Here is a 72,089-nt window from a genome sequence, read left to right on the forward strand (position 1 = left end):
AAGGGAAGGGGGCGAAGGATGGAGGAGCGCAGAGGAGGCCGAGACCGGCGAGGGAGAGGAAGGAGGTGATGGGGGCGAAGGAACCCGGAGCGCAGAGGCGGCCGAGACCGGCGAGGGAGGGGAAGGAAGGGAAGGGGGGGAATGATGGAGGAGCTCAGAGGAGGCCGAGACCTGCGAGGGAGGGGAAGGGGAAAAAGGATCGTGGAGCGATGCAGTCTAAAGGAGGGAAAAAAGAAAAATATAAAAAGGATGAGACAAATAGGATTTCGAGGTGGCTAACCATCTCCTATGCAATAGTATCCACCCTAGGCGGTGTCTCACTCCTGTTAACAGCTTGGAGGTGAAAGAGCGGGGAGTGGTCGTCTATCATAGGATGTCCTGTCGACTGACGGCGATTTGCACGGTCGTCCGCCACTGGGTGTCCCGTCAACTGACGGTTATTCGAACGGTCGTCCATCATAGGATGTCCCGTCAACTGGCGGCTATTTGCACGCTCATACGCCACCAACTGTTCGCACGGTCGTCGTCTCACGGCTATTTGCATGATCGTCTGCCATCAGATATCCCATCGACTGACGGCTATTTGCGTGGTCGTCCCCCACCGGATGTCCCATCGACTGACGGCACATCTGCCACCAGATTTCTCGTTGACTGACGGCTATTGGCACGGACGTCCATCGTAGGATGTCCCGTCGACTGACGGCAATTCGCATGGTCGTCTGCCATCGGATGTCCCATCGACTGACGGTTATTCACATGGTCGTCTGCCATTGGATGTCCCGTCGACTGACGGCTATTCGCACGGTCACCCATCATAAGATATCCCATCGACTGACAGCTATTTGCATGGCCGTCCACCACCGAATGTCCTGTTGACTGACGGCTATTCGGACGTCGTCCATCATAGGATGTCCTGTCGACTGGTGGCTACTCACACGGTCGTATGCCACCAGCTGTTTGCACAGTCGTCGTCTGACAGCTATTCGTAAGGTGGTTCGCCACTGGATGTCCCGTCGACTGACGGCAATTTGCATGGTCGTCCATCATAGGATGTCCTGTCGACTGACGGCTATTTGCACGGTCTTCTACCATCAGATATCCCGTTGACTGACGGCTATTTGCATGGTCGTCCACCACCGGATGTCCCGTCGACTGACGGCACATCCGCCACCAGATTTCTCGTCGACTGACGACTATTGGCACGGACGTCCATCATAGGATGTCCCGTCGACTGACGGCAATTCGCATGGTCGTCTGCCATCGGATGTCCCATCGACTGACGGCTATTCACATGGTCGTCTGCCATTGGATGTCCCGTCGACTGACGGCTATTCGCACGGTCACCCATCATAAGATATCCCATCGACTGACAGCTATTTGCATGGTCGTCCACCACCGAATGTCCTGTTGACTGACGGCTATTCGGACGTCGTCCATCATAGGATGTCCCGTCGACTGGTGGCTACTCACACGGTAGTATGCCACCAGCTGTTTGCACAGTCGTCGTCTGACAGCTATTCGTAAGGTGGTTTGCCACCGGATGTCCCGTCGACTGACGGCAATTTGCATGGTCGTCCATCATAGGATGTCCTGTCGACTGACGGCTATTTGCACGGTCTTCTACCATCAGATATCCCGTTGACTGACGGCTATTTGCATGGTCGTCCACCGCCGGATGTCCCGTCGACTGACGGCACATCCACCACCAGATTTCTCGTCGACTGACGGCTATTGGCACGGACATCCATCGTAGGATGTCCCATCGACTGACAGCTATTATGGTCCTTTCACCGCAAGAAGTCCATTCAGGGTGGGGCCCACCTGATGAATCACCTCTAGCGATGCTGCCAAATCAACCATAGTACATGCCTCTCTCTCTCTTATTTCCTATCTATGTGCTATTTGAAATTATTTTTTATATTCTGTATATAGTAAAGGAAGCTATATAGTACACTGAGTATCACTTTTTAGAATTATAACAACGATTTGAATGAATTCTATGAAACGTGGCAGTGCTTTTTTCCCATGTTGCCACGCCGTAGAGTTGCCAATTTGACCACCAATTATCGGATTGTCACCTACCCCCATCCCACCTGTTTCTCTCTCTCTCTCTCTCTCTCGTCAATATAACAGAAAGTTCTGATGACGAAGAAAATTATGATTAAAGATCAGAGAGAGGATTAGGCCTACAGGGGAAACCTCTTAAAAATAAAACGCGCCTAGACTTTTACCTCATAAGTGGTGTGGAAAAAAAATTGGAAATATATATACAATATATATATATATATATATAGAGAGAGAGAGAGAGAGAGAGAGCGAGAAACAGGTGTGATGGGGGTAGGTAGGGAGACAGAGTGATAATCCGATAATTGGTGGTCAAATTGGCAACGTCGCACTCGGGAATTCCAAATTCTGCCACACCCTGAACGGACTTCTTGCTGCGAAAGGACCATAGCATGGTCGTCTGCCATCGGATGTCCCGTCGACTGACGGCTATTCGCATGGTCATCCATCATAAGATATCCCGTCGACTGACGGCTATTTGCATGGTCGTCCACCACCAAATGTCCAGTTGACTGACGGCTATTTGAACGGTTGTCCATCATATGATGTCCTGTCGACTGGCTTCTATTCGCACTGTCATACATCACCCGCTATTCGCGCGGTTGTCGTCTGACGGCTATTCACAAGGTGGTCCGCCACCGGATGTCCCATCGTCTGGCGGCTATTTGCGTGGTCCTCCTTCATAGGATGCCCTGTCGACTGACGGCTTTTTGCACGGTTGTCTGCCATCAGATATCCCGTCGACTGACGGCTATTTGCATGGTCGTCCACCACCGAATGTCCTGTTGACTGACGGCTATTTGAAAAGTCGTCCATCATAGGATGTCCCGTCGACTGGCGGCTATTCGCACTGTCATACATCACCCGCTATTCGCACGGTCATCATCTGACGGCTATTCAGATGGTAGCCCGCCACCGGCTGTCCCGTCGTCTGATGTCTATTTGCACGGTCGTCCATCATAGGGTGTCCTGTCGACTGACGGCGATTTGGACGGTCGTCTGCCATCAGATATCTTGCTGACTGATGGCTATTTGCATGGTCATCCATCGTAGGATTTCCCCTCAACTGACGGCTATTTGCACAGTCGTCTGCCATCAGATATCCCGTCAACTGACAGCTATTTGCATGGTCGTCCGCCACTGGATGTCCCGTCGACTGACGGCACATCTGCCACCAGATTTCTCGTTGACTGACGGCTATTGGCACGGACGTCCATCGTAGGATGTCCCGTCGACTGATGGCTGTTCGCGTGGTCGTCTGCCATCGGATGTCCCGTCGACTGACGGCTGTTCACACAGTCATCCATCATAAGATATCCAGTCGACTGACGGCTATTTGCATGGTCGTCCACCACCGAATGTCCTGTTGACTGATGGCTATTTGAACGGTTGTCCATCATATGATGTCCCGTCGACTGGCGGCTATTTGCACGTCGCACGGTCGTCATCTGACGGCTATTCGGAAGGTGGTCCACAACCAGATGTCCCATCGACTGACGGCTATTTGCACGGTCGTCCATCATAGGATGTCCTGTCGACTGACGGCTATTTGCACGGTCGTCTGCCATCAGATATCCCATCGACTGACGACTATTTGCATGGTCGTCCGCCACCGTATGTCCCGTTGACTGACGGCACATCCGCCACCAGATTTCTTGTCGACTGACGGCTATTGGTACGAACATCCATTGTAGGATGTCCCATCGACTGACGGGTATTCGCATGGTCATCTGCCATCGGATGTCCCGTCGACTGACGGCTATTCGCACGGTCGTACTTCATAAGATATCCTATCGACTGACGGCTATTTGCATGGTCGTCCACCACCAAATGTCCTGTTGACTGACGGCTATTTGAATGGTCGTCCATCATATGATGTCCCGTCGACTGGCGGCTATTCGCACGGTCATACATTACCAGCTATTCACACAGTCGTTGTCTGATGGCTATTCGCACGATTGTCCGCCACTGGATGTCCCGTCGTCTGACGGCTATTTGCACGGCCGTCCATCATAGGATATCCTGTCGACTGACGGCTTTTTGCATGGTCATCTGCCATCAGATATCCCGTCGACTGACGGCTATTTGCATGGTTGTCCACCACCGAATGTCCTGTTGACTGACGGCTATTTGAACAGTTGTCCATCATAGGATGTCCCGTCGACTGGCAGCTATTCGCACGGTCGTACGTCACCTGCTATTCGTGCATTCGTCATCTGACGGCTATTCCCACGGTAGTCCGCCACCGGATGTCCCGTCGTCTGATGTCTATTTGCACGGTCATCCATCATGGGATGTCCTGTCAACTGACGGCGATTTGCACTGTCATCTGCCATCAGATATCTTGCCGACTGTTGGCTATTCACATGGTCATCCTTCGTAGGATTTCCCCTCGACTGACGGCTATTTGCACAGTCGTCTGCCATCAGATATCCTGTCGACTGACGGCTATTTGCACGGTCGTGCGCCACCGGATGTCCCGTCGACTGACGGCACATCTGCCACCAGATTTCTCGTCGACAAACGGTTATTGGCACAGACGTCCATCGTAGGATGTCCCGTCGACTGACGGCTATTCGCATGGTCCTCTGCCATTGGATGTCCCGTCGTCTGACGGCTATTCGCACGGTCACCCATCATAAGATATCCCGTTGACTGACGGCTATTTGCATGGTCGTCCACCACCGAATGTTCTGTTGACTGACGGCTATTTGAATGGTCGTCCATCATAGGATGTCCCGTCGACTGGCAGCTATTTGCACATCACATGGTCGTCGACTGGCGGCTATTCGCACGTTGCATGGTCGTCGTCTGACGGCTATTCGCAAGGTGGTCCACCACCGGATGTCCCATCGACTGACGGCTATTTGCACGGTCGTCCATCATAGGATGTCCTGTCAACTGACGGCTATTTGCACGGTCGTCTACCATCAGATATCCCATCGACTGACGACTATTTGCATGGTCGTCCCCCACCGGATGTCCCATCAACTAACGGCACATCTGCCACCAGATTTCTCGTCGACTGACGGCTATTGCCACGGACGTCCATCGTAGGATGTCCCGTCGACTGACGGCTATTCGCATGGTCGTCTGCCATCGGATGTCCCGTCAACTGACGGCTATTCGCATGGTCGTCTGCCATCGGATGTCCCGTCGACTGACGGCTATTCGCATGGTCGTCTGCCATCGGATGTCCCGTCGACTGACGGCTATTCGCACGGTCATCCATCATAAGATATCCCGTCGACTAAAGGCTATTTGCATGGTCGTCCACCACCAAATGTCCTGTTGACTGACGGCTATTCGCATGGTCGTCTGCCATCGGATGTCCCGTCGACTGACGGCTATTCGCACGGTCATCCATCATAAGATATCCCGTCGACTAAAGGCTATTTGCATGGTCATCCACCACCGAATGTCTACGACACCGGATGTCTCATCGACTAACGGCACATCTGCCACCAGATTTCTCGTCGACTGACGGCTATTCGCACGGTCATCCATCATAGGATATCCCTTCGATTGACGGCTATTCGCACGGTCATCCACCACCGGATGTCCCATCAACTGACAGCTATTCACATGATCATCCATCACAGCACATCCCGTCAACTGTTGGCTATTCACACTGTAGCAAGCTGATTTTATTTTATTTCATTTTATTTATTTTTGTGTTGGGGAGTCAGTAGTGGTAAAGGGTCCCGTCCAGTAAGAAAAGAATATCCCAAAAATATATAAAATATCGTCAGGAGATAGCAAGAATGTACCAGTAATAAAAAGGTGTACTTGGTTTTAAGATATTATTTTCCTTTGTTTATCCCACCCTGAGAGAGAGAGAGAGAGAGAGAGAGAGAGAGAGAGAGGGAGGATGATAAAGTATCTAAAGAGTTAAGACTTTCAATGATCCTTGACCCTGAGCATCATTGCAAAAATCTCTCTCTCTATCTCTCTCTCCAGTTTCATTCTTTTCTCTTGTTTCCTGTTCCGTCATGTGATAGGTCAGCGCATCATCCCTGTAATTTTCGTCAAAGTCGCACAATTAGTTTTCAAGTAAAGTTGTTAACAGACAGACAGATAGCAGACAGACAGACAAACAAACAGACAAACCGAGTGAAAACAATACTTGTCCCCGATACTCTTTGGGGCAGGCACGGGTAATAATAAAAAATCAATATATTCATGTACCTTGTTACGTAATCAGGTTCGATGATAAATAATATCTGTTCAACGCTACTTAAGTTTTACATGTCTTAGTAAAGGCGGCGTCACATTAGGCTAAAAGTGGCTAACATGCGAGCAACTTTTTTGAGGCGAAATGGCTAGCAAAGTCGAGTTGACGTCACAAGCGTGTGTTTTTGCGAGCTGAAACGCCTGGCAGTGTCATCTGCCTTGGCGCCTCGTAGTCATTTGTAAACAAACCACCATGGAGTACCCATTCCCTTTTCCTCAGTTTCTGCAGCTTCCAGAGCCACTTGTTGTTTGGAAACAAAACAGACAACCTCCCCGGCTGGTCACCCGACGAAAGAGAGCAGTAAGGTGAAATATGGAAACTAAATCACTAAGGAAAAGGTGTTAGGGAGCTTCCTTAGCCGGCGAGAATACGGGTTCTTCTCTGGTTTTGGTTCTTTCCTCATCACATGTCTTAGGAGGGAATTAAGACTGGGGTACTGTAGTCCAGGCCTTGTTATTCCACTAACAGTTATTCCACTAACAGTTACTTCACTAACAGTTATTTCACTAACAGTTATTTCACTAAGTTATTTCACTAACAATTATTTCACTAACAGTTATTTCACTAACAATTATTTCACTAACAGTTATTTCACTAACAGTTATTTCACTAACAGTTATTTCACTAACAGTTATTTCACAAAGTTATTTCACTAACAGTTATTTCACTAAGTTATTTCACTAACAGTTTTTTCACAAAGTTATTTCACTAAGTTATTGCACTAACAGTTATATCACAAACAGTTATTTCACTAACAATTATTTTTAATTGACAAACAGTTATTATGTTAAAGACGTTGGTTTTGTTATGGGTGTGTTTCTTCTTTACATTACAGTATCGTTAGCTAGGTTTGTTGACTGACTCAGATAGACAGACAGACAGACAGACAAATGGGTAGGTAAATAGGGTTTTGTTAGTGAGGGTGTGAATATTAAGTAGCCATTTAGTACAGTGTCTTATATATTGTGTTGTTAATACCGTCACACGATTGTATTCAGCACAGGAGAGGCCACACATACTGAAGCTGTTAATGTTAGATAAAGAGATAGATAGATAGATGGACAAAACCATGCATACAGACAAACAGACACAGAAATGAGAGAGAGATATGAGGGTTGACTCATAAAAATTAAATGGGTCTTAAAAATCGAGTAGTTATAACTGAAAACGAGGCAGAGGAAGAGGGGAGAAAAGAATGGAGGGAGGGAGGGAAAGAGGGAGAGAACAATGGAGGAAGGGAGGGAGGGAGGGAGAGGGTGAGAAGAGAGGAATGGAGAGAAGAATGTAGGGAGGGAGGGAGGGAGTACATTCCTCCACATCACGCCCATTTCCATAATCTGTTGAGGGGAGAGACAAGGGGGAGTGAAGGACAGGCGGGAGAGAGAAGGGGAAGTGAAAAACTTGGACGCCTGGAGAGAGAGAGAGAGAGAGAGAGAGAGAGAGAGAGAGAGAGAGCATAGATCAGAGGACGTGTCATCTCCCTGGTGAGGGTTTGGCAAGGTCTCAGAGGGGAAGGAGGGGGGAGGGGAATGAGTCATACATCTTGGTGTCTTTTCTCTGTTGTGTCCATCTCTTTACCATCCCATTTTCCTTCACTCCTCCATACACAGTTTCATACATCTTTTTTTCATGTTCCCCCCCCATCTGTGTATATATTTACATACATACACACAGAGAGAGAATAACCTCTTCATCCCCTCCTCTCCCTTCTTTCGTTCCCCTCTCCTTGCCCTCTCCCCCTCCCCCTCTTTTCTCTAAGCCTTATATTTCCCTTCGATATTCCTCATCTCTTCCATTACTCCTCTTCCCCTCATTTTCTCTTCTCACCTTCTCTTGTCTCTTCCTCCCTCATCCAAAAAGCTTTTTCATTCATCTTTCCCTTCTCCTCCCTCTCTCATCTCACATCCTTTTCTCTTTCTGCCCCATATTCCCCACCTCCCTCCTTTTTCTTTTCATTCCAATTTTCTCTCCTCTTTCTCTCCCTTTTCTCTACCTCTTCACATCCATCCGCACTTCCTCTTCTTTCTGTTGTCTCTTACCTACCCTTCCTCTTGTGTCTGCCTATCCTCTTCTGTTATTGCCTAATTCCCTTCTCTCCCTTTTCCTCACCATCTTCCCTTTTCTTTTGCCTTCTACAGTATATTTCTCTCCGTTCGTTCCTTCCCTTCTCCTCTCCTCTTCTCTCTTGTCTCTCCTCTTCTTCATTTCCTCTCCTCCTATTTCCTTTTCCTTCGTTCTTCCTTATCACTCAACCTCTTCTATTTTTTTTCTCTCTTTTCTCCTTTCTTCCTTTTCTTCTTTTCACTCCATATTTTCATCCTTCTCCACCATCTCCTATGCTCTTCTAATGTTTCCTTCCTCCCTCCCTCCCTCCCTCCTCCTCTGTTGATTAGCCACACGGGCCACCTTCCCTGCCCACCTGAAGGACCAATTGAATTATGTTAAAGTCACCCCTCCTGATGATCCTGGGGAGAGAGAGAGAGAGAGAGAGAGAGAGAGAGATCCGAAAAAAGAAAGCTTGTATGAAAACATGAAAAAAAAAAAAATGATGCCAGTTACCTGAGAAAGGAGGGATAAAAAAATAAAATAAAAGGGTACTCGAGGGTACAGGTGAAGGATGTGAGAGAGGGAGGTAAAAACTGGAGGGGTTTTCTCTCCCCATCTCTTCTCTCTCCAGTACCCACCATTGCTGTTCCCCCCCCCCTGTCTCTCTCTCTCTCTCTCTCTCTCTCTCTCTCTCTCTCTCTCCCTCTCTCTCTCTATCTACAGTCATTTATCTCTCCTCCCCCTTTCCCTCCTCTCCACACTTTCCCTATCCTCTTTTTCACCTCTCTCTCCCCTTCCTTCCCTCTCTCCCTTTGGCTGTTAATCTCACCGTTGTTCTGTCCAGCGGCGGTCATCAGGTGAGGGGAGAGGGGAAAGGTCATTAGAGAGAGAGAGAGAGAGAGAGTGTGTGTGTGTGTAAATATGTATATGGGTATGTAGTGTATTCATGTGTACTTTATATGTAGTCTTTGTGCACATGTGTATTTTATATGTATGTATTAAACCCTCTCAGTGTCTACACAAATCTAGCATTGTCTTTCAGTGACCGTCAGACAATATCCTTCAACAGAGAGGGAGTCAGAGCAGCCTTAGTGCTATGAGTGTAGGGGTTATTTTGTGTACGTTTCCTGTGTGTGTTTAGTCTTTGTATGTTTATAGTGTGTATGTGTACTTTATATGTGTGGATGTACTGTGTGTGTGTGTGTGTGTGTGTGTGTGTGTGTGTTTATGAGTGTGTGTAGTGTGTAAATCCCAGGACAATGTGTACAAATGTGGTGGTCAGGAGAGACGGCACCATACTTTGCCATCGACAGAGAGAGAGAGAGAGAGAGAGAGAAGGAAGGAGGAAAGGAAGGAAGATATAGAGGAAGGAGAGAGATGAGTGATGGTGGTGGTGTAAAGATTGATGATGGAGACTAATGATACAACACCAAAGACTGGCCATCATTACCACTACCACTATTATAACACCATTACTGGTATTAGTTACCACTATTACCACTACTACCATTAATACCATCACTGTTACTACCACTATTATAACACCATTACTGGTATTAGTTACCACTATTACCACTACTACCATTAATACCATCACTGTTACTACCACTATTATAACACCATTACTGGTATTAGTTACCACTATCACCACTACTACCATTAATACCATCACTGTTACTACCACTATTATAACACCATTACTGGTATTAGTTACCACTATCACCACTACTACCATTAATACCATCACTGTTACTACCACTATTATAACACCATTACTGGTATCAGTTACCACTATTACCACTACTACCATTAATACCATCACTGTTACTACCACTATTATAACACCATTACTGGTATTAGTTACCACTATCACCACTACTACCATTAATACCATCACTGTTACTACCACTATTATAACACCATTACTGGTATTAGTTACCACTATCACCACTACTACCATTAATACCATCACTGTTACTACCACTATTATAACACCATTACTGGTATTAGTTACCACTATCACCACTACTACCATTAATACCATCACTGTTACTACCACTATTGCCGCTACCACTCACCATCACGTCCATTATCATCCATCATTCATACCACCAACTCCACTACCAACACCACCACCACTATCACCATCACTGCCACAACTACCACCACCACCACTACCACAACTGCCACCACCATTGCCACAACCACTACCAAAGTCACCACCAATCACCGCTACCACAATCACAACCACCACAGCCACAACCAGCACCACAGTCACTACTAGTCACCACTACCACAATCACCACCACTAACCACCAAATTTGTCTCTCAGATCAAAACATTATTGGACATAACTGGCCTTTTGTTCCTGCCCCTCTCCTTCTGCCCCTCCTTCTCTCCTTCCTTCGTGTCCTTCTTCCTTCTGTTCTCCTGCCTTCTCCATTCTTCCCGTCCTTCCCTTTTCCCTCCCTTCCCCTGTTCTCATTCCCCCTCCATCATCGCTTGTCTTTTCTCGTTCTTTTACCCTCTCTTCTTCCCCTCTTGCCCCCCCTCCCCTGTCCCATCCCTCTTTTTACCTCTCTCCGTCACATCCCTTCTCTTCCCATTCTCTCCTCCCAGCTTTCCATTCCCCTTTCTCCTTCATCCTCCTCCCCCTTTCTCCTTTTCCTCTTCCCTCTTTCAACTTCACTTTCCTTGGCTTTTCTGTCTCTCATCATCTTATTTCTTTCTTCAACTCCCTTCAGTGCAATACTCTCTCTTTTCATTTCTTCTGTTTCCTTACCCTTGCTTTCCCCGTTCTTCTCTCTCGCTATTCCTCATTTCTTTCTCTCCTCCCTATCCTCTCCTTCCCCATCTTCACCTCCTTCCCCCTCAGACCTTCCTCTCCTCTTTGTGTCACGCAATCTGTCGTATTTTGCAACTTTCTGCATTATATTTTTTATTTTCATCATTACTCTTTCTAGTTTCCTGCTTCTCCTCTCACCTTTCCTTCTTTACTTTTTTTTTTTTAACCTTACAGTTGACTTACCATAATTAGCGATGCTGAAGTAAAAAAGAAAGAAAGAAAAGAGGGGAGACAAAGAAAGAAAGAAAAAAGAGAGAGAGAAAAAAAAAACGAGGCGTAGGGTCCAAGTTAGACTACCGTTTAAGGGTAGATGACCAGGTTACTTCCCCTGGTGGCATTACATGATCAAAAAACACCACTCACCTCTTAGGGATCGAACCTACGCCCGTGGCATGTCCATTGCTCCGTCGGGGACATTCTAACCACTAGACCACCAAAAGATATATTTAGTTCGAAATGTAGGCAAAATGCAGTTACCTGGGTGGTTATATGCCATTACTGCAGGTCAGGTGGCTACAGAAGGTAATTATGGCATAATTATCAAGTCAGTCCTGGGTGGTTATATACTGTACCATTACTGCAGGTCAGGTGGCTGCTGAAGGTAATTATGGCTTAATTATCAAGTTACCTGGGTGGTTATATGCCATTACTGCAGGTCAGGTGGCTGCTGAAGGTAATTATGGCTTAATTATTATATTACATGATGGTATGGTTCGCCTGTGAACCTCGTCTCATTATCACACCTGCTCTCTACATTTCTAAACCCTCTGGTAGTTGGGGGCTCATTTACCTGATAAAACGTGTCTTTCGTCAGGTAACGTTACACCTTACACTCCTTACCCTTTCCATCCCACACTCTTCCCCCATCTCCAGCTTACCTCACTTACTGTATTCCCTCACCCATTTACTCGTACTTCACTTGCTTCCTCACTCGTTTTTGTTCCCTCTCATTCTTTTCTCTTTCCATCTCGTCTCCTTTCCTTTTAGAAAAAAATCGTACCCATTAAGCAAAATTAACATTCCTCCCTACACATCCTCTCCCCCTCCCTCATCCTCCTTCAGTCTGTCTCTCTCTTTCCAGTCTCTCCCATTCCTCCCTCTCCTCTTCCACTTTCTCTCCCTCTTCCACTTTCTCTCCCTCTTCCCCTCTCTACCTCTTCCATGTATCACCGATTCTTTCTATCCTCTTCCTGTCCTGTCCTGTCTTTCCCTAACATCTTCCCTCTCGTTTCCCTTTCTTTCTCCCTCTCCCCATCCACTTTGTCTTTGTCTTGTTCTCTGTCGCCTTTCCCTCCCTCCCTAATCTCTTGCCCCCCCCCCTCTCTCTCTCTCTCTCTTTCTCCCATCTTCCCATCCTCTCTCTACCTCCTTCACGTCCTGCCATTACGTTAAGCCAGAACCGTGAGACCCCTCCATTACCCCCACCATTACTGCATACCCCCCCTTACACACACACACACACACACATACACACACACACATCTGGTAAGGGTTTAAGGTGTGTGTATGTGTGTGTGTGTGTGTGTGTGTGTGTGTGTGTGTGTGTGTGTGTGTGTGTGTGTGTGTGTGTGTGGATTTACATATGCATCAGTACTATGGCAGTAGTAATTTAGAGAGAGAGAGATTGCACCATAGCCATCGTGCTTTACCGTAGTAGTAGTAGTAGTAGTAGCAGTAGTAGTTCATCTAACACTTGAACCCAGTGGACTGCAGGCTGAAATTGTCCTTCTCAGGCAGTCCACCATCGTGCTATTGGGGGGATAATGAGGAAGCTGAAAGATCTTTATATACTCAGGTAGTTGATCCGGTCGGTGATATCGGTGCCACCACGTGAAGGCGTTCCTCTCAAGTAGTGAAACCTCCATGCAGTGCCCGTAGACTTATCTTACTTTGTACCGCATCCATAACACCAACATTTTACCCCAGCTGTATACCACTGATGAGAGAGAGAGAGAGAGAGCAGGTTATGCCTAATTTTCACATAAAAACGTGAGGTAGAGTGCTGAGGTGTGGTGATGGTAATTATTGTGCTAAGGGGAGTGCAGACATTACAGTGAGGTGTGCTGGGTTACGAGTGTACCAGGTGTACGGTAATTAGGGTGGAAGATAATAGGTGTGCTCTTCTTTAATTAATGGTATAGTTACTTCTGTTTACCTTGTCTGCATCTTGACCTGAAAAAATAATTAACAAATAAATAATTAATAGTTAGATAAGTATAGACAGATGGATAAATAAAAGATCCAGGTAATGTATAAAGTCAAGATGCCATCAGGTTAAAGATGAAGACCTTTTAAGAGAAGTCAAGATGGCTGCAGACATATCTTGCCTTCCACTTGTGTTATGATAAACCAAGGAAACCAACCATTCATTTATACCTGATTATTTACATCCAGGTGCCTATTTTACACCACTGATTATTTACATCCAGGTGCCTATTTTACACCTGATTATTTACATCCAGGTGCCTATTTTACACCACTGATTATTTACATCCAGGTGCCTATTTTACACCACTGATTATTTACATCCAGGTTCCTATTTTACGCCACAGATTATTTACATCCAGGTGCCTATTTTACACCTGATTATTTACATCCAGGTGCCTATTTTACACCACTGATTATTTACATCCAGGTGCCTATTTTACACCTGATTATTTACATCCAGATGCCTATTTTACACCACTGATTATTTACATCCAGATGCCTATTTTACACCACTGATTATTTACATCCAGGTGCTTATTTTACACCACTGATTATTTACATCCAGATGCCTATTTTACACCACTGATTATTTATATCCAGGTGCCTATTTTACACCACTGATTATTTACATCCAGGTGCTTATTTTACACCACTGATTATGTACATTCAGGTGCCTATTTTACACCTGATTATGTACGTCCAGGTGCCTATTTTACACCTGATTATTTACATCCAGGTGCCTATTTTACACCTGATTATGTACATCCAGGTGCCTATTTTACACCTGATTATTTACATCCAGGTGCCTATTTTCAGACTGGTGTATATAAGACCCTGCCCATGGGTCCGGGAATCGAACCTGGGATGTGTGGGTTGTAGGGCGACTGTGCTACCGATTGGAGCAGCGGCAGCAGGTGTGAAGGAAGGAGGGGGACAGAGGAAGACTTAGATGGTGAGGAAGGGAGTGACAGAAGGAACCAGTGTGGCGTCTTAAGTCATCATGCAAGGTGAGCAGCATTGTGGTGGAACCCTTTCAGGCCGAGGGCGTAATTTTCTTTGTGTTGTTGCCTACGTCACAGGATTTATTAAGCTTTGCAATGGCAGGTGGGACAGACAGCCTTCATTAATTCCTTACCTACTCCCTTAATAGCAATAGCATCCTGGCACAGTAGCAACAATAATAGCAAATTACCTTATCGGCCTGAAGGGGTGACAGGCATTAGCTAATAGTTAGCATAGTCCACTAATGGAGGGCAGCACTGGGGGCAGATTTTAATGACCTGTATAATTTTCAGCCTTCAATAACCTCTTTAATTATCAGTGTTTATTAACCTCTGTAATTATCAGTGCCTGGGTTATCATAAGTACAATGCTTATTAATACCTGTTATTAGATAATAGTCATGACGGTCCACTAATGGATGACATCACTGGGGTCAGCTTTTAATAACCTCTGTCATTAGCAGCTTTTAATAGCCTCTGTCATTAGCAGTGCCTTGATTATCCCAAGTACAATTTGTATTAATTTATGTTAAATTTTGGTGTAATTCGTGCTGGAACTCAGTATTTTGGGCATTTGTGAGGGTGGAATGAAGGGGATGGAAATAGGCGAAAAACTGGGAGAGAAGGAAAGATGGAGGCAAATGTGAGGGAGGAGGAAAGATGGAGGCAAATGTGAAGGAGGAGGAAAGATGGAGGAGAATGTGAGGGAGGAGGAAAGACTGGGGGAAGATGAGGGAGAGAATTTGAGGGGAGAGGAAAGGTGGAGGCAAATGAGGGATGAAGAAAAATGGAGGAAGGTGGAAGTAAATGTCCGAGAGGATGAACGATGCAGAAAAGGCATATAATGAGTCAGAGGAAGTGTGAGTTGGAGGAATTGCTGGAGGAAAGTTGGGAAGGAGAAAGATGAGTGGAGGAGAGAAGATGGAGGAAAGTTAGAGAAGGAAAGTTAGTCCATCTCTACCTTTTTGGTGATACGAGAGAGAGAGAGAGAGAGAGAGAGAGAGAGAGAGAGAGAGAGAGAGAGAGAATCCTTGAATGAACGATACGAAAAAATATTAGGCAAAATGGAATGGACATATGAGAGAGAAATGGAAGTAAGCAGGTTTTTGTGAACCGGGACATGGAAAAAAGGAGGATGGAGGGAAGATGGAGGAAAGAGAGGAGGTGGAGGAAGAAGTTGGAGGAAAGTTGGATAAATGATGCAGGATTTGGAGGAAGGAGGGAACATGGAGGAAAGACTAAGGTGGAGGAAGAAGTTGGAGAAATGATGGTGGAAGTGGAGGAGGGAAGGGAGTTGGAGATAATTTTGGAATTTAAAAAGTTGGAGGAAAGATATAGAGAAGCTGATGAAAGGATGGAGAAAAGATGGAAACAGGAGGAAGAAGAGGAGGAACCTGGAGAGGGTAGGGGGGAGAAAAAGAGGAAAAACATAGAAAGGGAGAGAAAATAATGAGGGGAAGAGAGAAAGGGAAGGACTGGAAGAATGAGGTTGAAAAGTAAAAGGAAGAGAAGAAGGAGGAAAGAAGACACAATGAGAAGGAAGATGAGGATAGACGGAAGAGGTAGAGAGGATATGAGGAGAAAAAAAATAGGAGTCGGAATTACAAAGAAAGGAAAATAGGAAAAGCAGATGAAAGGAAAAAAGGATCGAGGGAAAAGAGGAAGTAAGACGTGGAGTATATGAAGAGGAGAAAAAGACAGAGGAAAGGGAAAAGAAGATAGAAAGATACAGGATGATAAGGATGATATGACCTGGATGGGAAGGAAAATGTGCTGAAAGGTTGTGGTGATTGGTGTAAGTAGTTTGTGGAGGCGGAACATATCAGAACTGGACGATGGATTAGTTATACATGGTTGATGGGGTAGCAGATCTGACCAGGAAAGTAAAGGTCACGGTAAGGCAGGGCAGGGCACGGTAGGGCAAGACAAGGAAAAGCAAGGCAGGACAGAGAAGGGCAGGGCAGGATAGCAGCAGTAAAGACCCGCTGATGGCAGCAGTGGTTTTATGGCGGCCAAGAAGGAATGACGAAGAAAACAATTTGCTGAAGCAGCCAATTCCACTGACCACCACCACCAAACTTTACCACTCTATTGCCGCCTCTTTTATCATCCCCCCCTCCCCCACACACACGCAAAATATTTTATACATTATTATTATATTTTTTTTACCAGGATAAGCGACTGGAATTATCTATAGAAGTTGTGGGAGAATGTGTTAGTAATACTTTAAGTCTGTTCATCTGTATCACTAAGATGATGTGTGTTTTAGTTAATTCTTGTTACCTGCAGACGATTATATCTAACCTAGCCAGGGTGTTGTTTAAGGAAGTAATGAAGGCTGTATCCAACCCATCCTCTTCAGGTAATCGCCCCTAAGATGAAAATATCGTCTTGTGGCAGCTGAGTAGGATGATCTGCGTACAGTGAGTCTAAAGAAGTGATAGTTGAATCTGTTATTAAAACCTCTTGTCTTTACAGTAAAATGTCTCTTGAACCATTTGTGGCTAAGATCCCATGATTATATTTTATGTCCTAAAATAATGCTTCTGTCTCATGGTGTAATGAATCAGCATGCAGTAGGTGGTGTAGGTAATACAAACTGTACCACTGATATAACCAAGCTCTTGTACAAACGGTACCAGAACAATGAATAGCTTTAGCACTTCAACAGGATGACTTGTTTTGTGTTGTGTTCTTGGTATCTTTAGACGATTTACGTAGCTTAGCAGTGACTTTACGATCTGGAGGGTTAGATAAAGCCTTCATTAACCTCATCAGTACGAGTTGCCTTTCTTGTGCTGAGTAAAGTAGTGTGGAAGTAGCAATACAAAGACGTCATCGTAGACACGTGGTTCAGGAAAGAGTATAAATAAAAACAAGGTAACGTCTTAGCTGGTGTTGGTGTAGTGGTGTATTTGTGCCTGGAAAGTGTTGACAAGAAAGGCTGTATTCCTTAACGCAGTCTACCCCTATTCCTACCCCCCTGCCCATCCCCTCTCCCCCCTCCCCACCCCCTCCCTTCCCCCATACCCATTCACCCTCCCCTCCCCCACCCTCTCGCCTTCCCCATTCCCCCACCCTTCCCCCTCCCCCAAGGCGTAGGGAGAGTAGCAGATAATTATAATGCCGATGCCAGCGTCAAGGAGGCAGAGGGAGAAGGGAGAGAGTGGAGAGGCGAAGAGAGGAAATAGAGATGGAACAGAAAGAAGTGAGGGAGGAGAAAGGAAGAGAGCAAATGGAGATGGAGAGGGAAGAAGAGGAGAGAGAAAAAGAAGAAACAGAGATGGAGAGGAAAGAAGATTGGGAGGAGAGAAGAAGACGAGAGGAAATAGAGACGGAGAGAGAAGAAGAGAGCAAATGGAGATGAAGAGGTAAGAAGAGAGGAAGAAGTGAGGAAGAGTGGAAATAGAGATGGAGAGGGAAGAGGGGGGGGGAGGAGAGAGGAAATAGAGATGGAGGGGAGAGAGAGATGGAAAGAGAAGAAAAACAAGAAGAGAGAAAGATGAAGGAAAGAATGGAAGAAGGGATAAGGAAAGAGGAAGGAGAAGGAGATGGAGGGAGAGAGAGAGAGAGAGAGAGAGAGAGAGAAGCAGCAAAGCAGGGAGATGACAGACGGGAAACAGCGGGAGGTGAGAGGAAAGGAGGAAGAAAGAGACGGAAGAAAAGGAGATGTAAGGAGGGAGAGATGTAGAGTGATAAGGAATTACTGAAGGAAGGAATATAGACAGAAAAGAGACAGTGAATAGAGTTGACGTGGGCAAGTTTGAGAGAGAGAGAGAGAGAGAGAGAGATCCCTTTATTTTCTCCCTTCCCTTCCCACTTCCCTTCCTCCACCACTCCTCCCCTCCCTCCCTACGCCACCTCTCCCTCCCTCCCTCTCGCCACCAGCCCTAGAAAATAACCAAGTCTGCAGAATTTAATCTCTCTCTCTCTCTCTCTCTCTCTCTCTCTCTCTCCTTGCATTATTTCTTCCCTTCATTACTTTCTCATACCTTTATCTTATTTCCCTTTCTTTATCTTATTCCTTCAGTAATATTAGAAGTTTTAGTCCAGAGAGAGAGAGAGAGAGAGAGAGAGTCAACTTGCCTAATTATTGGCAGGATTATCGAAGGAGGGAGGGAGGATCTGGAGGAAAGGAGGATGGAGGGAGGGAATATCGAGATGGGAGGAGGGAGAATCGAGATAAGAGTTATTATCCTCCTATTGAGAGAGAGAGAGAGAGAGAGAGAGAGAGAGAGAATATCCTCGAGCTCCTCAAGATTGATCGGGCTATTATTATTATTATTATTATTATTATTATTATTATTATTATTATTATTATTGTCCTGCTACTGATTGCCTGTTACCAGTTAGGCATCATATATTAGCATTTATGTGTTTTTGTTATTATTATTATTATTATTATTATTATTATTATTATTATTGCCCTGCTAGTATTCCGTGTTAGCAGTTAGGCCTCATATATTAGCACTGAAGTGTTTTATTATTATTATTATTATTATTATTATTGCCCTGCTAGTATTCCGTGTTAGCAGTTAGGCCTCATATATTAGCACTGAAGTGTTTGTGGTTCTTGTTATCAGTGTTGGTGCTGTGGTTCAGATCTATTAACACCTTCACTACCACAGGCCTGCCCTAAGCCAAATTACACTGGCTGGCGGTAGAAAAAATTATGTATCAAAATTCGTCATGGTACTGAAGGGGTTGATGGAAACTCTCTCTCACCGCCAGGTTAAGGTAAGTTGCATTGGATAAATAATAATAATAATAATAGTAGTAGTAGTAGTAATTAAGCAAGCCAGAGGTGAGGTCATTTGTTGGTTAGTGGTAAAAGTGTTTGTGTATTGAGTGTACAGTGTGTGGTGTTAGGAGGCTGCCAGTACAAGACAATATTGACCTGGTGTTGTACACTTTACCACTGAGCCACCACTGACTCACTGTGACAGGGTTATGCTGACGGTATTAACACTGTCAGCCACCACTGACTCACTGTGACAGGGTTATGCTGACGGTATTAACACTGTCAGCCACCACTGACTCACTGTGACAGGGTTATGCTGACGGTATTAACACTGTCAGCCACCACTGACTCACTGTGACAGGGTTATGCTGACGGTATTAACACTGTCAGCCACCACTGACTCACTGTGACAGGGTTATGCTGACGGTATTAACACTGTCAGCCACCAGTGACTCACTGTGACAGGGTTATGCTGACGGTATTAACACTGTCAGCCACCACTGACTCACTGTGACAGGGTTATGCTGACGGTATTAACACTGTCAGCCACCACTGACTCACTGTGGCAGGGTTATGCTGACGGTATTAACACTGTCAGCCACCACTGACTCACTGTGACAGGGTTATGCTGACGGTATTAACACTGTCAGCCACCACTGACTCACTGTGACAGGGTTATGCTGACGGTATTAACACTGTCAGCCACCACTGACTCACTGTGACAGGGTTATGCTGACGGTATTAACACTGTCAGCCACCACTGACTCACTGTGACAGGGTTATGCTGACGGTATTAACACTCTCAGGCTGCACTGACTCACTGTTGGCTCAATAAAACCGTCTAACAAGCTGGAATAAAATAAACTAATAAGGTTATGGTCAGTATTACCCATCATTTATAATTATAACACGGTAAATAAAACACAGGAGGTAAAATACTGCCTGCCATACAAACCCATGCTGATGAGGAAAAGCGTCTGGTGTGCCCTGAGCTTCTGTCTTTAGCCCTCCAGCCTCCTGTCTCATGTTTACTGCTGCTGCCTCTAGCCTTCTCCTCCCTGCCTGCCTCTGTCCTTCTCCTCCCTGCCTGCCTCTATCCTTCTCCTCCCTGCCTGCCTCTATCCTTCTCCTCCCTGCCTGCCTCTATCCTTCTCCTCCCTGCCTGCCTCTATCCTTCTCCTCCCTGCCTGCCTCTATCCTTCTCCTCCCTGCCTGCCTCTAGCCTTCTCCTCCCTGCCTCCCTCTATCCTTCTCCTCCCTGCCTGCCTCTATCCTTCTCCTCCCTGCCTGCCTCTATCCTTCTCCTCCCTGCCTGCCTCTATCCTTCTCCTCCCTGCCTGCCTCTATCCTTCTCCTCCCTGCCTCCCTCTATCCTTCTCCTCCCTGCCTCCCTCTATCCTTCTCCTCCCTGCCTCCCTCTATCCTTCTCCTCCCTGCCTCCCTCTATCCTTCTCCTCCCTGCCTCCCTCTATCCTTCTCCTCCCTGCCTCCTTCTATCCTTCTCCTCCCTGCCTGCCTCTATCCTTCTCCTCCCTGCCTCCCTCTGTCCTTCTCCTCCCTGCCTCCCTCTATCCTTCTCCTCCCTGCCTCCCTCTATCCTTCTCCTCCCTGCCTCCCTCTATCCTTCTCCTCCCTGCCTCCCTCTATCCTTCTCCTCCCTGCCTCCCTCTATCCTTCTCCTCCCTGCCTCCCTCTATCCTTCTCCTCCCTGCCTCCCTCTATCCTTCTCCTCCCTGCCTCCCTCTATCCTTCTCCTCCCTGCCTCCCTCTGTCCTTCTCCTCCCTGCCTCCCTCTATCCTTCTCCTCCCTGCCTCCCTCTGTCCTTCTCCTCCCTGCCTCCCTCTGTCCTTCTCCTCCCTGCCTGCCTCTGTCCTTCTCCTCCCTGCCTCCCTCTGTCCTTCTCCTCCCTGCCTCCCTCTATCCTTCTCCTCCCTGCCTCCCTCTGTCCTTCTCCTCCCTGCCTCCCTCTGTCCTTCTCCTCCCTGCCTGCCTCTATCCTTCTCCTCCCTGCCTGCCTCTGTCCTTCTCCTCCCTGCCTGCCTCTGTCCTTCTCCTCCCTGCCTGCCTCTGTCCTTCTCCTCCCATCCTTCCTCTATCCTTCTCCTCCCTGCCTCCCTCTATCCTTCTCCTCCCTGCCTCCCTCTATACTTGTCCCTTCATTCCTCTGTCTTTCCTCTCTTTCTCCCTCTATCCTTCTCCTCCCTTCCTTCCTCTCTCTTCCTCTTCATTCTTCCATCTCTTACCCTCCCTTCTTTCCTTTCGTCGTTCACTTTCCCTTTTCTTCTTCTCTTTCTTTTCTCTGTCTCATCCTTCTTTCCGTCTTCATTCTCTTTTCTTTCCCTTGCTTTTTCCTTCTCTCTCTCACTCATCCATCCCAGCATCCTTTCCTCCTCCTCCTCCTCCTCCTCCTCCTGCCTCTCTTCTCCACAACCCGTGTTCATATCCGGACACTACATTAAAATCTCCACCTCACTTCTTCCTTTGTTTCCTTCCCTCCTCTCTCTCCCTCACTCTCTTCCTTTCCTTCCTCCTTTCCTCTTCTCTCTCTCTCTCTCTCTCTCTCTCTCTCTCTCTCTCTCTCTCTCTCTCTCTCTCTCTCTCTCTCCCTCCCCCTCTCTCTCTTTCTCTCCCGCTGCGGCTTTGTGGCTGCTCTCTCTGCATTATAATATTGAGGAGGGAGAATAGAGGATTATCACTTTAATATATTGAAAGAGAGAGAGAGAGAGAGAGAGAGAGAGCAGACGCAATAAATTCAATAAAACCAGCGAAAAATCAAATCCCGAACGGAGTGCAAAGAACAAAGGAAAATCCATGATGATAAAATCTATAGAAAAAAATACAATAAAAATACAGATGGTAAAAAAGTTGAAAAAATATGAATGAAGGACGAAAATAAAAAAATGGCGATCAGAGTGAAAGTGAAAAATGAAGAGGAAAATATGGGACTCAAAAACAGTGTGGCGTTGGCGGTTGAGAGAGAGAGAGAGAGAGAGAGAGAGAGAGAGATGCGTTTGAAAGGTTTGCATCACATCCCCCAAAAGTAAATACAGAGGGTCAGTGTGGGTAAAGTGCTGTAGGAGAGAGAGAGAGAGAGAGAGAGAGAGAGAGAGAGAGAGAGAGAGAGAGAGAAGGAATGAGAGGCTTTGAAGACTTGGAAGAAAGGAAAACGGAAGCGTACAGGAAGAGGGGAGAAAGAGTGACTGTGTGTGTGTGTGTGTGTGTGTGTGTGAGAGAGAGAGAGAGAGAGAGAGAGAGAGATGGGGGAGTAGTGCCTCTAATTTCAGTTCTTTTTTTTTTCTCTCTCTCTCTCTCTCTCTCTCTCTCTCTCTCTCTCTCTCTCTCTCTCTCTCTCTCTCTCTCTCTCTCTCTCTCTCCATTCCTGTCCACTCAGCCTCTCTCTCCCTCTCTTTCTTTTCTCCCTCCGTCTTCCTGTTTCCTTCCCACCGCGCTAATTTGTGGGGAGAGCGGCTGTATAAGACGGCAGTGTTGGAGAGAGAGAGAGAGAGAGAGAGAGAGAGAGAGAGAGAGAGAGAGAGAGAGAGGTAGTCATAGGAATAAGGTGAGACAGTATAAACATGAAGGAGATGGGTGAAGGTGTGTGTAGATGTGTAAGGTAGTAAGTTGGTTGGTAGCCATGTTGTGTGTATAGATAGATAGATGGATGGAATGATACAGGTAGATAGATATAGGTGGATGGATAGATAGAGATGTTGGTACAGATATAGACTGATAGATAGATAGATGTGATGGTGACGGATAGTCTGTGTTATTAAAGTGAATGCCATAGGCGAGTAGGTGTGTTGTAATATGAGGAGCTGTGTATTGATGAGAGCAGTGTGTTGTATGTGTACGTGTGTTTGTACTGTGAGTGTGTAGTGCATGATGGGTGAGTGTGTAGTGTATGATGGGTGAGTGTGTAGTGTATGATGGGTGAGTGTGTAGTGCATGATGGGTGAGTGTGTAGTGTATGATGGGGTGAGTGTGTAGTGCATGATGGGTGTGTAGTGTATGATGGGTGAGTGTGTAGTGTATGATGGGTGAGTGTGTAGTGTATGATGGGTGAGTGTGTAGTGTATGATGGGGTGAGTGTGTAGTGCATGATGGGTGAGTGTGTAGTGCATGATGGGTGTGTAGTGTATGATGGGTGAGTGTGTAGTGTATGATGGGTGAGTGTGTAGTGCATGATGGGGTGAGTGTGTAGTGCATGATGGGTGTGTAGTGTATGATGGGTGAGTGTGTAGTGTATGATGGGTGAGTGTGTAGTGCATGATGGGTGAGTGTGTAGTGCATGATGGGTGAGTGTAGTGCATGATGGGATGAGTGTGTAGTGCATGATGGGTGAGTGTGTAGTGCATGATGGGTGAGTGTGTAGTGTATGATGGATGAGTGTGTAGTGCATGATGGATGAGTGTGTAGTGCATGATGGGGTGAGTGTGTAGTGTATGATGGATGAGTGTGTAGTGCATGATGGATGAGTGTGTAGTGCATGATGGATGAGTGTGTAGTGCATGATATGTGAGTGTGTAGTGCATGATGGGTGGGTGTGTAGTGCATGATGGGTGGGTGTGTAGTGCATGATGGGGTGTATTGTGCATGATATGTGAGTGTGTAGTGCATGATGGGTGGGTGTGTAGTGCATGATGGGTGAGTGTGTAGTGCATGATGGATGAGTGTGTAGTTCATGATGGGGTGTGTGTGTAGTGCATGATGGGTGAGTGTGTAGTGCATGATGGGGTGAGTGTGTAGTGGTGTGGAGGGACGGCAGTATAGTGAGGGTAGTGTGCACTGTATATGAGTTGTATTGTAACAGTGAAATACTTGAGGTGATTAGAGAGTGTGTTATGGTGTGAGAGGCGGCATTATAGTGAGGCCAGAGTGAGTTATTTGAAAGATACGTATGATTTATTAGGAGACCAGTGATGAAAGAAGAGACAGGGATAAAACTGGAGAGGAGGAGAAAGGGAGAGGAAGCCAAAGAAGAACTAAGAAGATGAAGAGAAACATTAAATAAGGATAAAGGAAGAAGGCAGCGACCATAAGTGAAACAGAACGAAGGAAGGAAAGACACGGAAATATTTAGAAGGGTGAGGCAGGGAAGGTGCATTGAGAGAGAGAGAGAGAGAGAGAGAGAGAGAGAGAGATGAAAAAAGGGAGAAAAGTGAGAGAGCAGTGGGGGGTCGGGAAGGAAGGGAGGAGATGACTACCCTTAATGATGCTTGATTGTTTTTACTCTCTCTCTCTCTCCTTACGTTTTCCTTTTATCTTCTCCTTTCCACTTATCTTCCTCTCTCCTTCCCATTCTTCCTCTTGTTTTCCCATCTTTCCTCTCTCCCTCCCTTCCAGCCTTCCTCTTAACTCTCCCTTCCCTCATCCCTTCCTTCCTCTTGACTCTCCTCCCCTCCCCCATTTATCTTCATTTACCTCCCTCCCTCCCTCGCTTTCACTAACAGGCAGACAATCAATTAGTTACAAATGATGATTTTGAGAGAGAGAGAGAGAGAGAGAGAGAGAGAGAGAGAGAGAGAGAGAGATGAAGAGCAGCGATGCATCGCGACATTAGGATAAAAGGAGAGAATACAGAGCCAAGAAAGAGGGAGGGAGGGAAGGAAGGAGAGGGGAGGAAGGGAGGGAGTGTGAGGGTAGGGAGGTAAGAGGGAATAATGGACATCTCATCTCAGACAGTAAAGAGGCAGTTCTGGAGTGACTCACCCTCTTTTTCCCCTCTTTACATCTTCCCTCACATCTTCCTCTTATCTCACTCTCCTACCTCTGTCTTCTCTTCATTTTGTTATATTTCTGTCTTTCCCCACATCTCTCTGTCATTTTATCATAATCTCTTATCAGTTCGTCGTCTTATTATCTTCGCCAGTCAGTATTTTCTTGTCATTTCATCATCCCTTTATCTTCCCCTTGTCTTACTCTCGTTACCTCATTTTCTCTTCACTCTCCTTTTCTTTTTTTCATTATCTTACCAGAATACAGTGTAATATTGCACACCACACGTATTTCTCTATCTATTTATCTATCTATTGCCAGCTTCCTTAATTCCGTAAGGGGTGGCTACAAACAGACCTCCTCCACTTCGCCCTGTCCTCAATCATTTTGCTGTCCTTCCTCCAGCTCACACACTCCTCTGTCAGATAATTTTCTACTCCATCCCTCCGTCTTATCCCTGATATAATATAAACAAGTATACTTTTATCCCAGTCAAAAATGACTTCACAAAAATAAGGAAACAAACCATAGGCGTGGAAGACACCACAGGGAACAGACAGGCGCCGTCAGTGCATGCCTGCTACCTACACCTGCCCGGGAAATCCATAGATTGTCATATAGTTTTGTGTTCTTGGTGACTCTGTACAGTTTGTTGCAGCTTTTTATTGGCGATGTACATTACACTGTACTGTACTTCGGTATCCTCCAGTGTTACTGATGCAAAGTGTGTCCATGTTAAAGCAGTACTTGGTAGTTTTGGGTATATAATTTATTTTCTATGTCCTGTGTGTGTGTGTGTGTGTGTGTATCTATCTATCTATCTATCTATCTATCTATCTATCTATATATATATATATATATATATATATATATATAAATATATATATATATATTGTGTGTGTGTGTGTGTGTAGATAGACAGGTAAATAGAAATAGATCAATACAAAGAGATAGATATCTAAATCAAAGGAATGTTAAGGTGTAAAATGCAATATTTATCGCTAAGAGGCAAGTGCTAGTAAGCCTCCTGTGCCACCTGTGTACTACATTCAGTCGTTCTCTCAACATTTATGAGATCCTGTGCCACCTGTGTACTACAGGTGCTGTGCCACCTGTGTACTACAGGTGCTGTGCCACCTGTGTACTACAGGTGCTGTGCCACCTGTGTACTACAGGTGCTGTGCCACCTGTGTACTACAGGTGCTGTGCCACCTGTGTACTACAGGTGCTGTGCCACCTGTGTACTACAGGTGCTGTGCCACCTGTGTACTACAGGTGCTGTGCCACCTGTGTACTACAGGTGCTGTGCCACCTGTGTACTACAGGTGCTGTGCCACCTGTGTACTACAGGTGCTGTGCCACCTGTGTACTACATTCAGTCGCTGTCAACGTTTGTCAAGTAGACACTGTTCTGTCCACTACTAGCCACTCACAGCCCAAAATGTTCACCTCAAGTTTTTTAAGCAGTTATTATTCACATCAACGCCTTTCAGTCCCATGACGTAGTTTTTATATATTATTTGTCATTTTTGCTGTTTCCATACTGTTTATTTAACTTACGACAGTTTTGGAATTCAGGCGTAAGATATAACATTGCTTTAGCTCTTTGCCTGCCTGAGAACTGTGGTAAACAATATATACAGTGTGGTGGTGGCAGCAGCAGTAATGACCATCTCAGCGTGAAGGGGTTATATAGCACAAGATACCGGTATTATAACACTCTCTCTCTCTCTCTCTCTCTCTCTCTCTCTCTCTCTCGAACCCAGCGCTGTCTATTTATTACTTGAGCTAATTCGCCACGCAGCTGTTTTACAGATTTTTCCCAACTGAGAGAGAGAGAGAGAGCTAACCAGGTAAACAATCCGTGCCATCCCCAGGTGTGTTAATTCTATCTATCTATCTATCTATAGCCCGACGCCCTAATCCCGCAAAGGGTGGCCGCAGACAAAACGCCTCCAAGTCACTCTGTCACCCACCATTTGACTACCCTCCCCTCAACTCACCCCCCCCCTCCCTCATATACCTCTCAACTCCATCCCTCCACCTCATCCTCGGTCTACCCCTCCCTCTCCCTCCCTCCACCTCACCTACATACACCCTCTTAGTCAGTCTTTCATTCTCCATTCTCTCCACATGTCCAAACCACCTCAGTGTATTTCTCCTAATCTTTTCAACCACATCCACATCTACCCCACAACGTTCCTTCACTTCTTCATTCGTCAACCTATCCCTCCACGTCACTCCACATGCTCCTCTCAAGTAACTCATTTCCACTGCTCTCACTCTTGACTTGTTCCCCTCTTGCAATGTCCATGCCTCGCTTCCATACGTCAGGGTAGGGATCACAATACCATCATGCAGTGACTTCTTAACTTCCATACTCACCTCCCTATTTCTCATCACTGCTTTCAGTGTACCAACAACCTTTCTTCCCTGCTGTACCCTTTCACGTACTTCCTCCCCCAAAGTTCCATCCTTACTCATCACACTACCCAAGTACTTGAATGCACTCACATTCTCCATATCCTCACCATCCAACCTCACCGCACACTCTGTGACTTCATTCCTCTCAAACACCATAACTTTACTTTGTGTTAATTAATGAAGGTAATTTCTCGGTCATTAAAGGTGGACCTGAATTTTTCCAGAGTTTAGCCATTTTGTGAGCTGGAGGGTTGGTGGCAGTAGATAGAGAGAGATAGAGAGATTAATTTAGTTTTGTTTGATAGCTAGACTGATCGATAGACAAATAGACTGTTAATCGGTTCAGCTCGAGGACGTACTTGTGTTTCTATCAGTGCTGTGTATAGGTTAGGAGAGATTTAGAACTGGAGGAATGACAGAGAGAGAGAGAAGAGAGAGAGAGAGAGAGAATATTTGTGGAGGAGTGGAAGAAAGTAGAAGGGGCAGAAGAAAGGAGGGAGAGAGAAAAGAGGAAGGTTATGAATAAATACACTATCTGGTTCCCACACCCTTCACGAGGAGGAGGGAGGCATGAGGAGGAGGAGAGTATGGAGGTGGCGGAGGAAAAAGATGTGGAGAGGAGCAGGAGGAGGAGAAGGAATGAATAGGGTGGGGGAGGAGAGAGGAATAGAGAGGAGGAGGAGGAGGAGGATAAAGGAGGAAGAGGGAAGATAAAGGAAGAGGGAGGCATAGGAGGAGGATAAGGCTGTTTGGGCCTCTTCACATCGACGACATATTTCTTGTTTACTTCTTGCTGTGTTCAGGCGATTCTCCTGAGGTCAGAAGGCGGTGACGAGGAGCCTACACGTGGTGACGCTGTGCACCCTGGGTGGAGCAGCCGTGGTGTCCACCCGGGAGACAAACCTTCCCGTATATCCCTGCACCTCGCCATGGGAAGGACCCTGGTGGGGCGCTGTGTACCACAAGGGGTCACTGGATCCCTACACGATACTTGTACTGTACTGTTCCTGTAGAAGCTACAGCTGACCTGTGGTGGACACACCAGGGTGGGTTAAACAACAACAACATTGCAGGTCAGGAGGGCTGATAATGTTAGGTATAACCTTTGATTGAACCTCCACCACTAGATATCATGTCTGAGTTTCATAAAATATCCATGTAACAGCAAGAATATACTTCATGTGACGTCTTGACCTGAAGGGGTTAAGAGGATGAGAGAGGGAACCGGTGTGGATAGGGCAGGAGGAGGAGTACAAAGGAGTACAAAGGAAAGCAAACAGCAACAGACCTTATGGTCCTTTCGAGGCTGCATGTTACAGAGTAGACTATGACTACGAGATCTAATTCTACATGCTGAAGGATAAGGATAGTAAAGCAAGAAGGCTCCCCCCGCATCAAAACCCTCCAGTTAAAACTGGCAGGAAAAAGCAAGAAAAACCACCACGTAGCATGGAAAAACTGACGTGGACATTTCATAGGAAAAACTGAAAGGGAAAAGTTACATTCAATAATATTTTATCTATAAGCTACCAGTTTGAATAACCTGAAAGAGAAAGTAGTAAAATGAAGAATCAAATAATAAATAACTAAGGCACAACATTATGTATGGGTACGACGAGTTAACGGGGCGCCTGTAGACTCAGTGTGGAAAATGCACAGTGTGGATGGAGAGGAGGAATAGGAGAAGGAGGAAGCGAGGTATGAAAAAGAATCACCGACAAGTATGGTAATTGTTTTATTTATGTATTTACTCGTATTTTTTTTATTTATCGTATGTATATTGTCCAGATGGTTTTATTTCCCAAGATTCCTAAGTACTTCCTAAGATAAAATCATGTGAAGGTGCCAGGTATTTAAAAAAAATCATGAGATTGTATTAAGAGACATTACTTGTGTGTGTGTGTGTGTGTATGTGTGGCTGGGTGAGTTTGTATATGGGTAAGTATGAGTGCTGGCCTGTGTTATGTGTTTGTGTGTATGTCTTTGTGTGAGGGCGTCACAAACCTCCAATTCGGCACCGCCAAGTAAAAAAGTTAATACCCCTGGACAGAGTCAGTGATGTGTATGTGTGGGGGAGGGGGGTAGCAACCAGGAGAGGTGTAAAGCATGTCTGTATTGCCCACGCCAGCAGACTGAGCCGTCCTCGCAACACAAGATGAGAGCGTGCAATATATTGACAACCCATATATATATCATCATCATCAGCAGCAGCCGTTTGAGTGTCCACTACAGGACCGGCCTATCCCGACCAAAGTGGGAACGATACAGCCAATGTATCTCTACCAAGTGGCTTAGGCTGTCTGGTAGAGATTGTATGTAGGGTGAGAAGTGCTTGTAAATGTAAGTGTAGTGTTGGAGTGGCTTTGGATGTGTGTGCAGTCTGTGAACCAAGTGTAATCGGCCCGCGCAAGCCGACTGGGTGCAAGCATGCTTTATAGTATGCGACACTGATTCGACCACAGCACCCCTTATGTCCGCCAAAGCAGTACATGGTCGGAAGAACGCTCCCAAAGTTTATTACCCTGGCGGGGTATATATATATATATATATATATATATATATATATATATATATATATATATATATATATATATATATATATATATATATATATATATATATATATATATATATATATATATATATATATATATATATATATATATATATATATATATATATATATATATATATATATATATATATATATATATATATATATATATATATATATATATATATATATATATATATATATATATATATATATATATATATATATACACACACACACACACACACACACACACACATTTATATGCATGTATGTATGTACTGTACATCACTGCCAGGCCAAAAAGTATGAGTGTTGTTTTTAATTAAAGGACACAACGGGTTTCAATAGTATTAAAAAATACCGACAAGAAAATATTGTCATGTTATGGGGACATGAAGGGGGAAGGGCAGGGGTGAGGAGAGAGGGAGGGGGAGTGGGAGTGAGGGGGAAAAAGGTATTGAGGGCAATGGAAAGGAACGAGGAAAGAAAAATGGAAAAGAACACGAAGCGTAAAAAGAAAAGTGAGGAGCAGAAAACGATGAGAAAGAAAAAGAGAGAGAGAGATGCATATTATTTCCTAAAACATCAGTAATAAAACAGCTGTATGTTAAACTGAACAGGCAATACTAACCGAATACAAACCATGCTCGCTCGCGTAATCTTTTTCCTCCGTACGTTTCCCTGCCCTCCACCTCCTCCTGCAACTTCTACTTCCCTCCCTTCTTTCTTCTCTTTCCTCTTGCGGTTCACCAAAGTTACTTTTCATTTCACTCATTACCTCTTCGCCTCCCTGTCTCCTTCCCTATCATTCTTCCCTTACCCACTTTCCATCACTTTCCTTACTTCTTCCCCTCCCTCTCCCTGTTCTTAATGTCCTTCTCATTTCGTCCTCTCTCTTCCCCTCCACTTCCTTCTCTTGTTCAGCTGTTTCAGTTTTCTCTCCATTTTTCTCTCCCTCTTCTCCTCCCCTTTCCACTTCACCTACGTGTCCTCCCTCCCTCTCTCTCATCTCTCCCTGCCCCCCTCCCACTTCACTTCCTTCTCCCCCTACCATTTCACCTTCCCCTCCACCACCTGCTTTCTCTCTCTCTCCACTTCCCCCTTCACCTCTCTCCCCTCCCCCTATGGAATCCCGTAATCAGTGCCAGGCCACTCCGATAATACTTTGATGAAAACCTGTTACAGAACTCTGTCTGTCTGTCTGTCTGTCTGTCTGTCTCTCTCTCTCTCTCTCTCTCTCTCTCTCTCTCTCTCTCTCTCTCTTGTTGGAAAAGTGTCCCCCAAGCCAGCTAAATTTGTCTGCAGGTAACTGACCTACCTGACCTGAAATTGCCGTCTCTCCAGCTTCACTACTACATAGATATAAATAGATAGATAGATGGATATGGATGGATAGATGGATAGACAGATACATAGACAGACGAAGAGATAGATATAAATGGATGGATAGGTACATAGACAGGAGAAGAGATAGATATGAAATGGATAGATATAGATAGTTATGAAAGGATGAATACATCGAGATATGGATGGTTAAAGACAAACAGATAGATAGATAGACTGATACAGTTCAATGTTTCACTGTCCATGTTGTGTAATTATTGTTAACTTTATGCTGCCCTTCCTTCAGTGTCCAAATCCTGCCTCACCCAGAGTCATAGAGGGAAATTAGGGCTCCCTAACACCTCTTCCTAACCGATTTATTTTGCTTATTGTACCTTAGTACCCTTTGCTGTGTTATATAAATCCTTCCAGTATCGCCATACTCCGCATAAATAACCTACAGAAAAGACCACCCAGTCATATCCAAAAATAAATTGCTAAGGAAGAGGTGTTAGGTACTCTCTTTTCACCTGAATTTGGTCCAGGTGTTTGTCCTTTTGCAGCTTATTTTACGAGGCTCAGTGGCAGAATAAGATAATATTACGGCTCTACATTCTTCCCATAGCACTTCTTCGTGACTAGCAGCATATTCTAGTATTACTGTCAGAAGACAATACTACTGCTCTACGTCCTTCCCATGGCACTTCTTCGTGACTAGCAGCATATTCTAGGGTTAATGTATCAGAATAAGACAGTACTACGGCTCTACATCCTTCCCATAGCACTTCTTCGTGACTAGCAACATATTGTAGTGTTAATCTGTTGTTATAACCCAGCACTGAAGGTCATTAGATGACAATTTTACGGCTATACTCTATTTAACTTGGCCTAAAACTGCCACATCACCATCGTGAAAGTCGAGTTGTAATAACAGAGTAACACTTCAGTATGATGCTAGTCATGAAGAAGTGTTGTGGAAAGGATGTGTAGCCGTAGTATTTTCTACGCGAAACAAGCTGCAAAAGAATCAAAATCCAGGTCAAGTTAAAGTAAAAAAAGTATAGTGTGACAGCAGCAAAAATTTAAAATTAATCAATTAGTTTTAATTCTTGGTAACAGCAGACGATTTTATTCAGCTCAGGAGAGACTGCTTGCAACTGGAGGGGTTAAATACAGCCTTCATTAACCTGTTCACGGCCATTGCATGTGTTCTGAGAAGAGAAGACTCTTGCCTTAAACTTTTGAATGCTGGCAGCTGATTGGTTGTCCGAGTGCATTCATTTATAACGATGGATTTTAAATAAATTCTATTATAAGGAATACAGTTGACCATTTCTGACAATAAGGTTGTTCAGATTATCTATCTATCTGTCTATCTATCTATTGCCAGACGCCTCAATCCCGTTTGGGGTGCCCACAAACAAATCGCCTCCACGTCGTCCTGTCCCCCGCCATTTCACTGCCCTGTTCCCAACTCACACCCCACTCTTTCATATACCTCTCCGCCCCATCCCTTCATCTCATCCTCGGCCTCCCCCTCCCTCTTCCCCCGTCCACCTCACTCACATACACTCTCTTCGTCAGTCTTTCACCCTCCATCCTCTCCACATGGCCAAACCTCCTCAGTGTGTTCCTCATAACGCTTCCTATCACATCCACATCCACACCACAACGCTCCTTTGTATCCTCATTCGTCAGCCTGTCTCTCCATGTGACTCCACAGGCTCTTAAATAACTCATTTCCACTGCTCTCACTCTTGACTTGTGTCCTTCCAACAACGTCCAAGCTTCACTTCCATACGTTAGAGTTGGTATCACAATACTGTCATGTAGTAACTTTTTCACTTCCATGCTCACTTTCTTGTTTCTTATCACTGCTTTCAAGGAACCAGCAACCTTTCTTCGCTGCTGTACCCTTTCAAGCACTTCACCCTCCAAACCTCCATCCTTACTCATCACACTACCCAAATACTTAAACGTACTCACATTTTCCAATTCCTCACCATCCAACCTCGCTGTACATTCACTGACTTCACCTCTCTCAAAGACCATCACTTTACTCTTCCCTACATTCACCCTTAGATTCCGTTTCTAACACACAATCCCAAACTCATCCACCAAGCCATGCAGCTCCCCTTCGTCTTCACTCAACAACACGGTATCATCTGCAAACAACAGTACAGGGAGTTTCCAAACACTATCCTCTCTCACCAGGGCCACTCCAACATCCACTACCCTACCATGTACCTGTTTTATTACCCCATCCATGTGCAGATTGAACAACCATGGAGACATGACACATCCCTGTTTCAACCCAACCTTCAAAGAGAAAAATTCACTTAGTTCACCATCTACACGCACTGCAGCCTTAGCACCATCATAAATACTCTTCACAGCATTCAACAACTTCCCATCTACTCCATATATTCTTAATACTTTCCACAATCCTTGTCTATCCACCCTGTCATATGCTTTCTCCAAATCCATAAAAGCCGCATACAACTTCTTTCCCTTCTCTAGAAACTTTTCCACTAAAGATCTAAGAATGAATATCTGATCTACACAACATCTTCCCTTCCTAAAGCCTCCCTGTTCTTCTCCAACAAATTCCTCTGTTCTTTCTCTAACTCTGTCAAGAAGTACCCTACCATACACTTTTCCTATTATACTAAGAAGACAAATGCCCCTATGATTACCACACACTTCTTTTTCCCCTTTTCCTTTGTACAAGGGAATAATTATACCTGACTTCCAATCCCCCGGGACTCTACCTTCCTCCCAGGCCAATCTGCATATCTTCCACATCCATTCTACTACTATCTCTCCCCCATGCTTCAGCATTTCACCACACATTCCATCAATTCCTGGAGCTTTCCCCAATTTAACTTTCTTCATTGCTTCCACAACTTCTATCCTACTGATTTCTTCCTGTCTTCTCACCTCCCTCCTTCTCCCAGCCATTCCCCAGCCATTTATACTCGCATTACTTCCATCCTGTATGTTCAACAATTCCTTAAAGTGTTCTCTTCATCTGCTCACTTTTTCACCCTTCTCCACTAGTAATCTACCATTTTTATCTTTTACTCCCCTGCTAACCTCACTTCCACCCTGTCTTACTCTCTTCACCTCTTTCCAGAACATTTTCTTACAGTCCCTCCACTTTACACTCAAATTCCTTCCAAACTCCTCATCCACTCTCTTCTTACTCTCTCTTACTAATCTTTTCACCTCTCTCTTTCTTTCTACATATAACTCTCTCTGTTCCGCCTCTCAACTTCTTCCACGCCCCTATTTCTCATCCATTCATTGTATGCTTTCTCCTTTTGTGCGACAGCCTGTCTCACGTCTTCATTCCACCACGCTGTTCGTTGCACCCCCCTCCGTCTTCTCTTCCACACACCACATCACATGCTGCACATATTTCTTCTGTAAAAATCCTGCACACACCTTCCACGTCTCCCATCTGCTCCAATTCATATTTGCCCAATCGTTCCTCCACTTCTCTCTTATACTCTGCCTTTTTCTCATCCTCTTGTAACCTTTCCACTCTCCTTGCAACTTCTCCTTCCTCTCGTCTTTCCCTTCTTCTATTTCTCCATCTTACTTGGATCCTAATTCTGGCCACCACCAAGTAGTGGTCAGAAAGTCCACCCCCCCAACCTCTATAAACTCTTGCATCCATTACACATCTTCGCATCCTTTCATCCACACACACATAATCAATCATTGCCTTCCTTTCATTCAGTTCACCACCCACCCTTCTCATCACTCGCCATATATACCTGTGGATCATTTTATGCCTGAAGAGGGTATTGGCTATCACCAACCCCCTCCCAGCACAAATGTCCACTAACTCACTGCCATTCTCATCTATCTCAGCAGGCACACCCCACTCACCAACTATTCCATTCACCTTCACATTCCCTACTTTACCATTCATATCACCGATCAAAAACACTCTCTCATTCCTTCCAAACTTTTCCATGCACACTTCCACATTTGTCCAGAACTCTTCTCTCACTCTGCTAGCACGATCTTGCGTTGGCGCATACACACACACAATCGCCCACATTTGTATTCCAACTTTCAACCTTACCCACACAATCCTTGACCCAAGTGATCCATACTGTCTTATGCTCTTCTTCCATCTTTTACTCACAACTATACATACTCCTTCTTTCGCCCTCTCATTCTCACCTACTGCACATATACCCCATCCATACTCCCATTCTCTCACACTTTCTCCTCACCATTTTGTTTCAGTTATTCCACATACATCAACTTTTGCACCCTCAAGCTCCTGGACAATCTCTCTCTCCTTCACCTCATCATTCGCACCTCTTACATTCCATGTTCCCATTACCAAGTCCTTTGTCCGGTCCTGGGTCATCATTTGGTCAGTCCTTGTCCGAGGCTTCTTGTTTGTCTTTTTAGTTAGTTGTTTTCCGGGGAGGGGCACTAACCCTCCGCCAACCTTTTTAGTCGCCTTTTACGACAAGCAGGGATACTGGGGGAGTATATATATATATATATATATATATATATATATATATATATATATATATATATATATATATATATATATATATATATATATATATATATATATATATATATATATATATATATATATATATATATATATATATATATATATATATATATATATATATATATATATATATATATATATATATATATATATATATATATATATATATATATATATATATATATATATATATATATATAGTATATGTGTGTATATATATATACATATTATATATATATATATATATATATATATATATATATATATATATATATATATATATATATATAAAATATATGATAATAATAGTAATAATAATCTGGCCTTTTGTTTCTCAAATGCGCCAGTTCTTCCTTTTGGGAATTCACTAGCGCTCGACACACATACATTATTTTTACAATTACAAGAATTGTGACATTTCTTGTATATAATACAAGCTACATCATATATACATGAAAGTGGCAATAATTAAACCCTATAATAATCCGTCACAGTACCTCTCTCCAGGTCATAGCATTTTGAAAAAAGAAAGGCTTTCAGCTGTCTCTTAAAGGGTTCAACAGTAGAGGGTTGTCTTATGGACAATGGCAATCTGTTATATAATCTAGGGGCTCTATATGCAAAAGAACGATCAGAGAAAGATGACTGGTGAATGGCTCCTGGCTCATCAAGACGCAAGGAATCATCTTCACTGCGTAACATCACACCCGGGCGTGTCGATGGGAGTTTTAACAATTCAGCAAGATACTTCGGTTCACCAAACTTAAGAACCTTGAATGTAATAAGACACAGTTTAAATTCAATTCTAGCCTTTACTGGTAACCAATGCAACTCCATCAGAAACGGGGGTAGTTGAGGTTCTCGGGGGGAGGCCAAAGATAAGCCGTGCCGCCCTGTTCAACACAGACTGAACTTTTGTTAGTATATTATTTGGAAGACCAACCCACAGTGAATTACAATAATCAACACGAGACAAGACCACTGCATGGACCAATGTTAAGAGGCACCGTCTATTCAGGAATCTTCTCACAGAGTACAGATTTCTGATATGCAAGTTACACCCTCTTACAACCTGATTAATGTGTTCTTTGTAATTTAACTTAGAATTAAAATAAACACCCAAATTTCGAACAGAACTGACTGGATGCAGCTGTGACACACCGATGTTCAAAGCCAGGGCATTGTCAGTGTCATCACCCCTTCTGTTTCCTCTGATGATGATGATCTCAGTTTTACCATCAATCAGCTTAAGTTTCCTCTTAGCCATCCAGATCTTAATATCAGACATTAGAGATTCAAACTTTGTCTTAGTATCGTTGATATCTGACATCTTAACATAGAGCTGGGTGTCATCAGCATAAAAATGATAGGACACATCATGAGCATCAAGTAGAGACGATAAACTACTTGTGTAGATAGTAAATAGAATTGGACTCAAAACTGATCCTTGAGGGACTCCAAATAGAAGAGGAGCAGAATCAGAGCTAGCGTAATCAACAACCACTCTCTGAGATCTGTCTGACAGATACGACTTAAGGAGCAAAAGGGCACCATCACGAACGCCATAAAAATACAGATCATCCAACAATAGTTTATGATCTACTGTATCAAAAGCTGCAGACAGATCCAAAAGAACTAGGAGAGAGGACATCCCACTACAAGTGTTTGCCACCAAGTTGCTCTGAATCCTTGTTAGTGCAGTTTCAGTCGAATGGTATTTTCTGTATGCTGATTGAACAGAAACAACTTGTTTGTGTTCCAGTAGTGGAAAGAGTTGGTCGAGTATGGCCCGCTCAATAATCTTGGATAAAAAAGACAGGTTAGAGACAGGACGATAATTTGTCATGCTCTCGACATCAAGGCCAGGTTTCTTAATTAGGGGCCTAAGCAAAGCACGTTTCTCAGACTGCACAAAATTACTTTCTAAGAAGCATCTATTTATTATGTTGCAGATAAAGTCTGCAGCATGCTCATACACATCAGGAAGTTGTGACATGTTACATGGATCGAGTGAGCAAAATGTTTTATTAAGTTCTCTGATGTAACATTTGACATTGTTTACATCCAGTGGATGAAATGTTGAAAGCAAATGATCCCTGGTGCACCGTGGCTGGAAGTCAACTGAGTACGCTTCACTAGGAGAACTGCTGTCTAAATCACTTCTTGTGCGAGATATCTTACTTGTAAAAAATGAAGCAAAATCAGAAGCCAATTGGGCATCAGATAAAGAAGTTGGTTTAACAATTACATTCCTCCGACCAACCAAATTGTTCACAACTGCAGACAGTTTTTTTTTATCACCACCACATGAATCAACTTTATTTTGATAATACCTAGCCTTTTGGACTTTTACAGTGTGAACGACTGCTCTTCTCGCAAAAACATAACGCAAACGAGTTACTTCGGTCCGCTGCAAGCGCCACTCACGTTCTGCCCTTCTATGTTGTCTATGCAAAGAATTAATGGATGGACCATACCACGGAGAATTATCACGTACAGTGATTGTTTTTTTTTTTTTTTTTTTTTAAATAACAGAACGGAGGAAGGAAAAACAAATGGAGAAAAAAAATAATCCATACACCAGATTACTGGTGTCCTCTGTTCATAAAATATCTGTAACAGTTAGACTTGAACAGTTGTAGGTTGAAATTTGGAGGAAAACAACTCTGGGGAAGCAAGTTCCAGAGAGATGCAGTTCGGGGAATGAAAGAATTCTGATAGGCAGAAGTTCTGCAATATGGTTGAGTGACATTCCAGTTATGAGCGCTACCAGATGCCCGTGTAGCACGAGGGAAGGCATGGAGAGGTGGCACCATGGACGCAACTTCGTCTGAGCATTTGCCAAAAAAATATCTGTATAATAATGCAAGGGAGGCAACATTCCTTCTTACTTGCAGGGGAGGTAGTTTATATGTAATGGCAGGGTTGTTAATGATTCTAACAGCTTTATTCTTAATTTTGTCTAGTTGTCTTAATGCAACCTCTCCACAACCATTCCACAAGGGTGAGCAGTATTCAAGCTGAGAGCGCACATGACTCTTATAAATTATAGCTAACTGCTCATCGGCGAAGAAGTTACGGACTCTGTGCAATAATCCAAGTATCTTTGAGGCGGTTTTAGCAAGTGATCTGACAAGTGAGAGGTCCAGCTGAGGGCACTGTTAAGTGAGACACCAAGAATTTCAATACTTTTGGAGATGGGAATATTAGTAGCACTGAAGGTAATGTACAAATCTGGCAATATCTGTCTATTAGTAAACTGTATATGTTTAGTTTTACTAGCATTAAAAGAGACAAGGTTGTTTTGTCCCCATTCACTGATTGTAGATAGATCTTGATTTATGGAGATGGCTGTATTGAGTTGAGAGGTAGAGATATTAGACTTTGTAAATGGATGTCTGAGTGTGAATGAACTATGTAGTGTTGAGTCATCTGCATATGAGTGAATGGGATTGTGAGTGACAGATAAGAGATCATTAATATGAACCAGAAATAGGGTTGGCGCCAGAACTGATCCCTGCGGCACGCCGGCGTTAATTGAGTGGAAATTCGAATATACATCATCTACTTTTACTCTTATTTTCCTGTCACTAAGATAAGAAGAAATCAAAGGAACAAAAGACGTTAGTCCATAGCAAGGGAGTTTGGACAGCAGGGAACGGTGCCATACTTTGTCGAAAGCTTTAGAGATATCAAGAGCTACTGCATGAGTTTCTCCAAAAAGATCAATTGATTGATGGATGGTATGAGTTAAGAGATTGAGTATGTCAATGGTGGATCTTTCGTGGCGAAAACCGTATTGTCTATCATTAATTAAGTTGTTGGATTCAAGATGTTTAACAATATGCTTATTAATTAAAGTTTCAAATACCTTACCAAGAGAAGATGAGATAGCTATTGGTCTGTAATTGGAGGGGTCAGACGAACTTCCTTTCTTCGGAACTGGGTGGATATTGGCTTCTTTCCATGAATTTGGGAATAAAGAAGTACGTTTGCATAGTCTGAATAATTTAGCTAGGACAGAGGCAAGTTCAGGGGAACACTTTTTCAAAACAATTGGCGGAATTCCATCTGGACCTGGAGCTTTGTTTGTAGGTAAATTGTCTAGGATGGATTTAACAAATCTTGTCTGTATTTTAAGTGGGGCAATTTCGGGAGAATCAAGTTCCAGTACTGAGACATTCTGGCTGGTATCATCTATGGTAGAGTTTCTTGCAAAGGTACTAGCAAAGATATCTGCTTTCCCACGTGGGTCATTTGTAATATTGCCATCTGAAGATTTTAGTGGGGGAATGGAAGATGACTTGTTAAAGTTATTATTGAAAGAATTAAGAGTTGACCAGAATATTCTATTGTCATTAGGGTTGTTAAGTAGTTTTGATGCTTGCTTTTGAAGAAAGTTTGATTTAGATAGATTTAATACAGCTTTTGCATGATTTCTAGCAATTTTAAATTGGGAGAGTGATTCAGGTGTTTTTGATTTTAAGTAAGAGTTATATGCTAATGACTTTTGGGCTGTTGCTCTGGCACAATTGCCATCAAACCATTTTGGAGAGTTTGATCTTTTAGTGAATTGTTGACTTGGTATGAATAAATCCATACCAGCTAGTATTAAGTCACAAATGTGGGACTGGGTAGAATTGGGATCACTAGAGAAGAAAGACTGCCATGGAACATCAGCAAGATAATTTCTAAATCCATCCCAGTCTGCCCTGTCAAAGTGCCATCGGGTCACCCTGACAGGTTCGGAATGGGGAGGTGTAGGAGGGTTAACTAATGAGGCTTTGATGAGATTGTGGTCAGAGGATCCAAGTGGTGACAGTACCTCTATCCTGTATTGATCTGGATTATTTGTCAAGAATAAATCCAAGAGATGGGCATTATGGTCAGGATTATCAGGTATTCTGGTTGGTTGCTTTACCAACTGGGTGAGATTAAACGATTCCGCAAACAGCTCGCATTCTAGACCAGCATCGTCAGTCCGGGCAGAATGCAATAACCATTCAACATTTTTACTACCTCAGGACAATAATGGTCAAAAATTGACCTGAGCTCGTTGTTGTAAATATCAGCCAATTCATTAGAAGAAAGACTTGAAGAATCGATTGAGTTTAAATGTTGATCAATTTCAAAACACATCAACTGGCGGTCAACATTGTTGTAATTTCTGAACCTGATGACCTTTTTATATGAAGGGGATTTTGGGACATCAAAACTAAGAGTGATCAGAGCATGATCAGAGATGAGGGGGTCAAATGAGTCAACCTCCACATCTGATACGCGCCTGCAACCAACAGGGGACACGATCAAGTCAAGGACATGTCCTGAGACATGAGTTGGGTTACTCACATGATTGAAAAAATTGTTCTGGGTGATCAACTCAAGGTATTCTGAAGAAAATGGTTTTGACTCTGGACTGTCAACCCAATAATTGAAATCACCACAAACAAGAAGTCCTCCAGGTTTAAGAGAAAACCCTTCAAGAAACTGCCCAAACTCCTCCATAAAACCTCGAAATCTGCCCAGATGACCTGGTCGATAGACAATTGCAATTCAAATGGTATTCTGATGGAAATTTATTAATACTTCCATAAATTCAAATGATGATGGGGTCAGGTCTGAGTCAATGAGAGAAACGTTTGCAAGTGCTGCCGAGTAGATGAGTGCTACACCTCCTCCTGGATAGTCAGCAGCAGGCCTGGGAATACTAATTATAGAATGTGTCTTAGGCAAAGCATTACGAATAATATCGATATCAGACTTATACAACCAGGTTTCAGTCAGGCACAATATGTCAAGCTCGTGCTGATTTAGGGTTTCATTAATATAGTCTATCTTATTACGGAGGGAACGAATATTTAAAAGACCCATCCTTAACTGGTTCAAGAGGGACGTAGTCAGTTTTTTGAATGGTCAGAATTGGTGTTTTCAATCAGTCTATTCCTATGAGAAATCATAATTGGACATGCTCTACTTAAAGCAATATGGGCAACCACCTGTGACTTTGAATTAGCATCTTGATGTCTTAAAGAGGAGCAGTTGATGCATTTGGGAGAATTTCTGTTACTACAGTCCTTAGATTTATGGGCTCCAGCACAAAAGACACATTTAGGTTCATCACTTTTCCTAGAACATCTCCCAAATGTATGACCAAAGCCTTGACAGTGATGACACTGTGTAACCCAGAATCTATCGAAAGCGCGGCATCTTGTAAGATCCACATAGATGTAATTGCCCTGTTCTACAATGGAGGATCTCACCTCTGGCGACATCTTCACGACAGCAGTTTTGGTGTCATTCCTTGTCCTTGTGAAGAGAAGGTTGAGGGTACAACCTCGATCAACGAGCATCTTAATTTTATTGTTTTTTCTCAGAATATTTGAGATGATGTCAGAGTCATCCAAGGAAGAGGAAAGGCCTGTCACGGTCATTTTAGGCAACATTTTCTTTGGCTCTGATATGCAAAAAGTGCCCTCAGAGCCAAAATGATCACTCAGCACCCCAGTTGCTTCACCCTTGGCCTCAGCTGACGGAAACTTCATTACCAGCCCACCAGCCTTGGTCTTAAGGCAGCTGTCAACCGGTACCGAGTTAAGTACGCCTCTGATGTTTTCTGGTCCCATCTGATTTGTCAGGGCACTAGCGCCACTCTCTGGTTTCACAATCAGTACATGCTGACTATGAATGGCTTTTTTCTGGCCATGAGCACTGATCTCAATCACGCCCCCAGGCAGATCCTTCCCTCCCCCAACGAGAGACCCGCGAACAGCATCCGCAAATGACTTGGCCTGATCTTGTGTGACCGCCATGGGTGATGAGACCTTGGTCTCTAGTGCCTCCAGTCTATTTGATATGTCTCTGATTGCTTGAAAGATCGGCCCAATAACATTATCTTCATACTCCTTCTTGGTACTACTTCCTCCACCAGCCAAGACCTCGTCTGCTGGTGCAACACACTGGCTACGCAGCCACCGTAAGCCCAGATGGTGGCTCCTCTTCATGAATGGATAGTCGCCTGCATCCAAATTTTCACAAGCTATATGAATCCACTCGCTTCAGTAGGCGCACTTCAGTGCTTGTGCACTTTTTGCTACAGACCTACTGCAGCGAAGGCACTGGTGTTGTTTACTCATGATAAGGGAGAACAAAAAAGAAAACAAAATGACAACAACAGCAAAACGTATATACAATACTACCCGGGAAAAACCCGGGTAGCGCCGCCCCCGTTTGTGTCACCCTAATTTAGGAGAAAAAAAGAAAACAAGGAAAAAAAGCACAAAAAACAGAAATGGAAAAAAAACAAAAAAACAGGGTGTCTGCGAGGTCACCACGAGCAGGTGGGGTACGACTTGACTACCCTTCTAGGAAAGGTAACCCAAACCGAGGTGCCGCAGAAGTGCTGAGATGGTATTGAAACTTTTCCCAATTTGAGCTTTACAGCAGCAGCAAATACATCACTTAGGCAAGACCTCATTGGTTACGATACTGCCACTGCGCAGTATATATATATATATATATAGATAGATAGATAGATAGATAGATATAGATAGATAGATAGATATGTGTGTGTGTGTGTTTTCTGCAGGCAAGAAGGAACCAAAGGCCAGGAGCCTGCAAACTGTTCCTTCCAAGAAAAAACTAAAACAATAGAAAGGAGAGCCAAATTGATGATGATGATGTGTGTGTGTGTGTGTGTGTGTGTGTGTGTGTGTGTGTGTGTGTGTGTGTGTGTGTATTTATATTATATTTCACGTTCACATTGCTTTGCCTGGTATTGATATGGCTTTAGTGCATCAGTGACCTACAGGAGGATACTGAGGTGTATGCAGAGAGAGAGAGAGAGAGAGAGAAGTCTTCATTAGCCTCTTCACCACCACCAGGGTTATATCCATAGCTGAATAAAGTAATCTATATTCTGTTCACTTCAACTAGGCATAAAACTGCCATTTCCCCATCTTGAATACTGAGTTGTAGGAAGAGATTGATGCTAGAATATGCTGCTAGTCATGAAGAAGTGCTATGGAAAGCATGTGCAGCAGTAGTATTGACTTACAGTACCACTGAACTACGGGAAATAAGTTACGACAGGAAATAAATCTGGACCAAGTTGACGTGACAGGAGCATAGTGGTATAAAAACTAAATATTAAGACATCCTTGGGTTGTTGTTGTGGTCCCAGGCCCACTTGTACGTGGACCTGGTGGAATGTTTAGTTGCCCCTTTTCCTACAGTCCACCATCCTCCTTTCAGAGCACAGGGAGGCAGCTGAAGATTTATCAGAAACAGGCGATATCGTATTACTCATTTAAATAGCCCGCCAATCTCCGCCATTATTGTTATTGGCCGGCAGTATTGCAAATATAACGTTTTCTTTGCTAGATCTACATTTCTACGTAGCAGCAGTTTTTAATGTTTAGCCACATGCTATTTAGGAAATTTCTAATGATTTTCTTTAACAGTGTAACGATACCCCAGAGATTATAGTTTATATGTAGCGTTTTAAAAGCTTGTATGTTTTGAAATCATTTTAAATTTTTTTTTTTTTTTTTTTTTTTAGCGCTTTTAGCACTGCTTTCAAATTTACATATTCAAGCACCTTCTACGAAGTTTTGGCGACTTCCCACAGTTTATGAATTTTTATCTAGCTATTATTTATAGAGTGCGATGTATATGGCAATACTTTAATAGCTTTAAAGAACAAGTTTAGCGGTGTTTCTGATTTGGGATATGGCAACGTTACATTGCCTATCCAAACATTGTGGCTTTACCTTGTGTTGTTGTGAATTAGTGCATTTTAACCTCAGTTTTTGGGACCTATCAGGAGTTTTGGCGACCAGGTAAGTAAAGTTGTGGAAGGGGAATGTTGAGACGTTGTATTTGCGTAATAGGAAGGGGAGAAAAAAGAGGGGTGAGTCATGGCGCTGGTGTTCACTATGGACTGTAAGCTTGTATCACGTGAGTTGAATATCCGGTACACGAGAATCCTGTTAGGGGGTGTATAGAGGTTATATGTGCGTAATATGAAAGGGAAAAAATGGAGGACGAGTTATGGCGCTGGTGTTCACTAAGGGCTGTAAGCTGCTTTGTATCACCTTAGTTAAATATCCGGTACATCAGAATCCAGGTAGGGGGTGGACGATGGTGTAACGGGAGCACACTCGCCTGGCAAGCGAGAGTTCCTGGGTTCGTTTCCTGGACCGACCCTGAGGCTGCGGTCTCCTTTGGCCTAGCGTGTTCATACCTAGAACTAACATAGGTACCCGGATGCAAAAGCCGACGGTTGCGTGTCGTCTTCCGGGGGAATGTTCGGGAGTTTACTTTCCTTGTCTGTTCACCATCTTATTAGAATCTTCAGGCCGATTATGTGTTTATAATTTCCTTTTTGGTGTGATATCATCGCACTTTGGGACAGATAGTAAAGACATCAGCGTACTGAAGGGGTTAAGGCGAAAAGAATAGAGGAAAAATATGCGAGAAATAAAGACTGCAGTGTGATAGATGTGAAGGAGAGGCTCAAGTCAGAGGCTTAGCTTAATCCCTTCACTACAATGACGCCATCTTCTGCTGTTTTTGGTGCCTACACAGGATTGTATTCAGCCCGGGAGAGACCTGTCGTGATGAAGTTGTTGGAATCTGTGTCCATTAACTCTTAGTGCAGTGACGTATTGTTTGTATTCTTACCATCCACAGAGCATTGACAGAGACCCATCATAACTCCCTCAACCCCAGGACGTAATCTATACAGTGTTCTGGCAGTAGCCACTCGCGTAGATGACACTTTTCCAGCTGGGTGGGTTAGATACAGCCTTCATTAATCCATCACCACTAAAGGCCTCTTGTAAACCACATCAAAGAGTCTGTTGAGTAACCAGAGGAAGTTGTGCCATAGTACTGAAGGGCTTAATAGGGACTAAAATAACTGATGGTGGAGGCAGACAGCACGCGACTGGCATTAGGGTGAGAAACACGGTGAGGAGTTAGGCAGTGGGAAGGAGGGAGGGACAAGGATGGAAGCACTGGGAAGGAATGAAGGAAGAAGGTAGAGAAAGGAGGATAAACAAAGGAAATATTAAGTATGAAGGAGGAGGGGGGAGGGAGCAGGAAGAAGGGAGACAGGGACGAGGAGGGGAGGACTGTAAAGGAGGGAGGGAGAAAAAATTGGAAAGAAAAAAAACGGGAGAGAGAAGGAAGGAGGTTGGAGTAAGAGGGAAGGACTGAGTAGGAGAGAAGGAAAGAGTGAGGAAGGGGGAAGGGAAGGGAGTGGAAAAGGGAGGAAGGAGCGAGGGAAGGAGAAAGGGACAAGTACGGAGAAAGGATTGAGGGATGGAAGGAGAGAGGGAATGGTATGGATGAAAAGAGGAGAGGGGAAGCAGGGAAAGAGGGAAGTGAAAGAAAAGAAGAAGCATAGAAGAAGGCAGACGGAGTGAGGAAAGGAGAGAAAGAGGGAAAATAGAAAGGGTGGAAGGGAAAGAGAAGAGAGGAGGGAGGGATGAAGGGAAGAAAAGGGAAGGAGGGAAAGAATGGAGGGAGGGAGGGGAGGAAAAACACACCTATAAAAACTTTGAGAAACCATGCCTAAGGAAGGTGGTGTTGGAGGGAAGAGGGAGAGGCAGAGAAAAAAAAGTGGAAAAGGAGGGAAGAGGGAAAGACGGAAAGAAAAACAGAGGGAAGGGGAAAGAGCTAGAGACGGAGAATAGAACAGAGGAAAGGAGACGGAGTAAGAGGAAAAATCTGGACGGAAATGGGAATGAGGAGGAATAGGAGGCAAGATGGAGAAAAGAGGAATAGAGGAGAGAGAGAAGAAAAAAAGAGAAAAATGGGATAACAAAAATCTAGAGGAAAGTGGGAATGGAGAACCAAGACGACTGAAGCTGGAGAGAGAGAGAGAGAGAGAGAGAGAGAGAGAGAGAGAGAGAGAGATGCAGGTGTTGCGTAGAAGGATAGTTGAAAGGTACGGGATGACCTGGTGAAAGAAGGGGGGAGGGGCAGGAGAGGGAGAGGGGCTGTGAAGGAATGAGAAAACTTCAGGTGTAAAATTTTTAAGAATCCAGTACAACACTTATGGGGAGCCTGCCTTCCCTCCTCTCTCTCTCTCTCTCTCTCTCTCTCTCTCTCTCTCTCTCTCTCTCTCTCTCTCTCTCTCTTTTAATTCACAAACACAAGCGTCATTTCCCAGTCTTATTATTAATTTTTTTTTTTGCAAGTAAGGACAAGGAAATACAAATTCCAGCCCATTCCATGTCTGTTCGTCCCACAATAAGAAATGTTGGTTATGAAGGAAAAATTATAGTTGGTTTGTACATTGTTTTTGCAGGAAGGGCAAGGAAAGGAAAATGTAGAATTTCTAATATTTAGTTCCTGCAAAACAGAAATCCAGGTTACGCCACAGAATGTATCCCAAGTATGTTTGAGAATGGCAGGGCAGGTAGGGATGAGTGAGGTGAGAATGGCAGGGCAGGTAGGGATGAGTGAGGTGAGAATGGCAGGGCAGTTAGGGATGAGTGAGGTGAAAATGGCAGGGCAGGTAGGGATGAGTGAGGTGAGAAGGGCAGGGCAGGCAGGGATGAGTGAGGTGAGAATGGCAGGGCAGGTAGGGATGAGTGAGGTGAGAATGGCAGGGCAGGTAGGGATGAGTGAGGTGAAAATGGCAGGGCAGGTAGGGATGAGTGGGGTGAGAATGGCAGGGCAGGTAGGGATGAGTGAGGTGAGAATGGCAGGGCAGGTAGGGATGAGTGAGGTGAGAATGGCAGGGCAGGTAGGGATGAGTGACATGAGAATGGAAAGTAGCCACCTTTCCACCACCGCGTTACACTTGCACCCAGATCGTTTGCACCTCACTGGCCCACTCTACTGCTGGCGGCGGGTCGGACGGGTCCGCCAGTTAGTGTGTGTGTGACCGTGGAGATGCAAGGGTGTGTGGTGTGCCGCTCCCAGCCGCCACCACATTAGTGTACAGCCAGGGACAGAAGTTCGCCAGCATTTAACCACCTCCGCGTCTCACTTTCCTCTGCTGGCAAATATTCTTAACCTGAGCGAGGTTTTGCACGTGTTTTTACCCATAGATGATTTTCATTGATTTGCTGCATCAGCGAGCAAAGTGAGGGACATTGCCTGAGTGAAATGCAGACGCAGTGAAACAGCAGGCGAACGTTTGTCCCTGACAGTACAACACTCTAGTACGGGGCAGCCGGTGGTGTAATGGTTAGCACAGCCAGCCCGCAATTGGAAATATTCCAGTTAGGTCCCCGGGCCGGTCAGACTCTTGAGCACAGTTTGTTTCCTCTGTGTCCCTGTTCACGCAGCAGTATTGCCGGGGATGTGGATGTAAATCCCAGTGTTGTGTGCGGTATTCTAGGAGAAGATTGTGACTTGGAATAAACACTGTCTACCTTGATGACCCTCGTGTAGGCCAGTCAGTAATCATAAGCATTAGTCTGCACTGCTGCCACCATACACATTTTTTTTTGTGTGTGTATGTGAAATGGGACGAGGAAACCTACTGTGTTGGAGAGGCTTACCGGTGTGGGAATGGAACTCTGGTTGATCCAGTTGGGACGTTGAGATGCTAACCAGTGCAGCAGCGGTTGCCTGTACGCCCCTGTCACCACCACACACCAGCACTGAGCTGCACAGACACACGTACATCCAGTCTGTGTCACAGCTTTGATTTGTATTCACAGGAGCAACACAAAACATGGACATGTTATGCAGTATTATACTATGTGCTTCCTGCAAAAACATATCCTGATTGTGAAAGGGAACATTCCTATGAAAATCAAGATGTATCCTTTCAACCCGTTATCTGCCTGTACTTGGTTTATAAATATGTCCCTTTGTATGAGACGGTGATGTGTGTGTGTGTGTGTGTGTGTGTGTGTGTGTGTGTGTGTGTGTGTGGTAGGTTAGGTGGGGCTACATGGTCAGCTTTAACCTATTCAGTACGATGATGTCTTCGTTTTAATCACACAACCACCAGGCGAGTTTATTCACCAGATTTATTCAACTTTAATGTAGGAGTTGATTATGCATAGGCAGGTATGCAACTCCCAGGCTGAAAAGTATGTAAACTGAATACAAAGCTGGATTATAGCAGACACCATCGTACTGGAGAGGGAGAGAGAGAGAGAGGGATGGTGAGGGTAATGAAGTAATGTATAGTACACACCACGTTCCAAACGTAGCGTAAAAGGCGACTGAAGGGACGTAATGAGAGAGAGAGGAAAAAAAATGCCGCTAACTAGAATCATTTCCAGGAGAGTTAGTGGAATCAACACTGACGGATTACCGGTACCATGACAACCATATCTATCCCCCTCCACCCTTTATCTCTAGTAATGTTCTTGGATAACATCACATTTTTTCATGTAAAGATATTTAATGTATCTTCTTTGACTCCCATTCCAAAATATTATCAGTTTCATTGTCGTGTACGATCACGTCAGTGTTTTTGGTGCCTCCGGACCATTATATTCAACTTAGGAAAACTTTTCTTTTCTAAAGGTTTCTTGGAGAAGATATTTAACCCATCCTGTGTGAAAAATGGTTTAGGTGAAGATGGAAAATGTTTTAGGTGAAGAATATCATCTAGGGATTTTAAAATTGCGAAGTAAACTGACATCATGGTACTGAAGGATCAGCACAGGCGGTAAGACTTTATTATAAGCTGAGTGAGACCATCTGGCAGCAGTAGCACCAACACCAACCGTCATCCTACTCAACTCATCAACTCTGTAGTTTCACCTTACTTTGTCTCCTCCCTCGCTCACTTTTTAATCAGGCATTTTTTTTTTTTTTTATGCATGTGAATATTTTTAATGTTTTCTTATCGTTTTTACCGTGAGTTTTTCTTGGCTCTTCTTTTTCAACATTTTAATCAATTAGATTTTTTGTTCTTGTAATTTGACTTTCCGCGTATGCTGCGTCCTGCCATTTCATTCTTTTTATTTTCTCGTTCTGCCTGCCTGTCTTTGCCTGCTGTTCTGCTCGGTACCTTCCTGCTTGATTTTTTTTTTTTTCTTTTAATGTCTCACTGTGAGCGTCGGCTTGGCAGTTCATTCCCTGATGCCCAGCAGTCTTGTGTGCACCACATCTCTACCTGCCTCCACTTCAGCGCTGATACCCACCGTCCGTATTATGGACATGCTGGGGCTGTTTCCTGCACTCGTGGTGTGAGGGTATTAATGGGGATGCTTTTGTGACATGGCTGGTAAATTCTGTGTTAACAAAATTCAAATAATCAGACTGTTCCCGAGCCTAGGATCTACCTCGCGTCCTTTCAGACAACACATCACTTGCCCAACCACCACCACCACCGCTGATGCTGCTGATGCCACTGGAAATGATAGTCCAGTAGAACTTTGCCTGGGACTGAACTCGCGTCCTTTCAGACAACACACCACTTGTCTAACCGCCTGACCACCACCACCACCACCGCTGGAATGATAGTCCAGCAGAACTCTGCCGGTCATTAGCGCAGTGTAAAAATACCCCGAGTATTTTTATACAGGCAAACTTTGTGCCACGGGAAATGATGGGGAAAAATGCATTTGGAACTTTGAAGAGAGAGAAAGGTGAAGTGTTTGGGTATTTTTTCTGTTTTTGGTTTGATATTTAGTTTTCTTATTGCAATTACGTATTTTGTGTCATATTCTTATTATCTTCTTATAGTTTTACTAAATTTTGTTTCACGGGGAATAATGGATAAAAAATTGTGTAGGAAATTTGAATAATGTGAAGGGAGGCTGGGGCAGTGAGGGAAGTTGCCGAGTTTAGGATGGCGCATGTCACATTTATTTATTTATTTATTTATTTATTTTTGTTGGAAGTATATCTGCGGCTTAGAGAGGATCATTTGAATAATTTACGTGAGTGGATTTAGTGACAATACTCATGGAGACTTTGTCCTTTTGTATTTATTTGCCGTAGCTCAGTGGCAGGAAATATAATGCTACGGCTGCACATTTCCTGCTGAATAATTACTTTACCACGTTACCTTTCACCAGCCTAAATGTTGTTATTGGTCTTGAAATTGTGGCTAAGGATCGGGTTTGGTGGCTGCTGTGTATATGGTTGTGACAGCCTTCCTCTGAACCGTATCATTAGCCATGCAATTATTTACCACTGTGGCTTGCACATGTGACCCTGCACACACACACACACACACACACACACACACACACACACACACACACACACACACACACACACATTGTTAGTCTTATACACACAAAACTAGCAACAACACCTGAACTGAATACCTAACTTGTTGCACGTCTAGTTATACCTGATGATATACTTGTTAATTATTTACTTATTTAAATTGTTTACTTATTCTAACTTTATGAAGCCAAACGAGGGTTTATGTAGCAAGGCAGGCTTGATAACACTGTTGATATATTGCCTTAGATGATTACACCGACAGATGATTATACTCTATCCTAATATGTCCTTCTCTCTCTCTCTCTCTCTCTCTCTCTCTCTCTCTCTCTCTCTCTCTCCACGTCCCTTCTTCCCCCCTTCCTCCCTCCCTCCTTCCTCCTCTCCCTTTCTCTCCGTGCCTCCCTCCCGCTGCGGCTTTGTGTCTGCTCTCTGGATTATAATACTGTTGAGGGAGAATGGAGGATTGTCATTTTAATAAACTGAAAGACTTAGAGAGAGAGAGAGAGAGAGAGAGAGAGAGAGAGAGAGAGAGAGAATTTCTTAGGAAGAGTCGAAACAAGTATTAAAAATAAAGTGTGGTTGGGTCTGGTTAGTACTTGGATGGGTGACCGCCTGGGAACACCAGATGCTGTTGGCATCCCTACGTGTCAAGTGGGGTTGGTGGAGGATTAGTGCCCCTCCCTGTAAAACAATTAACTCTAAGCCCTTGGCCACCCCGTGTGGGATACATGGCGTCTGGCAATGAATGATGAATGATGAACAAATATACTGTAGTAAAGGAAACGATAAACAAATAAATGAATCCACCACCACCATCATCATCACCACCACCATCATCATCATCATCATCATCATCATATCATCATCATCATCACCATCATCATCATCATCATCATCATCATCATCATCATCATATCATCATCATCACCATCATCATCATCATCATCATCATCATCATCATCATCATCATCATCATCTCCCTTCCCTCTTATTTTCACTATTCTTATTTATCCTGCAAACCTCCAGTTGCCATAATTCTCATACCGTGTTTCTGTTTGTTAAGGCCACCAACCTAATGACGTAGTATATATATAATTCCATCTGTTACCATTTGTTTTCCTTCACCTTAACACTGGCCACAATAATAAAGGACTTATTGAAGGCCAGAATAATAATGAAGGAGTTACTGAAGGCCTTAATAATAATAAAGGAGTTACTGAAGGCCGTAATAATAAAGGAGTTACTAAAGGCCGTAATAATAAAGGAGTTACTGAAGGCCATAATAATAAAGGAGTTACTGAAGGCCGTAATAATAATACAGTTACTGAAGGCCGTAATGATAATAAAGGAGTTACTGAAGGCTATAATAATAATAAAGGAGTTACTGAAGGCTATAATAATAATAAAGGAGTTACTGAAGGCCATAATAATAATAATAATAAAGAGTTACTGAAGGCCGTATTAATAAAGGAGTTACTGAAGGCCATAATAATAAAGGAGGTATTGAAGGCTATATCATCTTGTTCTGTTCCAAGTACTTCTGATTTGAATAAAATCATCAGGAGACGGAAGTACTGTCCGTCCTCTTCTAACACGGTTAATTGCTTCCGCACCCCTACCGTATTAGAGAAATTTCGTGTTAGAGGGACTCCTGAAATTCCCTATTTCCTTCCGTACCCCTGCCCAAAGTCCAGTTCTTTCCCCCATTGTGGTTTAATTTTTTTTACCCCCCAATTTAACCTCCTAGAAAGCAATAATGTGGTTCAAAAATTATAAGATAGTATTATTACAGTAGGATCTCGCCGATAACGACTTGGACTAGAATGTTTTCGGCAATAACGGTAAGTTAGAATAGATACCGGTACCCAGTTTCTAAAATAGCGTTTGGATTCACCTGAATAACGGTTTTTTCGCGAATGCCAAGTTGTTATACTGCAGATATGTCCATAACAAGATGAGGAAGGAAACTGACACAAGAAGAGATGAAGGAAATTGCCGAAAATGTGAGCAGTAGTGAGGTGGAGATGAAGGATCCTCCCCTCACCACCTCCCCTGACTCGCCCGCCGCTGTCCCCACCACCTCCACAGCCCCACCTGACTCACCAGCCGCCTCCCCCTGCACCTCCACAACCCCACCTGACTCACTTGCTTCACCTGGGATACTTGCAACCCCCACCATAATGACTGTTGCTACATTCTGGAAGAAATAGAACATTCGACAGGCCGTAAATTTCTTCGTCAAAGCTTGGAATAATACAATATTGGCAACTGTTAAACACGCCTAGTCTGCGCTCCTGCAACAACTCATGTCTAATGAGAGAGAGAGAGAGAGAGAGAGAGAGAGAGAGAGAGCGGCCATCAGAATTAATGACTAATGATTGGACTTGAGAATCAGATTCAAGAAAATACCAGAAACAGTATAATGACCGAGTGAATGCGCGCCATCAGCCACTCATCACTTGCTTTCTTTCACAACGCCGGCCAGCCGAGGAAGAACAACAGAGAGAGCTTGAGTAGATGATGACATTGGGGATTATCCTGACGATTTTGACCTCGTAGGGTTTGATGAATTGTTGACAGAAGTGGGTGATACTGGCGCGAGAGGCAGGAGTGGGGATGAGGCCAGCGAGGGGTCAGGGGGTACGTACGCTGCAGTACCTCGGATGAGCAAGCCTCGAAACTTATCATCACACCAAACCTCTTTACCTCCTTTAAGATGAGTTTTTTATTACTCATGACGATTTAATGACTAATTATTTCATCTAAAAAAAAAATAAAGCAGTGACAGAAGGGCTTCAAATGGGAAAAATCGGTAAAAGTCCTGGGGTGGCGACACCAATAAACCCTTTATACATGTATTTTAATGTCACGCAAATAACGTTTTCGCTAATAATGGTGCTATTCTGGCACCAATTAGACGTTATTAGCGAGATCCTACTGTACAAAGCCACGTTTTATTTACCGTATGGGAGGATAAGAGGAGATACTATGCCGGAGAGGAGGTAGAGGGGAGAACACTGGTTAAAGTCCTTCAAAATCAATAGCACTTATAACACTTCTTACATCATCATCTATGCTGTGGCTGGGTAGTTCAAAAACGAGAATGCTGAAGCGCGCTTGGCTGAGCAAAAAACCGTGTTAGCTTCATCAATGGCCGTGGTAGAAGGGATATTGCTGCCGGAAAATTGTACCGTGTTAGACCATTTCTGTGTTAGGGGAAACTGTGTTAGGCGAAGATGGAGTGTATGTACCGTATATATACAGTAATACGTCCTAATGGTGAACCTGTTAACACACTGTTGTGTTGCTGTCTGTAGCAGTGTGTCTGTTTGTCTGTGTAGCTGTCTGTTTTTGTAACTGTCTCTCTATGTAGGTGTCTGTTTCTCTAACAAAACAACAAATAAACACCATCAACCACAAACCCTCCAGCTGACAAAAGTACTAAACTCTGGACAAATTCTGGTCCACATTTAATGACCCACAAATTACCGTAATTAATTACAACTACTGCCAATCACACGCCTTGTTTACCCCCCCTCCTGTATATATGTTTTTCCTGTGTGTCTGTGTTTGTCTGTGTGTGTGTCACTGCCTTAGTGTGTTTATGTTTCCTTCTTAACCTCCCTTTCTCCTCACCTATTTATCTGTCTGTCTGTACCGTATATTTATCTGTAGCTGTCTGTACCAATCTATTTGTCGGTCTTGTCTATCTACCTACCTACTGTATCTATGTCTGGTATCTGTCTATCTGTGTGCCTATCTACCTGTCCTGTTTTGCTTTCTCTCTCTCTCTCTCTCTCTCTCTCTCTCTCTCTCTCTCTCAATTGGCATAATCTGCAGAGCGGCCTCGTGGCAAAATTACCCCAATTAGTGAATGGGGGATGCTGGGGAGAGAGAGAGAGAGAGAGAGAGATCAAAGGAAGGAAGTAAGGAGTGTAGGTGTTCAGTGCAATGCTGTGCTTTTACTAATAATGTTGTTAATAGCACAGGATATTAGTGCAATCAAGGGATCCATCTTGTAGTAAAGGAGTCAATAAAGCCTGTCTCCAACTCCTACAATTACATTAGTTTATCCAAAGCTAAATGTAATCTTATGTACCTACTAATTAATACAGTTTGAAATACCTAATTGGACTGAAGGGATAATGCCTATCGACTGCACGATACCAGATGTGTGTGTGTGTGTGTGTGTGTGTGTGTGTGTGACCTAAGCTACAGCCAATCATGAAATGTACAGAGCGGAGCGTTCTTACCACCTGTTATGTCTGATGATGTGTTCTGGCATGAGAGAGAGAGAGAGGCGGACTGGGAACTGTAACGTTCCTCGTCTCTCTCTCTCTCTCTCTCTCTCTCTCTCTCTCTCTCTCTCTCTCTCTCTCTCTTTATTGGAAAATCCTCCTCATGTGGATTTCTTTCTCAAGGTTGATGGAAATTATAAGTTTTAATGGGGCAGGAAGAAATAGTGGCAGGTGGAAACAAAAAAGGAGGTGGAAGAGGAGGAGGATGTGGAAGAGAAGGAGGAGGAGCCTGAAAGTAGAGAGAGAGAGATAACATTTTAATTCTCTCTCTCTCTCTCTCTCTCTCTCTCACCTTTGAGAAAATCCTCCTCATGTGGACTTTTTCTCCAGGCTGATGGAAATTATAAGTTTTAATGGGGAAGGGAAAAATAGTGGCAGGTGGAGACAAGAAAGTTAAGTGGAGGAGGAGGAGGAGGAACTTGAGACTGAAGGTAGAGAGAAGAAGAGAGAGAGAGAGGCGTAACATTTTAATCTCTCTCTCTCTCTCCCACACCTTTTAAGATATAACCCTCATTAGGCGGCAGTGACTGAGACCTAACGTGAAGAAATGTCATTAAGACTTCGATTAAGACGAGCTACTGGACGGAGGGAGAGGGGGTGGGGTAGAGGAGGAGAGAGAGGGAGAGGAGTGAGTAAGAGGGAGAGATGGAGGAAAGGAGAGAGGGAGGGAGGAAGGTACAGGGAGAGGAGGAGAGGAATTGTCCGAGAGGAAAGGGAATTAATGGTGGAAAAGGAAGGGAAATGAGAGACGGAGAGGAGAGGCAGAGAGACGATGGGAAAGGATGAGGATTACACACAGGAAAGCAAACAGCAACAGACCTTATGGTTCTTTCGAGGCTGCTTGTTAGAGAAAACTATGACTACAAAATCTAACTCTACATGCTGAAGGATAAGGATAGTAAAGCAAGAAGGCTCCCCCCGCCACCAAACCCTCCAGGAAAAAGTGAGAAAAACCACCATGCAGCATGGAAAAACTGACATGGAAATTTTATAGGAAACACTGGAAAGGAAAAGTCACATTCTATAATACTTTATCTATAAGCTACCCGATAGAGTAACCTGAAAGAGAAAGTAAACAAATAAAATAATAGTTACGGCATGACATTATAAACCGGTACATTGAGTTAATGGGAAGTCTGTGGACATAACGTGGAAGCTACACACTGCACAGTGTGGATGTTTAGGGGTGGTGCGGCAGCCTTGCCTGGCGCTTTTAAGGTAGGCAGCAGTCAATCAGGCCCTAGCTCCGTTTGCTCCACTGAGACAAGCAAGTCTCCCATGTGGGACAAGTACACAAGTTTCATCCTGAAGCAGTGACCCCTGGTACATTAAAAAAATCCCGATGGTGGTCACTTGACTAACAGGGACCCTCAGTGATCCACAGCCCATCACAGGTCGAAAGTAAGAGTAGTGACCGTTAACTCATGGTTATCTGTGCAGATCCTAATCTGTGCTTATATTGCTTTCTTTGCATTGGGGAGATTGAAAAATGTATAAGACGGGTGTCTTAGATAAAAGGGGACTGCACAGTGCACAGTGTGGATGTGCAATGCACAGAGTGGATGTTTAGGGGTGGTGCGGCAACCTTTCCTGGCGCTTTTTTAGTATGCAGCAGTCAATCAGGCAATAGCTCCGTTCACTCCACTGAGACAAGGAATTCTCCCATGTGGGACAGTACACAAGTTTCATCCTGAAGCAGTGACCTCTGGTACATTAAAAAAATCCCGATGGTGGTCACTTGACTAACAGGGACCCTCAGTGATCCACATCCCATCACAGGTCGAAAGTAAAAGTAGTGACCGTTAACTCAGGGTTATCTGTGCAGATCCTAATCTGTTCTTACTGTATATTACCTCATTTGCTTTGGGTAAATCGAAAACCGTATAATGACGTGACGTGACGCTATGTTAAGTTTACGGGGTGTCCTGTAGTCATGAGTGGACTGCACAGTGTGGATGTTTAGGGGTGGTGCGGCAGCCTTGCCTGGCGCTTTTAAGGTAGGCAGCAGTCAATCAGGCCCTAGCCCCGTTCACTCCACTGAGACAGGGAAGTCTCCCATATGGGACAAGTACACAAGTTTCATCCTGAAGCAGTGACCCCTGGTACATTAAAAAAATCCCGATGGTGGACCCTCAGTGATCCACAGCAAATCACAGGTCGAAAGTAAGAGTAGTGACCGTTAACTCAGGGTTATCTGTGCAGATCCTAATCTGTGCTTATATTGCTTTGTTTGCACTGAATAAATTGAAAATGTATAATATCATGACGCAACACTATATACGGGTACATTGTTTACGGGGTGTCTTGTAGACAAAAGGGGCATGAACTTACATGTACCGTAGCTATAAAAGCAAGTCATTCGGACAGAAAAAGAGTCAGCTGAGGATTCTCGTGCAAATACTTGTCTAATTTGTTTTTGAATGTCTCGATTGAGATACTGTTCACGGTATCTGAGGGTAATCTGTTCCAGATATTTACAACTCTGTTAAAGAAGAAGTATTTTGCATAGTGGGATTGGAATCGCTTTCCCATGATTTTGCAGCCATTACTTCTGGTTTGACTCGACCGGTCTATATCAAAATATTTATTCATGTCTAAGTTGTCATATCCCTTCATGATTTTGAAAACTTCAATAAGGTCCCCTCTTAACCTGCGCTTCGTTAGGCTAAATAATTTAAATTCTTCAAGGCGTTCCTCATATGGTTTGTTTCTAAGTCGTGGTATCATTTTTGTGATTCTTCGCTGAATTTCCTCTAATTTTTCAATGTCCTTTCTGTAGTACGGAGACCAGAATTGCACTCAATACTCAAGATGGGGGCGCACTAGCGAGTTGTATAAGGCAAGTATGACTTTTTCCGATTTAAACTCGAAAGTTCTTCCAATAAAACCCACTAGCTTGTTTGCAGAGGAGAGAGAGGAAAATGAGAGAGAGGGAGGCGGTGAAGGATAAAGAGGGAGGAAAGGAGAAAGGAGAGAATTTGGGGGAGCGGAGGGGGAGAGAGAGGGAGGGAAAGGGTAAGGGAGGGAGTACAGAGGAAAGCAAACAGCAGCCAAGGCAATGGTTCTTTCAAGGCGGTTTGTTACAGAGAAGACTGTGACTAGGTTTTCCATTTCTTTCTTTATTATTATTATAATTATTTTTTTGAGTCGAAGATAAGCATAGGGAAGCAAAAAGAATAATGGGAGAGAGAGGAGAAGAAGGAGTATGAGCGAGAGTAGGAGAGTGGGATATGGAGAGGAGAGAAGAGAGGGTGAGAGAAGGGGAGAGACGACTTGAAGGGAGAGGAGACAGGGTGAGGGAGAGAAGAAGGGTAGAGAAGAGGGAATGAGAGGGAGGCAGGGAGAGTGGTAGGGATAGTCTTGGAGCGAAACAGAGAGGGAGGTGGAAAGAGATGGTGAGGTAGAGTGAGAGAAGGAGGGAGGGGAGAGGTTGAAATGAGAGAGAAAACTCCTTCATTCTTCTTCATTTCAGGATTCCCGACACTGAATCATCTTTTTTTTTTCTCCCATGTTCTTTATTTTATTTTATCTTATTTTTGGCTCTTACGGACGAAGTTGCTCCGCTCAGGAAAGACTTCAGGTAATGAAAGGGTTAATGAAGTCTGCATATGACGCCTCCATCTAAAATACCTGCCACAGGATCAATAAAATCATATAGAGATTGGAAGTATTATAAATAAAAATACATCCTGGTAGTAAGGAGGTTGGTAAGAGTTGGCCAGTACAAGGTAGTAAAGGAACAAGAATTATTATAACTACAAATACGTGACGGTAGTAAAGAGTTGTATGTATAAAGGTGAATAAGAGTTGGTCTGTAATAGGTAGTAAAGGAACAACAATGAAGAATTTGTTATGGAAAAATTGTTGTAGTTTTGTGTTAACGCCTCCCATGGTGACGCCTTCTCTTGTATTGTGTTGTATTGTATTGTTCTGTATTATTTTGTGTTGTATTCCACCTAAGCCATTCTTATACCTTAACCTTCACCACACTCACTCTTGAATCATTCCCACCTCTCTCTCTCTCTCTCTCTCTCTCTCTCTCTCTCTCTCTCTCTCCAAATTCTTCCCAGCAGCATCTTACCGTCCCAGAAAAATTTAAGAAACGTTGGGATTTGCAGTTCACATTTACATAACGAGTAAGAGAGAGAGAGAGAGAGAGAGAGAGAGAGAGAGAGAGATGATGGGTGGTGGCGGTGGTGTAATCGGAAGCATATGCGGCATGCACCCAAGAGGTTCCAGGTTCGATTCCCGGCCCACCATGTAAACCTGTTGGCACCCGGAACAGAAGCAGGGACCTGTATTGTAAATTGGACGGTTGTGTGCCATAGTGAAGGGTAGTGTGTGGGTGCTGTCCTTGTTGGTCACGGGATGATGATGATGATGATGATGATTACAATGGTTATGATGATGATGATGATGGTGATGATGATGATGATTGATGATGGATGTTGACGATGATGATGGCGATTACGATTGATGATGATGATGATGACGATGACGCTGTTAAGGAAGGGTTAGTGTAGAGGATAATTTCAGTCCACAGTTCCCCTCCATGAATCTAGTGAAGTGGTGTAGTGGTTGTAAGGCGCCAGTGGGGGTGACGTCACGGCCTTCCATAGGTTGCATCCCTAAGAGGTGATACTGGATGTAATGCCACCAAGGGAAGTACACTGGTCATCTACTCTTAAATGTACTGCACTATGTAATGCCACCAAGGGAAGTACACTGGTCATCTACCCTTAAATGTACTGCACTATGTAATGCCACCAAGGGCAGTACACTGGTCATCTACCCTTAAATGTACTGCACTATGTAATGCCACCAAGGGCAGTACACTGGTCATCTTCCCTTAAATGTACTGCACTATGTAATGCCACCAAGGGAAGTACACTGGTCATGTACCCTTAAATGTACTGCACTATGTAATGCCACCAAGGGCAGTACACTGGTCATCTTCCCTTAAATGTACTGCACTATGTAATGCCACCAAGGGCAGTACACTGGTCATCTACCCTTAAATGTACTGCACTATGTAATGCCACCAAGGGAAGTACACTGGTCATGTACCCTTAAATGTACTGCACTATGTAATGCCACCAAGGGAAGTACACTGGTCATGCACCCTTAAATGTACTGCACTATGTAATGCCACCAAGGGAAGTACACTGGTCATCTACCCTTAAATGTACTGCACTGTGATAGCCCAGCCTCGGTACCCTACGCCTGGATGGGGTTAAATGGCATTACCTGTTATCATTTTTACCTGCCCCTCTGTTTCATTCTCTGCCCTTCCATTCCCTCCTTTCCCTTACCTCTCTGCTTCCCACTTCCTTCCTCCCTTTCCTCCTCTCCCTAGCTCTGCTTTTCTTTCTGCCCCTCCCTTCATTTCTCCTTTTATTATTTCCCCTCCCTGGATCTTTTCTCCCTTCTCTTGTCTATCTCACCATCCACCTCCTCCCCCTTCCCTCTCTCGGTCCTTCCTCCATCCAATCCACACTCTTTCCCTCCATTTCTCCCTCCACCCCTCCTCCCTTTTCCTCCTTTTTTCTCTGTTCTTTTCCTTGTCCTTCCCTTTCCCTACCCCTCTCCCTCCCTACCATGTTCCCTCCACCCCTTCCTCTTGCTCCCCTGTCTCTTCCTCTTCCTTCCCTTCCTTTCCCTTCCTCTCTTTACTTCCCCCTTCCTTTCTCCCCTCCTGTCCCCCACTCCTTCCTCCCATTATCCTTCTACCCCTCCCACTTCCTCCTCTGCCTCTTCCTCTTCCTTTACCTTCTCTTCTTTTCTCTTTCACTCCTTTTCATCCGCTTCCCTGCTTTTCGTCTTCCTCCCTTCCTCCCCCCTCCCTCCTTCCCTTCCAGTCACGTCCACACCCTCAACAATTTACATAGAAGTGACGTCCAGTAATCAGGGGAGTATCTCTCTCTCTCTCTCTCTCTCTCTCTCTCTCTCTCTCTCTCTCTCTCTCTCTCTCTCTCTCATGTCCCCGTCACTCAAATGTCCTGAATATCGATTGTCTCGCCCGCTGTCGACTTTACTGGAATTATTAATGGGGAAGGTGTGTGTGTGTGTGTGTGTGTGTGTGTGTGAGAGAGAGAGAGAGAGAGAGAGAGAGAGAGAGAGGTGGGGGGGAACTTTACTTCCTACCACATAACCCCGCCATACCACATCACGACCCACCACACAATACCACACATACCCAACCACACCACACCATATCACACCACACCTCACCACACCACACCACATCGCACACTACTTAACACAACAATACTCGTACACCACACCTCACGACAGTACAGTACACCACAACGCATCACATTACAGCACACTACACTTAACATGATATATGAGAGTGTCAGTGTTAGGCAGTGTTAGGAACCATATAAGAGGTTAACCCAGCAAGATGGTATATAGAGTGTGTCAGTGTTAGGCAGTGTTAGGAACCATTTAAGAGGTTAACCCAGCAAGATGATATATAGAGTGTGTCTGTGTTAGGCAGTGTTAGGAACCATTTAAGAGGTTAACCCAGCAAGATGATATATAGAGTGTGTCAGTGTTAGGCAGTGTTAGGAACCATTTAAGGCTGAGGTGTGTGGGTGCAGTGGTGAGGCGGTGACACCTGCTGCCTTGTGTGGCCCACACAGCTGTGGAAAACCATTTTGGGTTCAGCCGACAGTTTGGCCTTATTAATTAACAGTCATTAATACAGGCATCATCATCATCATCATCATCATTGTTATATTACCAGTCCTCTTTATCATTGTCATTATCAGCACTACTATCACATTCATTCATCATATAATCAGTAAATGAGTAAGAAAAGCACATTGTTCTTGTCGGACCAAGTCACTCAGCTTTATTAAGTAAAGACAAACAAACTGCGATGGTGGCTGATGAAGTGTATAATGATGATGAGATGATGGAGACGTTGTTGGAGGGGATGGAAAGGCGTTGGATGTGTGTGTGTGTGTGTGTGTGTGTGTGTGTGTGTGTGTGTGTGTGTGTGTGTGTGTGTGTGTGTGTGTGTGTTGAGACTATTATAATACCGAGAATGTCAATCAAAGTTTGGAGTTGTAGACAGTGGTAAGGAGGTGGGGATGGGTGGAGGGGAAGAGCTTAGGTGAGGGAGAACTGGGGAGGAGAAGAGTGGAGAGGAAGGTGGGGAGGGAAGAGTTGGAGGAAAGGAGTGAGGGGGGAGAATTAGGAAAGGGAGGACTGGAGTGGAAGGTGGGGAGGGGAAGAGTGGGAGGAAATGAGGATAATGAAATTCCCTGTCAATTCTCCAATGTTGTGTTGGAGGTAGTGATTGAGTTTGCTGTTTTTATGATAAAGGACATCAATATTTGGGTCACTAGTGTGCTGCTGGTGATGAGGTTGGTGATGGTGGTGGCAATAGAGGTAGTGATGGTGGTGATGATGGTAGTGACGGTGGTGATGGTGATGAGCGTGGAAGGGATGATGGTGATGGTGGTACTGATAGTGGTGAGGGTGATAGTGATAGTGGTGATGGAGGTAGTGACAGTAAGGGTGACTGGTGGTGGTAATCACAGTGAAGGTGGTGGTAGCAGTGGTGGTGGAAGGAGGGATGACGTTAGTATTGTAGATGGTAAAAATGGTAGTGCTGGTTGTGTTGATTGGTAGTAGTAGTAGCAGTAGTGGTGATGATCCTTCTGGTTGATTATCTTTTGCTTCCTTTTTTCTTCAGATCTTCTCTTTTCGTTTTGTGTTTCCACCTGCCTTTCCTCTCCTGTCACCCCGTATTAATTTATCCGCTATTCCGTATGGTCCTCTCATTTTTCACTCTTTTCTTCCGTATTCCATGCCTCCCCTCCCTGTTCCTTTCTTCCTCCTCCTACTCTTTTTTTCCCACACTTCTTCCTATACATCGCCTTTCCTCTTTCCTCTCCTCTCCCCTCCCCACCAAACCTCCAACAATGGCTGGTCTCATCCCAAATCTGTCTCTTCCCTCACACTCTTTTTCCATTTTTTTCGAAATGGTTCCTATAAATCTGCGTACACACAGGTGAATACACGTACACACGCACACAGAGGCGGTATGTATGTATGTATGTTGTATGTACGAATGGATATGAATGCAAGGATAGGTATGGATGTGTGTGCATTTGTATAGATGGATTTCAGGTAGCTAGCATATACACACATACACACCTAAAAATGCACACATGTACACCCAAAAATACACAGATATACACACGGACTACATTTATACCCACACACTCACATATACAATAAATATTCATACACACATATAGCTCAGTGTCCTCAATACACACACACACACACACACACACACACACACACACACACACACACACACACACACACACACACACGTCGTGGTATTGTAGGAAGGGGAAAATACGGCCTGATGCTTTCAAAGGGAGGGAGGGAATCGAATCCTGTCTGTGTGGTGGACTGTGGTAGTTGTGGTGGTAAATGTGGTGGTGGGTGGAGGTAGGCCGAGTTGGGAGTTGTGATGGTTGTGGTTGTGGTAGTGGTGGTGGTGATGGTAGTTGTGGTAGTAGATGTGGTGGTGGGTGGAGGTATGCCAAGTTTTGAGATGTGATGGTGATGGTTGTGATAGTAGTAGTAGTAGCAGTAGTAGTAGTCACAGTCTAAGTACACACTACTAAGCATATATTACTTAGACTGTGGTAGTGGTATTTGCTGGGAGTTGTGGTGGTGGTGATAGTATTTGTGGTAGTAGAAGTGGCGATGGGCGGAAGCAGACCGAGCTGTGAGTTGCGATGATGGTAGCAGTTGTAGTAGTAGTTGTAGTAGCTGTTGGAAGTTGTGATGGTGGTGGTGGTAGTTGTGGTAGTATCTGTGGTGGGTTGAAATAATCAATGTTGGTTGTGTTGGAGGTGGTGGTGGTGGTACGTGTTAGTGGTAGGTGGTGGTAGCTGTGCTCCGGGATGGTAATAGTTGTTGTTGTAGTGGTAGGTGGTGGTAGTTGTGTTGTGGGATGGTAATGGTTGTTGTTGTAGTGGTAGGTGGTGGTAGTTGTGTTGCGGGATGGTAATGGTTGTTGTGATAGTGGTAGGTGGTGGTAGTTGTGCTGCAGGATGGTAATGGTTGTTGTGGTAGTGGTAGGTGGTGGTAGTTGTGTTGCGGGATGGTAATGGTTGTTGTGGTAGTGGTAGGTGGTGGTAGTTGTGTTGTGGGATGGTAATGGTTGTTGTGGTAGTGGTAGGTGGTGGTAGTTGTGTTGCGGGATGGTAATGGTTGTTGTGGTGATACTGTACTTATTGTTTTGGTTGTGGGAGTACGTTTGGTGATGTCATTGGTTGTGTTGGTGGTTGTGATGGTGGTGGTTGTGATGATGGTTGTGTTGGTGGTTGTGATGGTGGTGGATGTGTTGGTGGTTGTGATGGTGGTGGATGTGTTGGTGGTTGTGATGGTGATGGTTGTGTTGGTGGTTGTGATGATGGTTGTGTTGGTGGTTGTGATGATGGTTGTGTTGGTGGTTGTGATGGTGATGGTTGTGTTGGTGGTTGTGATGGTGATGGTTGTGTTGGTGGTTGTGATGATGGTTGTGATGGTGGTGGGTGTGTTGGTGGTTGTGATGGTGATGGTTGTGTTGGTGGTTGTGATGATGGTTGTGTTGGTGGTTGTGATGATGGTTGTGTTGGTGGTTGTGATGGTGGTGGTTGTGTTGGTGGTTGTGATGGTGGTGGTTGTGATGGTGGTGGTTGTGATGGTGGTGGTTGTGTTGGTGGTTGTGATGGTGGTGGTCGTGATGATGTTAGTTACTGCTAATATGGCTGGTAAGAGGCAGTTGTTGGCTGTGATTCTCTCTCTCGATAGATAGATAGACAGATAGTCATAGATAGATGTAGGTAGATAGACATCCCTGTGTATTCACGTTGCAAATACATTGCTAGAGGACTGTATTGCTTCCTGTTCCTTCACACACAGATTTATGCTCCTCCTCCGTCTTCCTCTATCTCTCTCCTCTCACTCCCTGACTTCCCTAATCTCTGTCTGTCTGTCTATCTGTTGTCTGTCAGCTGTCTGTCTGTCTCCCTTCATCTCCCCTGTGTATTCCAGTCACATATACACACAGTTGGCCTGAAAACATTTGCTTCCTGTTCTCTCACACACACATTTATTATCCTAGTCTGTCTTCCTGTATCTCTCCTCTCAATCCCTGACTTCTCTAATTTCCCCTCCCTCTCTCTCTCTCTCTCTCTCTCTCTCTCTCTCTTCCCATAATCCACCTTCCTCATCTGTTACCTCAGACTGTCTCATATTTTCTCCTCTGGATTTCCTTCACTGTGATTGATGTAGTCTTTGCCTTCCTCCCTTCCTCCCTCACTCATTCACTCGTTCCTTTGTCTGTCTTTCACTCCCCCCCTCCTTCACTCCCTCCTCCTTTTATCTACTCGTATATATCAGTCCTTCCCAGCCTCACTTCCTCTTTCCTTTATCCATCAATCACTCCCTGCCTCCCTAACTCCCTCCTCCCTTTATTTGTGATTCACCCCCTGCCTCCCTCCCTTACTCCCTCCCCTCTTTATCTATCTTACACTCCCTGCATCCCTCACTCGCTCCTCTCTTTATCTATCATTCACTTCTTGCCTCCCTCACTCCTTCCTTCATCTCTCTTTCACACTTCTTCTCTCCTGTCCTTCACTCCTCCTTCCTTCCTTACTTGCTGTATAAACAACAAAACATGTAAGGATAAGTAAAGCCTGCCAGTTGACCCACACTAGACACATCCTGCCAATGGATACACATTACCTACCTGAACAACACATAATAACACACACTTACCCTCCCATTATAAGTGGCTAGCCAGATTTCGTAATACCTCTTCCTAAGCGATTTTTGCTGTACATAATATATTCTTGTAAGTTATTGATTCAAACCGTGTGACTAATAATATAAATAATAAGAGTACAGAATGTTAGTAGGAATGTACAAAATAAATCGTGGTATACACCTTGCAGCTGAACCTTACCTGTGTGTCCTGTTCGTGCCTCCTTACCTGTCGCTTCTGTTTATTAACTCTACACACCCTAGTCTACACACCTACCAGATTTACTCACCTTTCTTTCTTTACTTCTTTTATTCTCTCTCGTTGTCAATCACTTATCGATTTGGTGCCATTCTTTCATTTCTTCACCAGTTCGCTAGAGGAGAGGGAGGTGACAAGGTGTGGAGGGAACAGGGAGGAAAGGAGGGGAAGTGAGGGAGGTAATAGGGAGATGTGGAGGGGACAGGGAGGAAAGGAGAGGAAGTGAGGGAGGTAACAAGGAGGTGTGGAGGGGACAGGGACGAAAGGAGAGGAAGTGAGGGAGGAGAGGGAGGTAACAAGGAGGTGTGGTGGGAACAGGGAGGAAAGGAGAGGAAGTGAGGGAGGAGAGGGAGGTAACAAGGAGGTGTGGAGGGGACAGGGAGGAAAGGAGAGGAAGTGAGGGAGGAGAGGGAGGTAACAAGGAGGTGTGGAGGGAACAGGGAGGAAAGGAGAGGAAGTGAGGGAGGAGAGGGAGGTAACAAGGAGGTGTGGAGGGAACAGGGAGGAAAGGAGAGGAAGTGAGGGAGGAGAGGGAGGTAACAAGGAGGTGTGGAGGGAACAGGGAGGAAAGGAGAGGAAGTGAGGGAGGAGGGGGAGGTAACAAGGAGGTGTGGAGGGAACAGGGTGGAAAGGAGAGGAAGTGAGGGAGGAGGGGGAGGTAACAAGGAGGTGTGGAGGGAAAAGGGAGGAAAGGAGGGGAAGTGAGGGAGGAGAGGGAGGTAACAAGGAGGTGTGGAGGGAACAGGGAGTCAGATCATTAGCTACAGTTAGTGAATGTATAAGTCACAGTAATGAGAGAGGTTGACGTGTGTGTGTGTGTGTGTGTGTGTGTGTGTGTGTGTGTGTGTGTGTGTGTGCCCTTAACCTCCACGCTTCTCCTATTCCTCCACGGTATTACTGATCGGTGTCTTCCTCTTCTCTCTCTCTCCCTTTTCCTCAGCCCTTGTCACTCCTCTTTTTCCTCCTCCACTTCTTACTGGTCTTTTTCTTCCTCTCCCCTCTCACCTCATCCCTTTTCCTCATTCCGTTTTTCCTCATATCCTCTGGTCTAATTTTCCCTCCTCTCATTCCACCCTTCCACTGATACATCCCTTACCATTCTTCTTCTCTTCTTTCCATTCCATTTCCCTCTCATCCCGTTCCATCTCTCTAATAAACATACTAAAAGAATTATGATCTTTTTTTTCTCTCCTCCTCCTCCTTCTACACTCCCATTCATCACCCAGGGTAATCCTGCACCTCGTGGGTGTGACGCCACGTGACGTAACAACCAATTAACGCGTAACAACCGTGCCCAGGGCAGTCATGGAAGGGGGGTGGGGGTAGGGAAGGATCGCGAGTCGGATACTTAATGGCTTTGCTTTATTGATTTCTGAGCACATGTTCGTTTGTGATTTATTTTGTAAAGTACAGCTCAGTCTGCTTTGTTATGCTGCACTGCTGATATAAAAACGCAATAAACAGTACACAAGAGAAGGTTAAGGTGTAATACACCAAATAAATTAGATACCACAGTGTTCCTTATAACAAACAGCCACGAGAGGACCATTAGGTGTGTTGGTGTTTGCTGTCCTTTGCTGTGTATGAAACAACCCACAGTGTGTGTGTGTGTGTGTGTGATATAGTAGTTAAGGCTGTGTCTAACCCCTTAAGTTCTGGGAAAGTGTGTGTGTGTGTGTGTGTGTGTGTGTGTGTGTGTGTGTGTGTGTGTGTGTGTGTGTGTGGCCTCTGAGCTGAAGGAAATCGTTTGCAGGTTGTATTAATTGCCGGAAAAGGACGTACTCGTGGTGATGGGGTTTACTGGGGCCATCTCTCTCTCTCTCTCTCTCTCTCTCTCTCTCTCTCTCTCATAATTTCCACCTCATAAATTTTCATGCACATTTTTGGTTTCCTCTCCAGCATAAAATATTTCCATAACACCGCTGCCCTTGTTGCAGTTTTCACCAGATTTTTTTTTTTTTTTTATCTTTTTTTTCCCGGGGGGGAGTAAGGTTTATGATGATGATGATGGTGATGATGATGATGATGTCTCCTTTTCATTTCCCTGATCAACCAAATGTTTCTCTCTTCGTCTCGCCTCATAAACCATCACCTCCCTCATATATTCCTCTCGGGCCTCTTTTTCCACATTCACCTCCTCACCCTCCTCATCTTCCGTCACTGTCCTAGAGAGTGGCGCCTTCACGTGGTGGCGCTCATGTAACCCCGCGGCACAAAAACATCCCTCAGCTCCCTCCCAATCCCTCGAAAGGAGGATGGCAGACTGCGGGAGATGGGCAACTTCAGCCTGCAGTCCACTGGGTTCACATTTCACATGAACCTGGAGCCACAACAACAGTCCTTCCTTCCCCATCTTCATTGCTCCTCACCATCATCATCATCTGTCACTATCATCATTCCTTTCTTTTCCTCATTTCTCTTCACCATCTTCATCATTTGTCACTACCATCATTCCTTCCTCCTCTGTTTTCTCGTCACCATCCTTACATTCTTTCACATCACTCCTTCCCCCTACCCATTCTTCACTCTCATCTGCTTCTCCTGCCACTAAATTCATTGCTTTCGTCTCCTCACTTCTCATTATCCTAACCCCCTTACTCCTACGTCCTCACATTTCTTAACACCAGTCCTCTTATATCCTCCCCTCTTTTATCGTCCCCTCTTATATCCTCCCCTCTTACATCCTCTCTTCATACGTCCTCTTACATTTCCCTCTCTTACATTTTCCCCTCCCACATTTCTCCCTCTTACGTTCTCTCCTCTTACATTTCCTATTCTTACCTTCTCGCCTCTTGCCCCGCCTCCCTTGTCAGTGTCAGTGGTGGTCGGTAAACACTCATAAGATGGAGGAGGAAGGAGGTGTAATACTCAACTATCCCACTTCTCTCATAGGTCATATTTTTTAGCTATGGTATATATATCTTTGTTAGTCATATATTCTCTGGTAATCCTGACATTCTGAGGCTTTATTTATTCCTGTCTTGGTCCTTTATTACTCACGCACTCAGCTGGTGATACTCATTTACTCTTCCTCACTCACTCTGGTATTTGCACAGCTTTCTCCTTCACTCCGTTGACTCACGTTACTTACTCCGTCATTCATTCAATCACTCACGCCCGGTTTCCGGTAACACACACACACACACACACACACACACACACACACACGCACGCACGCACGCACGCACGCACGCGCTCGCGCGCACACACACACACACACACACACACACACACACAGGCAGTATTTTATAACACACGTGGCCATTATACACCCACCACAATTATTATTTTATCCTGCATAGTTTTGTTTAATGTTTTTCTTGTTGGTGTGTAGTGATGGTGTGTGAATATTAGCCTGTGTAGGACGCCTGGTGATCTAGTGGGTTAAGGTTCCTCATTTGGATGTGGCCCACAAGGGTTTGCATCCGAGGTTGGTTGGGCCTTATTACTGACCCGATACTGCTCAGGGAAGAACAACTGGTCAGTTTCACCTTTACTGTCTAGACTCATTAGCCTATCCCCAAGCCCCTGTGCTTATGGGGTATTAATAGACTGGATAGATGGATAGATAGTGTGAGTCAGTGTTGTTTATGCTTCTGATGGGGTATTAATAGACTGGATAGATGGATAGATAGTGTGAGTCAGTGTTGTTTATGCTTCTGATGGGGTATTAATAGACTGGATAGATGGATAGATATTGTGAGTCAGTGTTGTTTATGCTTCTGATGGGGTATTAATAGACTGGATAGATGGATAGATAGTGTGAGTCAGTGTTGTTTATGCTTCTGATGGGGTATTAATAGACTGGATAGATGGATAGATAGTGTGAGTCAGTGTTGTTTATGCTTCTGATGGGGTATTAATAGACTGGATAGATGGATAGATAGTGTGAGTCAGTGTTGTTTATGCTTCTGATGGGGTATTAATAGACTGGACAGATGGATAGATAGTGTGAGTCAGTGTTGTTTATGCTTCTGATGGGGTATTAATAGACTGGATAGATGGATAGATAGTGTGAGTCAGTGTTGTTTATGCTTCTGATGGGGTATTAATAGACTGGATAGATGGATAGATAGTGTGAGTCAGTGTTGTTTATGCTTCTTCTTCGTCCATTATGACTGTCTATGAATTCCACATCTTTCTTCCGTCTAATTCCACATCTCTCTTCCGTCTAATCTATCTTTTCCGTCTTCGCTCTGATATATTGCATGCAGGTCTCTCTCTCTCTCTCTCTCTCTCTCTCTCTCTCTCTCTCTCTCATATAAAGTCGCTACTGAGTAATAATTGGCAACTTTCTCTTTATTAACCCTTCAGGTCAGTACAAGATATATCCTTAAGTGGCAGTGTGGTCATCAGGCGTTGGTAAGTGTTCACTGGTGCTGTTGTGTAATATTGTGCTGTGACCAACAAAGGCATCTACAACTGAATTAGGGACCTGGATGTGTACATGGACGGTTGTGTGTCATGATCTGGGGCAATGTGTGTTTGTTTTCCATGTTGCTTGCAGTTGTATATGTTTGTTAGTCCCTACACACAAAATGTCGCCCCAGCGTGTTGGGTTAAGTCCCCCACACTTGTTGCTTATACTGAAATTCACTTCATCAACATCTAATCCTTCCTCTGTCCTCCTCCTTCCTTCAAACGTGATGGCCAGCCTCACATAGACCGAAAAGAAACGAACGTGGTTAGCCAAGTAAGTTAACATAATTATACGGTACTCTCTCTCTCTCTCTCTCTCTCTCTCTCTCTCTTTTTCCTCACTCAGATCTTCCTCACTGCCCCTCTCCTCTTCGTTTACTCTGCTTTGAAGCTCTTTTTTCACATACCTCTTTCTCACCATCTCTGATCATCCATTCATAAACTGATCTTACGTATCATTTACTTCACTTTTTTTTCCCTTCCTTCCTCAACAACTTTCTTTTCATTATCCTTCTCCCCATCCCCTCAACACCGCACATTTCCTCACCCTCTCTCCCCTTCCCCTCCGCATGTTTTCCTCCGCCTGGTGGCCGTCCTTGCCTGCAGCCGCCGTGATAAACCTGCCCCAACATTTATTTCCCTATCTTTTACGAGGCAGCCCGGCAGTAAACATGATCGCTGCTTTGTTTACGCTTTGACTCCACAGATTTAAGGCGTGTGTGAGGTAAGGCTGTTGGCGATTTATGCAGCCATTAACACAGCGCCATCCTGCCTCTCAATACCCTAGCCTGACGGGCTGTTGGTTGTAGGATAATTATCAACTAATATGTTATACGTTTTAATGGTTTGTGGTCTGTACTGGCGCCTGGTGGTCTAGTGGTGTGAGGCGCCGGTCTGGGTGTTGATCGGATGCTACACACGGAGTACAGAAAAATTCCGAGCCTTTATCAGCTTAGCAGTATTAGCCAACAGGGGAAAGGGAGAAGGAATTATAGTGAAAATTACGTGAACTTTTTTTTTTTCTGAGTGTGCAGTATGTCCATAGATAGAAAGGTGTTAATTTTACCATCCATACTCATTTATATACCATCATAAAAACAGTTGTTAGGGCAAAGCAACTGATTACTGACTAACTTAACCCCTTCAGTACGGTGATGTATGTTATGTTATTACAACCTTGACTGTTGAACATTTGTCCTGTGTTGATTACAATGGTGTGGTGTTGACAAGACCTAAATAATACTTCAAGGCATTGAAGGGCTTAACCCGGCCATCTGTCAGCCAGTCAGCAGTCAGCCATGGAGTCAGCACAAGGGACAAAAGGGGTTAACCCGGCCATCTGTCAGCCATGGAGTCAGCACAAGGGACAAAAGGGGTTAACCCGGCCATCTGTCAGCCAGTCAGCCATGGAGTCAGCAGGGTTCACGACTGGCTGACATTTTTACGACGTTGGTGCAGAGA

The sequence above is a fragment of the Coenobita brevimanus genome, chromosome 50 (assembly GCF_032717465.1).
Source record: "Coenobita brevimanus isolate Jiangsu-jjx chromosome 50, ASM3271746v2, whole genome shotgun sequence".
Taxonomy (NCBI): Eukaryota; Metazoa; Arthropoda; class Malacostraca; order Decapoda; family Coenobitidae; genus Coenobita; species Coenobita brevimanus.